Source organism: Vicugna pacos, chromosome 17, assembly GCF_048564905.1.
Source record: "Vicugna pacos chromosome 17, VicPac4, whole genome shotgun sequence".
Lineage (NCBI taxonomy): Eukaryota > Metazoa > Chordata > Mammalia > Artiodactyla > Camelidae > Vicugna > Vicugna pacos.
In genome coordinates, this window is record NC_133003.1 from 46367252 (window position 1) to 46439340 (window position 72089).

Genomic DNA, 72089 nt, shown 5'->3' on the forward strand with positions numbered 1-72089 from the left:
CAAGATACTGAGGTTATATGACATTGGATGGGTAAGTTTTTCTAGAGGAGGAAGTGGGGGAGTGGGGAGCTGGGTAAAACAGGACAGGTCTGGATATACTGGCACCTGGGTAGGTATATGATAGTGTATAGAAAACATGGGGGAAAAAGATGCCCGGAAAGTTCCAACTGCTTGAAAATTGCTTCTGAAGCATGGTGCATGGGGCAATGTTGCTGCTCCAATTAGATCCCATTGGATTCCTGTTTAACATTTTTGTGTCTTTTAAAAAATTTTTTATTTTCTTATTGAATTATAGTTGGCTTGTTTCAGGTTTACAGCTGTGACTGAGTTACACATATGTGTGTGTGTGTGTATTCTTTTTCAGATTCTTTTCCATTATAGGTTATTACAAGATACTGAATGTAGTTCCCTGTGCTATACAGTAGGTCCTTGTTGTTTATCTACTTTGTATATAGTAGTTTGTATCTGTTAATCCCAAGCTCCTAGTTTATCCCTCCCCTCCTTCCTTTGGTAGGAAAAACCTTAAGTTTGTTTTCTGTGTCTGTGAGTCTATTTCTGTTTTGTAAATTTCCTTTGTATCATTTTTTTTAGATTTCACATGCAAGTGATAGCATATGATACTTGTCTTTGTCTGACAGTGCCCTCAGGCTAAACAAATTAAAGAATAAAAATCGCATGATCATCTCAAAAGATGCAGAAAAAGCTTTTGATAAAACTCAACATCCATTTACAATAAAAACTCTCCAGACAGTGAGCAGAGAGGGGACATACCTCAACATAACAAAGGCCCATATATGACAAACCCACAACTAATGTCATACTTAATGGTGAAAAGCTGAAAGCATTCCCTCTAAGATCAGGAACAAGACAAGGATGCCCGCTCTCGCTACTTTTATTCAACATAGTCTTGGAAGTCCTAGCCCCCAGAGAAGCCATCAGAGAAGAAAAGGAAATAAAAGGAATCCAAATTGAAAAGAAGAAGTAAAACTGTCATTGTTTGCAGGCGGCATGACACTATACATAGAACATCCTGAAGACGCTACCAGAAAACTACTACAGCTCATCAATGAATTCAATAAAGTTGCAGGATATGAAATTTACACACAGAAATTGTCCATTTCTATACACTAACAATGAAATATCAGAAAGAGAAATGAAGGAAACAACCCCATTTACCATCACATCAAAAAGAATAAAATACCTAGGAATAAACCTACCTAGGGACACAAAAGACCTGTACTCTGAAAACTGTAAGACACTGATGAAAGAAACTGAACTCCAACTTGAAATGACACGTGCACCCCAATGTTCATAGCAGCACTATACACAGTAGCCAAGACATGAAGCAACCTAATGTCCATTGACAGATGAATGGATAAAGAAGCTGTGGTATATTTATAAAATGGAATACTACTCAGCCATAAAAATAATAAAACAATGCCATTTGCAGCAACATGGATGGACTTAGAGATGATCATATTAAGTGAAGATATTCCAGCAGTGTCCTCTACAGGCCATTGGGTGGGGTAGGTCTTGGACCTAATGATCCAAGATGCCAGCCATCACAGTAGCAGTGTTCATGCAGCTGAATGTTCCCTAATAGGTCCACCATCAGTGTCTGTAGCCCCAAGGTGAGCCACAGCCACCCCCTCCCCACCTCTCCAAGAGGCTCTCCACAATCAGCAGGTAGGCCCAGCCCAGGCTCCTGTGCAATTACTTCTTTTGTCCTGTGTTCCCGTCTGCATGAGATCTTATGTGACCCTTTAAGAGTGAAGCCTTTTCCCTACAGTCCTGTGGGGCTCCTGCAATTAAGCCAAATGCTCTGGGGGCTCCTCTTCCCGGTGTCAGACCCTGAGGAGCCTGATGTGAGGCTCAGAATTCTCACTCCTTTGGGAGAACCTCCACAGTATAATTTTTCTCCCTTTTGTAGGTTGCCCACCCAGAGAGAATGGGATTGATTTGATTATATCACGAGTCTGCCCCTCCCACCAGTCTTGGTGTGGTTCCTTCTTTATGTCTTTAGATGTAGAAGATGTTTTCTGGTAGGTTCCAGTCTTTTTCATCCATGTTGTTCTGCAGATAGTTGTGATTTTGGCATGCTCATAAGAGGAGATGAGTTCGGGGTCTTTGTACCCCATCACCTTGGCCACACTCTTGCATAGTGTTTTCCTGTATGGTTTTGACGCTAACAGTACCCATAGCTTATGTCGGGAAGGGTTCCCTCAGGCTGCTTGAGCCGCTTTGTGCTCGTAAGTGCCCAGGAGGTGCCTGGATAGCTCTTAACCAATAACTCATCAGTGCTCCTCGGTGAGGACCACTCTGAGGCACACCTCGTGCACCAGAGTTCCCTGTGGGTTTAGGCTGAACATAGCTTCTGAGGGATTTCGCATGAGATTTCACTTTTGTTTGAATTCTTCTTCTTTCCTGTCATGCTCACCAGTCTCCCCTGGAAACTGTGCCTTAATAAATTATTTGCACATGAATATTCATTAAGGATCTGCTTCTGGGGCATCTGATCAAAGATGATGTGAAAGTAAATACAGTTTTCTGTTATTTAAACAGTTGACACCAGGAGGGAATTTCAGATGTTCAGAGAGAGAGAGAGAAATGATATGCTGATTGGCTGTTTCAGTGGGACATTGGAAGACTAGCTCGTGTTCTGTAAGGCGATCTGGAAACAAAGTAGTTCAACTGTCTTAGGTAATAAATGTATAGGAGCTCACACGATGGGGCCAGCTGCAAGAGTGAGGCAGTGAGGAAGACGAAGGAAGGAGAAATGGAGTCAAACAAACTTTCTGCTGAAGTTTTGTCCCATATTACTCCAAGCAGTTTGTCTCTCATTTAGTCCTAAGCTGTTTGCTGTGATGTAAACCTTTTCTTCTTTATCCTGCTGTCTTAAGCTCCTTGCCTTTGTCTGTTAGAACATAGCCCTGGGCAAGTGGAATTGGCAGGGGGTAAAGAAAATAGGGGATAGTATCTATTGTGGAGAGTCCTGGAGCAAAAACACTGCAACATGAAATCTATAAACTGGACAAATTGATTAGAATTAGAAGTGTGCAAGCAGAGGTGATTAGGAGAAATAAACATAGCACCTCCCCAATGCCCAGAGCAATGTGGATAGTAGACAGGTGTCGCATTATTTACTTGGAGCTCTAACCAGTTTTAATTGTAGAGGACTGTGAACCTGGCTGATACCCGGGCTCTGCTTGCTTCTCTGTTACATTGAATAGTCCACAGTTAGCTCTGTAGGAAGCAAATATTTCTAGTCTTTTAAGCTGAAAGTCTTTCTTTGAGCCTGTTTTTCATGGGTACAACCTTAAAAGGGGGGCTAAAAATAGGGTGAAAAAGAAAATTCATTTGTTGATAGTCTGTGCAGGGAAGGGGAAGGAGGGTGCCTGGAAATAACTCCCTTTTACAGGAAGGAGAGAAAAATGAGTGAATTTAATTACCATAATTAGAACCAACTAAGTACCTAATTATGTTTTTGAGAACAAAAGGCCACTTGTAGGGTTTCTAACTCCAAACACTTACAAGCCAGGGTGGAAGGGATAACTTCCCATGGGCAGTGAGTATTTGCCATTCTGTCAGAGGGACTGCAGTAGAAGTGCTGGTGAAATCTAGTGGAAGGTGGTCATGAACACTCTCACAATTAGGATTATTAATCACTTTCCCATGCCTCAGCGTCTCCCTCCGGCCAATGGGCAATTTTTCCCCTCCAATCTCCAGTCTGCTTTATAAGGTTGCCGTGACAGCAAATTAAAACATTTAATAACTGCCCAAAGGAGGTGTTCTCATCTGTCATAAGGCAGCTTACCCTCCTTCTGGAGACAGAGCTACATCTGTATATCTACATTTATCAATATTGACATTTACGCCTGCATCCATATTGATATAACATGTTGCATATTCTGCAAATTTCTTAGGACATAGAAATCAAAGCATGAGTCAATAATTAGGTGTATATGCCTGAAATTTCTTCAGTGAGGACTACATTCTTTGAGTTATTTAAGAAACACTTGATAAACTATGAGTCCTGTTAAACAGAGAATATATAACTCATATGCTCTCCGCCCATGGGTGCCCCAGTGGACAACATGGCTAACTGATCATAACATTCCTTCCCACTGACCCAAATGCAGCCTCAGAGCCTTCCTCCACGCAGGAAATAAGATAATAGTCAGAGCTGGTTTTTGAATAGAAGGTTGCTTGCAAGACCAACTCTAAAACTTGTCAGCTTTTAGCACTAAAGCATGAATGGGTTTTTAATTCCTTGTCACTAAGAGCTAGCTAGGAGGGTTTTACAGCAGCAAGGGAAAGACAAGACAGTTTTGATTTGAGATGGGAGGGGAGTTAGGAAGTTTTCCATAATGAGATGATGCTGTAAGGACTGAAGGGCCTCGTAAAATGGAGAGAGGAAAGTGAGGTAAACAGACCCCCACTTCTTGCTTAGAACTGCACTTTCCAATATGGTAGCCACTAGGCACGCGTGGTTACCGAGCACTTGAAATGTGGCTGGTCTGAATTGATGTGTAAGTGTCAAATAAACATTAGAATTTGAAGATTCAGCATGGAAGAATAATGTGACAATAGCTTATTAATGATTTCGGATTGATTGCACATTGAAATTATAATAGTTTGGATAGATAGGATTAAAGTTTAATATGCTGAATTTCATCTGTTTATTTTGCTTCTTTAGAATGCAACTACTAGAAAATTAAGATCATATATGTTTCTGGTGTGATACGTCTGTTGGATTGCTCTGGTCTAGAGCATGGGTTTTTCCCTGTGTCCAGGGACACTAAAGGAATTCATCCAGAGGGTTTTGGAAGTCTGGGAGAGCTCTGAAATTTTATGCACTATGTTATGCGCAGCTGCATGTATGGACTTTTCTAAAAGAATATCATTAGGTTTTTTATCCATTTATGACTCCAAGGGTAGTCACCACTGGTTTAGAATCCTTCATGGGATTTGAAAGTAGAATTTTAGAAGGCAAAATGCAGGGCCTTTCCCCACTGCTGAAACGCTCAGAGAGGAAATCTGAGATTCATTGTGATGAGGTTGAGACTGCAATCTCGAAGGCAGTGGCTGTGTCCCCTGCTCACCGTTTTATCCCCAGAACCTGGCATGTATTGTTGGCATCCGAGATTTTGCCATTGGCTGAAGCTTGATGTCATCATTTGTGAAAACTTAAAGGTCGTTTTTTTGTTTTTTTGGGTTTTTTTTGCACAGGCACTAAGCAGAGTTTTGAAATAAAAATGACACCTTAAAACTTATTTGGAAAATGTCTTTGTCTCAGATGGATTCCCCAGAATCTAAGGATTGGAAACAGTAGTAGGAAAGAAAACAGTTTAATTGTGAAGTAACCCAGAAGCACCAGTAAGGGAGTGGGCGAGTGAGGTGGGGGCGGGAAAGAAGCCAGTTGTCCAAGGTCGGTGAATGAGCTGGTTATTGCTGCGGGTCCTCTGGGACACTGTGTGGATCATGTCTCAGATTTGTCCCATGTGCAGGGCAAGGACTCCATCAGCTCCCATGTGTCACTGGTTGAAGGTCTTTCTTGGGGTCTTGAACTCCCCAGATCTCTTGCCCCATGTGAGGGCTGAGCATCCTCCTACAGTCAATAGAGTTCTCAGGCTTAGGGTTATGGCCACGTGCATTTAGAAGGTGTCCACAAGTTTGGGAGAGTTAAGTGTCAAGGGAATGGGAGCTAAACACCAGCAGCTCCAGCTCAGTATTGCATGGGGGGAGTGGGCCTGGGAGAAGGGGCATTTTAATTATATAGCAGTGGACAGGGTGTTGGGCATGTGTATTGGAGGATAATGGTCTCAATCCAGAAGACTTGGGAAATTGTGCATTTAGGAATTTCATGAAGATGGTTGTAAGCCTTCTGGAGATGAGAGAAAAGTAATGCTATTTCTATACCATGGGTTTGTTCGTGTTTAGACCCATACAAATTGACGTCATTTTTTGACTGTTATAATATGAATGCTCACAGGAAAATGGATCTTTAAGTATTGTTGAAAAGCTATTTGAAAAGCTGCAATTATTGTAAAACAGTTTGGCAAAGGTAAAGTTTGTTGGTGGAAATGAAGAGCTGTTTTGAGGCCAAGAGTTTATTTTCCCACAAACAAGCTTAATGGAAAATAAAACTATTTCCTCTCTTTGGCAAAATTAAAATATTTACATGTTCTCTATCAGCCATCAGCTGCAAATTTTGTCCTGTTAATATAGATAAAGGAGGTCCATTCCTCATACTGACAACTTCAAACTTTTAACGTACTTTTGGAAGGACTAAAATACATATCAGATGAAGGGGAAAGAAGTTGCCTGATAGATCAGTGTTGCTTCTTCTAAAATCTATTCTCCATTAGAAAAACCCAGTTGTTAGGATAAAAATGGTGTGCATGTAAGTAGAATGGTTTTAACTTTGTCTAGTAGAATTTAAAGGGAAGCACTTATCAGGTTTTTAAACCTGAAGAAAGACATGGCTTTTTTTTTTTTAATCAAGGTATTTATCCATTTTCAGGTCCTAATCTTTCAAACACACATGGTGTACTTGATCAACCCTCCACATTACAGAGGAGATAATATAGATAAGCTTGAAGTCATGGCTACAGACAGGGCTGTTCAGACTTGAAATTGACCTCCAGCCTTACATTTGTAGGAGGCAGTGGGGCAGGACAAGAGAAAGAAAATGACCAATAGCATCTAATTTTATTTCTCATTTATTTTCCCATAAGCAAATGCCAAAATGTAATTGCTCTATTAGTGTAGTTTTAATTTACTCAAATGAGAATGTCTGAAATGTTCCCTTTTACTTTTTTTTTTTAATGAACTTTTACTGGAGACCAGCTAGAAATATTTAAGTAGTATGAAATTACTTAAGCTCTTTATGCGCTTTCCTTTGCTCTCCTGACAAAAACCTTCAATCTTTAGCCTTCTCTGCAAGGTGTATATTCCAGTTCCTACCCTTCTCTGTAGCTTTGCCTCATAACTGTCCTCATCTCAGTGGCGGTGCTTCACCTCCGGACCTTCTCTCTCTTCCAGCTCGTTCTCTTCTCAGGGTGTCTGGGGTGCTGTGCCTTCTGTTACCCTCCATCCTCTTCTTTCTACTCATCCCCCTCTTTGCCTGCCCCTCCCATCCAGCCCCACCCGCCTCCGGCTGTATCCTGTTAGAGCGCCCTGCACTGTTCCATCGTGGAACTGCACACTGTTATAGTTATATAGTTACTTATGGGATGATTTATTTAATGTTTGCTTCCCCCCACCCCCCCAATGACTGCTCTGTTCTAAACCGATCCTGGTGCATCATACGATGGTTGACACCTAGTGTGTATTATCAATAAGTTTTTAGGACATAAATGAACAAGTACATGACTTGAGACTTTGATCAATTTACCTTCTTAATGTCTGCATGTCATCATAACTTTTCTTTCAACTTAAACATGGTGTCTCCTCTGTCGTGTGAAGGCTTGATCAATTATACCAGATTATAAGGTGCCAGATTTGTCGTCCAAGAAAGGTCCCATAGGTTTATCCTCAGGGGATTTACATCTCTGGCTGCATTCCTCCTTTTGTAACGGTTCAGATAGCTTGTTTCTCTTTGTGTCCATGTGGGTCCCACCTCATCACCTTTGTCCTGGCACAAGGCCCGTCACCTCATCACCTTTGTCCTGGCACAAGGCCCGTCTCCTGTAACCGTCTGTTGGATGCGTACGCAAGAACAGGAGCCAGAAGCTTTCTTTTAAAAATTCACACATCATTTATGGATTGGGCTGTCTTTTGAGAAGTTTGCAAGGTTTAGATTAGACCAAATAATGAATTATTTGTTTACTTTGATGTCTTCTCGAGGCAAAGAGTTAAGGAAGGGACTTTGCTTCAGGGGCTTATGCCCAGCCAGGGTGCCTCTAGGGCTGTCGCCTGGGGATGAAACACTTAAGACAGGGTGAGGATGTGTCATCATTGACTTGCTGGAGGAGAAAATTCAGGACAAATAGAAATCATCACATTAAATCGACATGTATTTCTTTCATGGCAACTATTTATCTGTTATATATTGTCTTCTCTTTGTAAAGTGAGATCCATGTTAATTTTTCTCTTTCTACCTCTTGGCTCTATACCTTGTTCGTTGTAGGGCAATTAGGAAGTGCTTGAAAGAATTCCTTTAGGGCAACCTAGAATCCTCTGGCTTCTGATAATTTTTCATTAGGAATTTCAACTCATTCAGTGAAAAGTTTTTATGAATTTGTGTTTTTTTTCCTGACAAAGCATTTTTGGGGTTGCTTTGGAATATTTGGATAATGCAACCATCTGTAATTCACTTCTACACCATGGTAATATCTGTATGTCTGTGTGTCTGTCATCTATGTATCCATCTGTCCATCCATTAATTTATTACATGTATGTGTCCAGACTGTATTCAAAAGGATGTTTTTTCACTTAAGTCATGAGTTCTTGAGAAAATCATTTAATGTCATGCCTGCTTTTCTCCTCTGACGTTCCTCCTTTCCGTGACAAGTTCTGTTTATCATTCTGTTCCATCCTACAGGTTTATGTCCATTGCCACCTCCTTACTCCAAACCACCACCACCTCTCATCAGGGCTACTCTCACAGCCATCTGATTACACTCATCCATCTGTGCCTCGAAGCTGTTCTCAGCACTAAATCCAGAGGGACACTTTGAAATTGCCAATTCTCCCTTACTGCTTCCTTTGCTTAAAACATTTTCAAGTCGTCATGTACCACTTAGAATAAAGTTCCAGCATCAATTTCTTCATCCACATGAGCGTCCATCCTACCACTGTGTCCTTGTACATGCTGTTGTTTAGCCTGGGGTGCTCTTTGTTCCCATCTACACCTAGCTGACTCCTAGTTACCTTTCGGTCTTGACTTAGCCATCAATTGCCCGGTTGGAATCCTCCCCACCACATACACGTTAATTCACTCTTCTACAGGCGTACTTTGTAGGATATAGGTACTTATAATTTGACATTTGTGCAATTCCTCAATGAAATCTCTCTCCTCACTGTAATGCGTGCTGCAAGAGAGCAGGGACAGAGACTTTTCTGGCATGCTAGTGGAGGAAAGTGCACAGCACTGTGCCCGGCGCATACGTATTTGATAGAACAGTGGACTTTACACCCATAGAGAAACCTAGGCCATCGTGGGATACAGGACCCATCTTTTCCTAAAGAGCATTTCAAAGGATCCTGGTTCATTTACATCAGGTTGACCTTCTTGTCCTGTTGGTTGGATTTTCCACATCTGTCAAGTGAGATAATGCCTTGTTTGTAATTAGTTTCTATCTATAGCCTTTCTTTGCTGTCCTGGTGTCCCTGCTTTGATAATCTCCCTTAGATCTCATGAACTCAGCGTGGAGGAGCTGCCTTATCCCCACCTGTGCAATCTAGGGTCCACGAGTGTCCGCAGACCTCAGCCCTGTAATTAAATCCTTGCTGTCTGTTGTAGGAACACCTTTTCTTGATCACCCTGTGTGTTACCCCTTGCTAGACCTTCTTTGCGCTAACTCCAGCTGGAACTCCTGCCTGCCGTGCTCTTAGGATGTCACACCCATCCCGTTAGCTAGATTTCCTCTAGTTTTCATTGGCAAAGCTGAGGTTTCCAAACACATGGCCCATTCTGGAAAATAAAGCTCTTCTCCAACTCCTGGAACTGTCGAGAATGGCCTGGCTTTCTGTCCGTGGGGCTCTCCACTCGTTACTTGTGTCACGTTTTGACAGTTCCTCTGCAGGTCAACATGACACTCACTTGTACTCATCTGAAAGGAACAGCATGTTCTCTTTGATGTTTGCATTTTTCAGAATAAATGACTTTCTCCCTCTTAATTTCTACTTTTGGAATCTTAACAAGCGTCAAGTTGTAGAGGCGGTGACCTTGTTTTCAAGTGTGGGAATTAATTACTTTAAAATGTCACTGTTTAAAGGATATCAGCACTCTGCTCTTATTCACAAGTTACCGTTGGCTGAAATCTGACAAAAATTATATCAATTTCTTCTAGCAAAATGTCCTCCCTTTTTCTGTGTGGAGGACGCTGCAGGTTGATCCTGGGACAACTGCTTCAAAATCGCTTGGGTTGGGGAAGGAGTTTCTTAAAAATCCATATTCTGGGGCCCCACTGCAGACCCAGTGGACCAGAATCCACAGGGGCCTTGGAATCTACATTTTAAACAAGGTATTCTCATGAATCTTAGATACATTAAAGTTAAAGTTTTTTTGGCACAGTATTCTGTGTCACGTGCACCCCTTCTGTCTTTCCAGTCCCCCGCAGCGTGCTGCTCAAAGAGTATGTGGTCAGATTGCAAACCACGAACTCTTTCTGGCCCCTGACAGGATCAGTATGGAAACTGAGAGTACATGTTTAGAAATGTTGACTTGATGTTGCTGTGGCATCTGGCAATTCATATTTATTGTATTTTAGAAGAGTACTAGTCTGCAATGGATCGGAAGTTACAGGAAAAGCCACTGATCCTTTCTCCTAGATAGTTTAATAAGCATCGCTCGAGGTGATGCGTGAGGCTGAATTCTCTCCCTCCTCGCCTTTGTTTCAGCCACTAAAGTTGGAGATGCTGGCACCAGCCTTTCTCCCCTGAAGGTGTCGCCTGCCTTAGTTGGCTAGAGGAGACTGGTAGAGAAAGACCATCTTGAGCTTGGGCATGGCCCATGACCTCTTTGGAACCTCTCTGTCAACTTTCAAGTGAGATGATGGAACCAGAAACTCAACCCAGTGTCTTGGGTTCTAATTTTCTATCGTCATGTGAAGGAATGAGCACCTTCTTTCCCTGTAGCTGTGTCTTTGTTGGGAAAGTTAGGGGTATAAGCCACAAGGCATGTATTCTGACTGTTAGACTCTGGGGAACATTTGAAGAAGCTTACTAGTCATATTTTTGTCGCATCGTCGTCCAGCTCCTGGTAACATAAGGACAGATTTCTCTTCTTGTATTTCTCCCTCGTTACAACCCACTTATCTGGCTACGGGGGAGAAAGGGCCAGGGTGGTGTAGCTATTGAGGGTGGTCAGTACGGAATCAGAGAGCACTGTGTCAGACCCCAGCTTGGTGACCGAACAGCTGATGATACTTCTCTGAGCCTCAGTTTCTTAATCTGTTCCGTAGCCACAGTGATTCCTATCTAGGAGGGTTTCAGCGAGGATGAAATGAGATTATTTTTGTAAAGCACTTGTGAAGGCTTATAGTACATTTTGAAGATGTTGTATTGCAATTATTATGCTTTTTAATTCGATAAATAGTTGAGCACTTGCATGTGCTGGGACTTGTACCAATTCCTGAGGGATCTATCATGATGAATCAAGCATGACCCTTGTCCCAAAGGAGCTTATGATCTTTTTGATCTGAACACACCTCACTTTCAGTGCAATTCATATTTCCAAGCAGAGTGTAAACTCCATGTAGTCAGGGAGGTGCCTCTGATCCATCTTTGCATCCACACTGGGGGGCCTAGCACAGGTACATGGGAAATGCTTAAGAAATCTGTGCTGAACTGAGTGCCATCATTTTCCCAGTCTTGGTTTGACTTGATGGGAGAGTGCAAGGGCAAGTTGCCTGTTTGGGAAATGATTCCAAGTAACCCAGGTAGAAGAGTGGAGAAGTGAGACGGAGCAGGGGAGGAAGCCAGTAAAGGGTGTTTTATTGCGTAGCACACTCATCACTGTGGGCAGCTAGAACTCAGTCCTGCTGGGGCCATGTTGGGACGTAGAGGGGCAAGGGAGCTGGGATATTTATTCACCCACAATGATAGTTGAGAGCTTCTTGTGGGTGAGGATTAATCTTCCAGCACTTCTGCCTGCACTGATGGCCAGAGAAATTCCCAGGCACAGAGTCACAGGGGCTGGCACTTGGAAGTCAGCGTGCATGCGTGGAGATGGTGAGTGCTGTGAGGATGTGGGTGGGATGCCCATCCTGACCCAGTTTCTCAGCTATTGTCCCAGAAATTTGCCGCACTCGGTCTTACCCGACGACTCCACACTGAGCATGTCTGCAGTATATTCACGCCTGAAGTCTTACCTGCCATCTTCCCTAAGTTTCTCCAAGCCCTCTTGCTCACGTTGATGGCGTCTTCCTCTCCACTCCTTGTTCACTTATTTATTATTTTTTAATAGCACTCCCTCGGCACAGACGCACACCGCATTATTTTAGTGTTCTGTGTGGGTGTCTCACCTTCCCGCTGCAGTGTGAGCTCCTGAGGACAGACCCCACAATTTATTCATCCTCTTTTCTTGCCACATTGCCTGCAACAAAGGAGGCTGCAAAAATTGAATTTGGGGCTGAAATTAACTTTCAGGTAAAGGGCTAGTGATTTGAGCTACTCACCTTCCTTTTTTTTTTTAAGCTGTGTCTTCTGCTCTGACTTAACTAATTTGTGATTTTGTTGATTCTACCTGATTTTGGTGAGAATAATAACTACAGTCACCAGCGTGGGTGGCTACCATTTATTAATAAGCACTTACGTGCCTGACACAGTACATTTAATATATTCTTTTATGTAACCCTCACGGCAAAAGTTGTGTCACCATTTTCCAGAGGAGGAAACAATCTCAACAATCCAGTGGCTTACCTAAGATCATATAATTAGTTAGAAGAAGATTTAAACTCAGGACTAATCCAGTATTTCAAACTTATAACCACTGTACTATAGTGTCTCCCAAGGATAAGAAACAGAAAGAAATACAGAAAAGGACCAATTAATTGATTTATTCACCTATCAGTCCAACCATCCAACCAAGGAAACACCCATTCACTGAGCTTCTGTCGACTTTAGACTGCGCTCGTCCACGACACATGAGCCTCATTCTTGAGAGACAAAATGCAGGAACTGTCTTGGGGACCCTTCAGCGTCTAAGCTACTTTTTCTTTTCCTCTGTCTCCCACTCCTCCAAATCCAGGAACACACCATCTAGTTTGAGGGCTACAAAAAACTGCCTCTGACATCACATATTCTCCAACATAGTGTTTTTTTTAATGCTTAGATATAGGTCATAAACCCATAAAAACGTGCATCAAATATCCCCTTTTACATGTTGGGAGCATTTCCGCCTGTCCCTGAGGGTCTGGAGTGTCGTCATTTATCTGTGGGAGGCTGGGGGCCTTGCTCAGACTGATTACGTGTGTTACCAAATCCATCCTCTGCCGGGACGTCTCTCTTTCCCTCCGGGACCTAAACTCTTGAGAAGCAAAGCTAGGAAGAGAGATCTTGTTTCTTTGCTTATGCTTCCCTTCATTGAAGTGAGGAGTTCTGAAGCTAGCCTTCTCTGGCCGAATAGGGGAAGGCCTCCTGGGTACTCTTAAAAGGAATGTGTTACATTGTATGGATGATAAATTACTTTGAAAGTGCATCAGTATAAAAATGTTCTGCATTTGTGTGTGTATGTAAGGTAACTTTAATATATACCTCGACATCCTTTAAAAGAAATCCATGCTATGGAGGGAGCTATGAAATGATTTCAAACATCGTTACTAAAATGTATACTAGGTTTGCTAGTTAATAGAAGAAATTTTGGACATAGCTTTCATTGGTGATTGGTATATGTAGTTGATTAGAAAGATGATACAGTTTCCTCTACTACTGTATGAACAAGGTAAGGAATCCGGGTAGTCCAGGAGTCTAATAACTTTGTAATTGCTCTCAAGACCTAGAACTCGGTTTGTTCTATACCCCACCCTCATCATAGAATACTCTGTCATCTGATTTGACTGTATGGTTGGCTGGTCATGCCCTCAAAATGGTGTTGCATCCAGTACCTCAGAGAAAAATGTTCCTTATTAGAATGTTTGAAAACAGAACATAGGGACATAAAAGCTTTTATAACTGTTTTGTTCTGGTTGGTGATATTGTTGAGTTACGCCATTCCTGGGCTAAACTAATTTTGGATTTCTTGTTATTTGAGGTAAGTTTTTCTCATGGGTTAAGCCACTTTTGGTTGGGTTTATTTGCAGCCCAAAGCATTCTGATAAAAGATTTCTATGGGTAGGATTGACTACATAATTTGTGGGACTCAGTGCAAAATGAAACCAGGGCTTCTTATTAAAAAGTCATTAAGAATTTCAAGGCAGTTACAGTAGAATATTAAACTAAGTGAAGGATCCCCCGAGCCCAGAGCCATGTGCATGCCCAGGAAGCTGGCCCTGCCCGTGGAGAGCTTGAGTTGAATGCTTCCTAGCCCACCCAGGGGGAAGTCTCAATTTGTAGAAAACCTCATTCCTTGGGAATTTGGATTTGTTATTTACTCTTGGTCAGGATTATTTCTGAACGAGGCTTACCTAGAGAAATTGAACCAAATGAGAAGTTACTAAAACAGCTGTTTCCAGTCTCAAAATATTATGATCATTTTTTCAGAAATAATCATTTTCCTAGGTTGAACAGATGGAGCAAACATAAGACATCTTAAAACTTAGTATGTTCAGCCTCATGGTTAAAATTTTTTGTGCTCAGTCTCATGGAAACGTGAGCAACTATTATGTTTTTTTGCCTTTTGAGACCTACCATTCTTCTACTAATAAGGTACGAAAAATGGGCTCTAAAAGATTAATTTTATGAGTATCATTTGGAGTGATCGTGTACCGATAGAGATGATAAGAGGCTTTTTTTTTTTTACAGTAAACTTTTAGTGCTTATAGGACACTTTCAGCTAGAGCAGCTTCTGCTGGAGGGATAAAGCAATAAGATGACTCATGTTGTAAGCTTAGAGAAGGCACAGTGACGCAGGGCTCAGAACTGTGCTAGACTTTAATGTTTATCAGGTTTAACTACATACATTCAAAGGTATGATCTGGCTCGTATGTTGGCCTTTTTTCTTGAGGACCATTGATGCTCAGGACCTGAGGAAGTCTGTTAAATGAGTTTTGAGTAAATTGAGTGTGATGTTTTTTCCAAGAGGGAGAGTAAATGTAACTGTTCCTGAGTCCAAGGAGACTGCAATGATTCCTTGATAGATCATGAAACCAAGAGTTGTGGTGATAGATCAGTTAACACCCTCCCAATTTAGGAGCATCTCTCAGCATCCCAACCCTGCCATTCTGGTAAGAGTTCCTTTGGTATCACTTGGTTGAGAAAAAATAATAATGACAAACGAGGCTATGAATTTCATGGGTTGAACACAAAGTATTTTCACACCTGAAATAATGTGCATCTAAGTGGTATTCATGAGATCTCCAGAAAGTTTGTGATGTCCGTATGGCTTGAGGTACCCCTTCTGGCTAAGGCAAAGGCCTTCGAGGTGAGGGAGGAAAGTTTGTTCATGGGGGAAGAGTTCACCTGTGCGTAGGATGTGATGAGGGCAGCAGGGATCAAAGAGGAGGGGGCCAGACTCAAGAGTTTGCTTTCTAGCCAACAATTCTGAGTTAGGGAAGCTTTTTTCCCAGTTCAAATTTGAATAATTTTTTCCCCTCTTTCTTCCCCCAAAACATAGCTCAGTCTCTTATAGAGCCAAATCCATCCAGTTATTATTCCCAAATAGCATCTTAGGCCTTTCTACTTCCCCATTTGTTTTTCTTATACTCATCTTCCCAGAAATTCCTTGCATATCCCTTCCTGGCCAGCCCAGTTCTACCCATTGTGAAGATCAAGCTCGTAGCCGCCCTCTCTGGAAAACCCTCTCTGAACTTTTGCGTAGGACCTGCATTTTGTTGCTTGGATGCAACTGTCCCTCTGTTGTCCTGTGTTCCATTCTGAGGGATGCTCATCATATGCTCCTAAGTAGACTCTAACCTTCTGAATAAAGGGACTCCATCTCACGCTTTGTAGTATGACCATGAGCTCTTAGTTTAAAGCTCCTGTGGGTTAAGTGCACCGTAATGTTTTGTGGATTTGTGTTTGATGCTTAGACATTAATGTGCAGTATCTGGCTGTTTGTATCAGGTTATGAAAATTAGGCTAGTATAAAAACATAAAGTACTGAGTGGGAGGATCTTAATTGTGACCTGCTAGGAAGAGAATGTTTTGAAAAATATAGTTAGATACGTAAACAACTCAGTGGAGAAATAGGTAGTTAAAGGTATGTTAAAAAGAACATTAGGGAACCAAAAGGCTGATTTCTAGTCCAAAACGATTGTACTACACCGTACTTTGTTATGACTAAATCCCCAGTGCCTAAGCTGGTACTTGGCAGGTGCTCATTAAATACTTGTTAGGTGAAGAAATGATGAATGAGTAAAAACATTGAAGTGATAGAGGCTGCTGGTAAAACTACCACATGCCTTATTTGCTGAGTCATCTGAGCATCTTCAAGCCTTCTGGTTTTCCCGGCAGCAAATTAAAGGGGTTGGATCAGAATACGTTTTCAGTGCCTTTGAGATCTCTTCCATGGTCAGCCTGATTTTGCACCTCAAAACAAAGCATCGTGATTACATGGTGTGGTTTGTTGAGTGTTCTGAAGTGTCTCCTCCTGAATGTCAGAGTGGCTGAGATTCCACAGTTGGACAGGAGTGTTCCATTGCACTTTAGAGCCCTTTCGTTCCTTGAAATTTTTCTGTCAGATAGTCATTCTAAGTTTTTTCTTATTTTTTTAATTGAAGTATAGTCCATTTACAATGTTGTGTTAATTTCTGGTGTATAGCATAGTGATTCGGTTCTACACGTATATATATTCCTTTTCCTGTTCTTTTCCATTATAGGCTATTATAAAGCATTGAACAGCTCACACCTTACTGAGACCATTTAAGGCCGTTGTGTGGTCAGGTGTCAGGAAAATACCCCTGAGAGGAAGTAGGGAAGGAACAGGGAAGTGTGGGAGGTGGGACCAAGCTCCGGGGAAGAGCAATTGACAGCCAGCCTCTGGGCCTTGAGGGTCAGAGCTTGGCTGTGAGTCATTTTGAAAGGAAATCTCAGGTCAAGATTTACTCTTGGAAGCTGGTGAAACTCTTAGCTGATCTCTATGTCACTCTGACTAGCAGGAATAATGGAAGTTTTGTTCAAACTACAGTTCATTGTTGAGGAATTTTGTGAAAGTGAGATTGTTCTGCCTCATCCTTTCTGTTTAGAGTAGAATCACTTTTACTTTTAGGTTAGGTTTTAAGGCAAAAAGTGTTCCACAGTTCCCCTTTCGTGTTCTTGAGCAAGGTGGCCTGTTAGAGACAGCGTAAGCAGTTGTAGCCTAGAGCAGCCAGCTTTTCTGTAAGTGCCAGAATGAATCATATTTTCTTTGACTGCCAGCTGATGAGGTTGGCTTGTACTTGAGGGCCATTTTTGTTCCCCTGAAAAATGTTTTGTTAAATGCTAGGATCACTTTTTCATCACACTCATGTAACACAATTGTAACACACTGCTCAAACTATGAAAGTTACACAGGACCCGAGGCTGCCTGGAAAGCATCCAGTTCAGGCTCCCTCTTGGGTGTGGGCTCAATGAGTGGGATGGTGGTGCCGATGTCCCAAGATCACGCCGCTTGTAGAAATTGTTCTTTCTTTCCGTCTCATCTTTCTCTCTGAATCTCTCCTTTATCTCCGTCTCTGTCTTTGTCTCTCTCTCTCTCCTCTCTCTTATCTCTTCCCCCTGCTCCCCCTCAACCCCTACACTTGTATGATGACATAACTAATTTGGCAATAGGACATACCCCACAGTGCATGCTTGCTTTTTCATTGCCATACTTTTGTAAATTTCACAGTGTGCCTTCTGTCCAAGAATCTGCATCTTATCAACTGAGGATTAGTCTTCTTTTCTGCCATCCCAAATTAGTACAAATTTAGGGGCTTAGAGCCACACAGATTTACTGTATTACAGTTCTGTAGGTCAGAAGTCCAACACAGGTCTCACTGGGTTAAAAATCAAGGTGCCCCCAGGAATCTTTGTTTCTGGAGGCTCTATGGCAGAACGTGTTTTCTGCTTATTCAAGTTACTGGCAAAATTTGGTTCCTTGCGGTTATGGGACTGAGGTGTCTGTTACTTTGCTATCAGCTGTGGGTTGATCTCAACTTTGAGATGCTGCCCTGATGCACTGGCTCGTGGACCCCTCCCTCCATCCTCTGAGCCAGCAATGCAGGCTGAGTCCCTCTCAGGTGTCCAGTCTCTTCTGTCTCTTCTTCTGTCATCTCTCTCACTGACTTTCTTGCCTTTGTCATTTACTTTAAAGGACCCATGTGATTACATTGGATCCACCTACATACTTAGAATAATCTCCCTAATCCAAAACCCATAATCTTAGTTCCATCTCCAGAGTCCCTTTTGCCATGTACTGTGACATATTCTCAGATTCTAGGGACTAGGATGTGCAAGTCTTGGGGGTGGGGTGAGGCAGAGGAGGGGTATGATTCTGTCTACCCTGGACCACCTGAAAGGTGCTGATCATTCCATTTTCTCCTAAAATCGAGAAGCTTCATACTTTCCACTTCTCCCAGGAATGATTTTTATGGATAGCTAATTCTAGGAGATGGTTACCAGGAAAGGGAGGGGCTGGCAATGACCCTGTGTCCCTCAGGGACTGTACTTAGCAGAGATAACGGGCCAGTTCTGTGCTTTCCTGGCAGGTGAATAGCCCTGACGCAGTTCCCTGGGAAGCGCTGTTACTGTGGGTTAGCTGGGGGAGATGAGGGAAGATGGAGCTGAGCCGCGGGAAGTGCTACGTTTTTGTTTTGTTTTCAGGTCCAAAAAGGACTTGCAAACAAGTCAAATCTCTCTTTGGAGCTCAAAGAACTAACCATTGAATAAAAATGCAGTCCACAGTACTGCTGGAGCAACGAGCTTCCCGAAATAGCTCATTAAGATGTCATAGCTCCTTTGGTGGGCTGATATTTTGACATTTCTGAGCTCGCAATTTGCCTTTTGTGTATTATATAGTGTCTCATCAAGGGACCAACAAAACTCTGTTACGATAAAGCTGATGTATTAGCGCCATCAAAAGTACATTCCCTTGGTTATTCAATCACTTCATATAAGCAATTAACTCCACTTTTCTAGATGGCAGGCTAGTTTTCAAAGCCAGAGACACCCACTGTTGGTTTCAAATGCAGTTCTTTGCTAACAGAACAGAGCAGATAAAAATGAGATGCAGGGATAATGTCATTGGGAAAGGCAGAGATTTCAATCCAGGTGACATTTGGATGCTAGGGATGTCAGCTGGTTCAGTTATTTTTCAGCTTCTTAACTAGACCTGTCTGTGCACCAGCAAGCAAGGTCCTGTGCCCCATGAGGACAGAGGAAGAGTCTCCAGTTAATGGTGTCAAGACTCTTTTCCTTTGCATCTCAGGAAGCCCATATCCTTGAATAAGAGTGAAGAATTTAAGAGGCAAGTTAGGTCATGTCACTCACTGACCCAAACCCTGCAATTACTTTTGTAAAACCCATAAACTTTACTTGGACCTCCAACGCCAGAAGTTAGTGCTGCCTGAAGCAAGGTCAGTGCCAGTTCATAAACTCCTCCTGGTCCTGTACCTGCCCTGGAATAAAATCAACAATGTCACTAAGCATTTTATTTCAGTTGACACACACACACACACACACACACACACACACACACACATATATATTTACATATATATTTAGTATCTATGTATATATATGGATTATATGTACATATGGAGAAACATACATATATATGTATGTGTGTATATATTTAGTAGCAACATATTTTCAATGAAGGTGGTGCACTGACCTATATGTACACACACAATACACACATACAGACCCATCTATATGTATACACATACATATATATGGACATGTGTATGCATATGTACATGTGTGTGTATATATATATATGCACGTGTCTGAGTATTTTTAACTTGCTGCCTTTGCTCCCCTTAGTCCTTGATTTAAAAGTCACCTCCAAAGTCACCTTTTCAGTGAGGCTTCTCTGGCCATCTCTCTAACCTTTTACCACCTTCATCCTACCCACTGATTGCTTTCCACTTCCCTGTTCCTTTTATTTTTTCTCCTTGACACTAATTACCAATTGTTTTGCTATGTATTTTATATATTTTTGTTATTGTCTTTTACTGTCTTTCCTTGTAGAGGTAAGTTCTGTGAGGGCAGAGATAATGTTCTGTTTTGTTTAATTCTGTACCCCAGCTTCTAGAAATGTACCTGGCACATAGTAAGGATTCAGTAAATACTTTCTGATAGAAAAACTGAATGAATAATTGGAGAAATTAATGGATTAATGAATAAATAGATAAATATATAAATAAATGAATGGATGAATTAAAAAATACATGGGTAAATAAAAGTTAGATCAATAAATGATGAGTGGATGGGTGGGTGAATGAATGAATGAATGAGTGCTGAAACTCAATATTGTCTGTTTATCTGTATAAACCAGAAGGTGGAGCATCTAATTTCTGGGTTAAGCTGATTGACTCCTCCAGTACCACCACAATGAGGTGTTTCTCTGCAGATTAATCACCGCGCGTGTGGGCTGACTGTCTTCTGTTCTATTATGGAGCACTCTTCTCTCTCTTATAAAAGAGTAATCTATGATCTGAATGATGACAATTCGAGGATGTAGTTTTAGAGACTGGCTGCTGTGAAGACTGACTCACTGTGAGTGAGCAAAATCCAAAGGACTTGAGATTTCATTCTACGTGAAGTATTGCTTCATGGTGACTAATATCTTGAGCCCTGAAGCTAAATGAACAAACTGATCAAATCCTGCTTCTGTGTATCATCTTTGTGGCCTCAGGGACCTCACCTGCCTTTTCATGACTCTTTAGTCTCCGTTAATCAAGAATACACGTTAGCAAACTGTGTCCCATAGACCAAATTTGGCTTACTGCTTGGTTGTCCGTGAACTGCAAAGCTAAGAATGGATTTTATACTTTCACATGGTAGAAAAAAGAAATCAAAAGAAAAATAATATTCTGTGAACTCTCTAGAATCAAATTTCAGTCTCCATAAAGTTGTAATAATAGGGCCACATTCACATATTTGTGTATTGTCCATGAATGCTTGTAGGGCTGCAAGGGCAAAATTGAGTAGCTGCCACAGAGATCATATGGCAAAGCCTGAAATATTTACTGTTTGGCCTTTTGCAGAAGAAGTTTGCTGCCCCTGATGTAGAACGCTCCACTCACTTAAAAGACATACATTCATGACTTGGATATTTTAAAGAATCCAAGCGAGTTTTTCGGTTGAAACTCCTACAATCTGGAATTGCGTTCTCATTTTTAGATTCAAATCAAACATTTTGGCAAGAGTTGAAATTGGTGATGTTGTACATGCCCCCCTGCATCACATCAGGGGTCCTACAATACTGGTTTTTTTCTGTTAATAGTTCTATTGTCATTTGGTTCAACTGGTATCTCCCAAATGTTTCCATTGTAAAGGTACCTTTTACCTTCGTAAGTAATAATTACTGTGGTCTGAACGTTTGTGTGCCCCCAAAATTTACATGTTGAAATTCCAACCCCCACGGTAATGGTGTTAGGACTTAGAAGCCTTTGGGGTTAGTGCCCTTATAAAAGAGGCTTGAGAGAGCTCCCTTGTCCCTTCATCAGGTAAGAACACAGTGAAGAGACTGCTGGCTATGAACCAGGAACCTCTCACCTGACACCAAATCTGCAGGCACCGTGATCTTGGACTATCCAGCCTCCAGAACTGTGAGAAATAAATTTATGTTGTTTATAAGCTAAATAGTCTTGGTATTTTGTTGTAGCAGCAAAAATGGACTAAGACAGTAATTAGTGGGATATTTCCTTTGCTGGTTTTTTTTTCCCCTCCTTCTTGAGATTAGATTGACTTCTTGTTTTCTGGGGGGTGGGCATTTTTCTATTCCAACATATGCATTTAACTCTGTTAATTTACTTCTGTGGTCCAATTAGCTGCGTTCTTGATGTTTTTGTATTTTATTATCACTCATTAAGAAAAATTCCAGTTTTCATTTTGATTTCTTCTTTAATCCATGGGTTGTTCAGAAGCATACTATTCAATTGCCAAGCAGTTGGGGATTTTCTGGTTATATTTTTCTTACTGATTCCTGGCTTAACTGCACTGTGCTGAGAGGAAATACTCTGACAAATCTCAGTACTTTGTTTTCTGAGGCTTGCTTCGTAACCCAGCATATGGCTAATTTTGGTAAATATTTTAAATGCACTTCAAAGTAATGTATATTCTATTGAGTATAATGTTCTCTTTATGTCAGTTGGATCAATTTTGCAATCATGTTTTTTAGATCTTCTATGTTGCTTTTTTGTTGTTGTTCACTACTTCTATCAGGCATTGAAAAATATGTTAGTTTTCCACTGTGATTATGTGTGGATACTTCTCCTTTAAGTTCTGTCACTTTTCGCTTTGTGTTTCGAAGCTTTGTTGTGGGGTACATAAAGATTTAGAATTGTGATAACTTTAGGATTATTATGAAACATCCTCCTTTATTTTTAGTAGCTTTTCTTGCCTTAAGTAAACTTGAATAATAGTGTAGCTATTCTGGTTTTAATTTTTGTTATTGTTTGCATTGCAAATTTTGTTTTTATTTGCATTACATATGTATCATAGTATGTTTCTAGTCTCTTTCACACATTCTGTTTCCTCATAATCATAATTTTTCTATTGTGATAAAATATACATAACATAAAAATGACCATTTTTAAATGTACGCTTCAGTGGTGTTAAATACAATCACACTATTGTGCATCCATCCCAAGAACTTTTTCATCTTTCCTCATTGAAACACATTAAATGCTAACTCTCCATTACCCCTTACCCAACCGCTGGTAATCACTGTTCTATTTTCTATCTCTAGGAATTTACTCTAGGTACCTCATATAAGTGATCACACCTGTGCTTTGTATCGATTGTTTTGTGTTCGGTTGTTTTATTTTTTTGAAATAAACTGTAATATTTACATGAGTTTTATATTTAAAAAGAAAATGTGAAAATAATTCCAAGAATTCCCCAAAACTCCACACCCAGCTTCCCCTCTTTTTAACACTTTACATTAGTAAGGTTATTTTTTGTAATTAATGGACCAGTATTGATATATTAACTGAAGTCCATACTGGATTTGTATTTTTAAATAGAGAATGGTATTAAAAACAAAGATCTGGGCATGAGGTGTGCTTGCTTGCTGGAGTGTTGTTGTGTCTAGGCCCCGACAGTTTTTTGAGCTATTTTGCTACTTTCTTGTCCATGTGACATTGCTTTCAAATAGAAGTCTACACAAATAAATAAAAATCACGAATGCAGTTAGATTCTAAGAATGAGACAAACATGATGCTTTGATAGAAAAATGGAGGAATTAGATGAAAGGGAGAAGGAAAAACATTTAAATCAATTTCAGTCAACAAATAATGATGGAACACTCGCCATGACTCAGGGACTGGCTCTGGGTGAGGGGAGGACAGGAATGATGATGAGAGATAGAGTTTCTCTCCTCACAGAGTTTTCGTGGTAGAGGGACATGGAATAATCTTAATCAATTACGAAGATAATTTCAGGAAGACCTGTTAGGAGGTTATTTGGTTTTATTCAGGCTAGAAGTGATTTTTACCTGGACCACAGTATTGGTGGTGGGTTTAGAGGGAAATGGATTAATTCAGGAGAGATATTTAGTAGGTAGAAGAAAAGAGAGACAGAACAGGTTGATATGGGAGGATGATGTCAAGAATGACTTTCAGGATTCTGGATTTCTACTTTCCAAGGCCTCTTCAATATTGCATCATTAAAATGCAAACATATTAATGTATAGCATCCAGGTTGGACTCTCTTTCCCTTGTCATGTGTTCCACACAATTTTGAAGTAACTTAGACTGACATTTCTTAAGGACAGTATTGGCATAGTTGCTATTGCATTGAACAGTCTGTGATGATGTTCTCCTATTTGTTAATTCAATTCCCTCTTCTCCCTTTTTCTTAATGTCTTTGAGCAACAATCTACCCAGATTTCCAAGCTGACATCATGCTCCCATCGTGATTCTGTCCCGTCTACCTATGTTAATCTGTTGGGCTTCCTTGATCATTACTCCAGCTGGATCCTCCTTTATATCATTTCTAGTCTCTCTTCTCTTTACCATCAAGTGTTTTCCTCATTAAATGCCTATTTCGGGAACTCTGCCTTAACTCTGCTCATCTTGCCAATGAATGCTTCTTAGAAAGTCTGTATCTATCTTTGGAAATTATTTTCTTATTTCAGAATTAATGTAATTGAATTAAGATGACAAACGATTAAGAGAACATAATCTTTGAATGGTTATTCTAGTAGAAGCACGAGGTTACAAGAGATTTTAAAATTACAGAAAATTAAAACCTCTTTAATTCAGCCCTCCATCTGGTAAGGAGATGCCCATTGCAAAGACTGTTGCTTATCTTTCCCAATTAAATATCTCCAGAGATGAGAAAGTCAGTACTCCTGTACCATTTTCTTTTTTAAATATATCTCCAGCTATCGTAGAGAATTATCGTGTATCAAGCTAAAACATACTTCATTATCAGTATGGACAAGCTAAGCCATACTGAGATATTAAGGAAGCCCAAAATCTCATTGGCTTAACACATGAAAGTTCCTTCTTTGCTTATTCAAAAGCTGCACATCTGGGTGATTCTTCAGGGCAGCCCGCCTCCATGTGGGACACAGGAGTTTATTCTATACCCATTTCTCTGCAGAAGCCTTGATAGGGAAGGAAGAGCAGAAGGATCACACACCTGTTGTGAAATGCTTCAACCCGGAAGTGACACAGCTCATGTCTACGCCCAGAACTATGTGTATAGTCTACGTAATTGCAAGGCAGCTGGGAAATTGGGAGAGCGCATGGATATTCAAAGACACGTGACTATTCTCACCACAGTTGGACCCTCTGATCCCCAAATACTGCTTTGTTCCCTTTAACTTCTCAGGACAGTCACTTCTTCCCCATGGACGCAACCTAAAATCCCATCCCGTCGCTGCACTGAGTTCAGCGTCCAGGATCTCTGGGTGACGTGGCATTGTATCCTCCGCACCATAGTCAGTCGTGGGTCCTTTTGTTAACTAAGAACTAAAAACAAATGAAGCACACCCTTTTTGCAGACTATAAATCTTACTCACTTTGTTTCCTGCCTATGTAGAATGTGGGGCTCCATGGCTGCTTTAATTCTTGATAAGTCGTAAGTTTATTTTAGACCAGGTCCATTTTGTTTGGTGAATCCATCTTTCCTAAAAACTTTCATGTTTCTTATCTGTTTGCTTCCAGTCCTTTAAAGAAGAGGCAGTAACCACACCTACCTTTCCAGATTTTCTCAAACCCTTATTTCATTGTATTCTTACTGCAAAGGCTTACTTTCTCAGTGGGGCTCTCTTGAGGATGTCAGCCTTCAGGTGAGGAGGCATCATTTCTGCTGGTATCCTTAGAGAATGCCTGTGACTAAAGACAGTACACATTTAATTGTCTGATAGGAGTAAACACAAGATTTGGTTCACTTTCAATGTGGTTTGTTCCATGTGAATGACACTCAGGATGCTCCTATATCCTATCTACTGCATACAGCAAATGGGGCCTCATTTCACGGATATTTGGTTGAAACTAAATGATACAATGTCCTGATCTCATATCCCCATACCATTGAAGAGGTGTTTATTTATTTATTTTTTAACTTTCTAGGTAGAAAAACCTGAACTATGAAGACAGCAGAGGTGTGGGGAAGAGAGCGTGGATTTGAGAGGCATTTAAAAGGTACAGTCAACTGTATGTAATAACTGATATGTGTTATAGTAGTGTGGGCAAAGAAACTGAGAGAATTTCCATGTCAAGATGGCATATCGAATATACAGATCTAATTTCACTTGCTCCCCCAAAATGCACTAAGCACTGTCATAAAGATATTTAAAAAATTAATGTAAATTCATAATAATTTGGAAACTGGAAGGCAGATAGACTGGAAAGAGGTATTTGACTGAATGGACTTGAGAAAGTAAGATTCTAAGATCACAAAGGAAAAACAGAATACTAGGATATGCATAGCAGAATCTCCGTTCAATGAAAATTGAAATATCAGTATAATTGGAATTTGAGGAAGAAGTAGAAGGGTGATGGGAGTGAGTTACACTCTCATCTACCAAGTAGGGCATCAAGAGATAATGCCTAAAATGCGTAAGTCTAATGACTTATATAGACATAAAGATCTTTAAGTTTCAGTAGAACTAAGAGAATCTAAAGTCATTGCATGTGGGAGGGGTATTTCTTAGAAGTCTGTTTCTACTGTCTGACTAAAATGCTGTGCATATATTATTTTATAAATAAGTTAAAGAGAAGTTTATGATAATTTTTCCTGATTTGAATTTTTGAAAGATAAAAATAGCTATTAAAAGTGGAAGCGATTCAGGAAAACGCGAGGCCTGATCTGTCCATTGACAGATGACAAAATTGAGGCGTGATATAATTGTGTCTAATCTTGCAGGTCTCCAAACAGGCACCGTCAGCAACACCGTCATTTGCATGTCTGTGTTACTTTCTACTCTGAACAAATGCCTCAGCCATCCTAGTAGGAAGGCAAGGATGTAGTCATGGCAATTCAGTACCAATACAGCGCTGGCTTGTTGGCATTGTGTCAAAATGGTAGATTAAACATACTGAAATAGAGGGAGACAGCAATGCCTCAATGATTAGCCATGGCAACTGTCAGGAATTAAACTGAAATCTGGATGTAGGAAAGGAAAAATATGTGTTTCAAGAGAGGGAAATTGAAACATATGGTGGATGAGCTGAGGTGAAAGTACACTGATGGGAGTGACAGTAATGAGATTATATGTTTTATAAGCCCTGACAACTACACTCTCGTTACTAAAATACTCAAAGGGAATGAACACAATTATGTAGCAGACACTCTGGGACAGTGAACTTCTTACGCCATGTGCACTGTAGTCTGTAAAAGTTTGCTCCTTGATTTTATGCATTATGGGAACCAGATGAAGCAATTCCCCTACTATACCCCATAAAGTTTGGAGGAACTACTATTTAAAGATATTTCACTAGAAATGGGCCTTCAGGGGCCATCTGCTTCTGGGGTTTCTCTCCTGTGCTCCTTGGAAATTTTAAGTGAGGGGTGAAGGGTATTCCAGGCCCCTTCAGTCTTCTTCAGTGAAAACAATGCTACCTTTATCTCTTTTATAAGTAGGTTGTCCCTGTAATATTTTATATAACCACATGATTCTACTGAAACAAAAAAGTCTGGAATTCAGGAGACTTTTTCAACTGGCTTGCTTTTGAGATGAAGAGTCTGAGGTCCTGGGAACTGAAGTGGCTTGCCTAAGATCAAACTGAGCTAGAATGAGAGCCAAGCCCCCCGACTCCTGGGTTCCTCCCACGGCACTCCGTTGTTGCTTGTTCCATCACAAATGGATTGTGGCAAGGGCACATTTTGTCTGTGACCAACACTTGGGAGGGCTTCACCCAGCATGGTGTTCTTCTCCAGCACTGCAGAAGCTGGCGGTGCTGTGCGATTCCAAGACGACAGACCAACATGGATGACCTTCCAGAGGTGATGCCTGGATGGGCTGAGAAGGGTCTCCCATACCAGACTGTACTAGTTCATTTTGACTGAAATGATTTAAGTTCAAGAACAACGGCCTTCAGTAAAAACCAAAGTACAGAAGCACTTAAGAACTTACTCTATGCTGGTTACTGTACAAGCACCTTACATCAGTACGTACGATGAATACATTTAGAACTAGAGAAATGGATTATTTATTTGGAACCGCTAACCACTAGGCAACAGGATATTTTCAGTTCATGCAAGATATGGCTTAATCTACATGAAGAATTTTAAAAAAGAACAGTTAAGCCTATGGACATTTAATCTCTGTCAAGTGAAGTGGGTGTGGTTTTTGGAAGCAGCAGTCACTTAGGATGGTAGGAATGATGGATAATCAACTCATTTTGATTCAGAAATGATGTATATCTCAGTTACATTGATAAAGCCAATAGCCCTGCCTTGATGAGGGCCTGCCCGCTGGCTTCCAGTGGGAGGTGCAGGCAGAAGACTGGATGGAGGGCAGAGGAGAGGGGTTGGGTGTTGCTTTAGCTGTTCATCTCGCAGGAGGCAAGACCTTCCAAGACTATAGTTTCTCTGAGGTACGCAGTCTCCATGGCAGCCTCTCTCCTGGGACTTGAGTCACATCGTTCCTTCACTGGATGGTCACCCAACGGTTCTTAGTCTCCGCACCGGGTGCTTCTCTAGTTCCTGGCAACCTCACGGCCCTGAACCCTGCCCTGCCTAAGTTACCTCATCCTTCACATCTTTGCATTTGAACCATGTGGGTTGAATTCTCTTCCTGATCATACTCTATCTAGAGTGAAATTTCCAAAGTGTGGTGAATTATAGCAACTCTACTGGCTTTCTAGAAGGACCCCTGAAAGAGTGGGCCTGTTTGGGTATATGAGATAATATAAATTCTTGTACACCTGGTAAAGCTTTTTTTTTTTTATTTCAGCCTGGTTTTTCACATATAGCAAGTAAGCAGGGTTAAAGAATATCTAGAGATTTTGTATGAGTTTTGATTTAGAAAATGCCTTTCTGCGTCTGAATAGAGAATGACGTGCCTCATTTTATAATGGAAACCAGCTGTATTAGACTAAGGACAGAGACCTGCATTTCATTTCTTGCCGTCTGACTTCAGCACAGGCAAGTGAACTCACTGGTCCATGCTGGTTTCTGTGTTTTAATCCGTGATGGGCGTCATGGGGCTGTCTCTATCAAGCCGCACGGTTTCTGTGGTAGAGCACTTGTCTCTCAGGGCAAGAATGTTCACAGTCACATGTCTGCAGGTTATTTGGTTTTGCTTTATATTTACAAACTGATTTCTAGCTCTAGATAGCAAGTGTCTCAAGCAGGGAGAAAAAGAGAAGCTGGCCAGCCTAGCACAGTACCACGCGCTATGCGTTCTCCCAGAAAACAGTGGCAGGGAGCTCGTGTTGGAGACGTTTCCTCATGTTGCAAGTCTTTGGGGGGCAGTGCTTAAATCACAGCATTCACTGCCTCTGGTAGCTGCAGGTGAGATACCCTAACAGGTTCCACTGGAAGCACGAGGCTCATTTTCAGTGGCGCTCAGTGATGAAGCCAATCAGCTCCCCTCCCCTGACCAGCCCGGCTCCCCCTCCAGGCTCTGAGCCACCCGCCCGCCTGCCCGCCCTCCCTCCCTCCCTCCCTCCCTCCCTCCCTCCGCAGTTATTCCCCAGACGCAGCTAGAGGGAGCTGCGGATTACACTGCTGTCTCCTCTTGCATCTTTCTACGGGTCAGGTGAGATCGGATTCAAACCAGGTTCTATTCTCTGCAGAGCCGATTCGAGTCAAATCAAGACGTTGGTCATGGGGGACATGATCGGAATTACATTTATTTTACTGCCTCCAATCCCTGGGGCAGGGATACAGGGGAGCTGATGAATCAGAACTGCTTTCTAGGAGGAATCGTCTCCCTTTGGTTCTGTTTCCAGGTTGGTTTCTACGAACATCTCAACGTTAAGAGAGAGAACGTGAGACCCACCTGGAACTCTTGACTTTCACCAGCCTTTTGCTTTCAAATTGTCTAAACCTGTAGAATTCCCATTTTGCCACACACTGAGAGGAAAGAGTCCCTGAGGAATTTCTGCTCAGCACCACAAAGCAATAGATTTTTGTTCATCTGTGCTGGTCACTTTAACTTCCTCTTTATCTCCCTTTGTGCTTTCCTTTGCTCCCAGATCCTTAAGGAATGGTATTTTTCCTTTACAGCATATTAAAATAAACTGAGCTATGCTGGGCTCTGTCTGAAATCCACACGGTGTCTCTCTTTCTCTGGAAGAAAAAAAAATAAAAGGTTTATCTAAACCTTGTTTTTTTTTCCCTTTCTATTTTCACACAAACACTTGTTTGTTTATTCTTTTCTATATAATAAACATCCTTTAGTTACTAAGGAGGCTTTGTTGTGAAATTCTCTTTTATAACAGTGTGTCTGAGGCAAAGTTTTAGCTTCCTTTCCTGATCTCTTGAGATCACTTTCCAAAGGGATGCTAGACCCAGAGTGATGGGATATACTGGTGGATGTGTTTAGGGGCTTTTGGGACCTGTCATTCTAAGACTACACAAATGACACCTGTGTTTGGGAACTTCTGTCTCATCTTCATCCAGGGACGATGGCTCTTCCATGAATGAGGGCAAAAGGTGCTTTTTGGCATTTTCCTCGGTCTCTACTACAAAGCAACTTGTTCTTGGAGTAAACAGCATCAAGCACCAACTGTGCAGTCTCTGCTTTCTCGTGCACGGGGCAGGCTCATTCCTAATGGAATGGGACATTCACGAGAGTCACATCCCACCACGTGGAGGAGATGAGGAACAAAGGGGAAGTGACAGGTGAGCGTGCTCAGCATCCTGCCTGATGACACCTGACAGGTGGGCCTGGGTGCACTGGACTTGACGGTTGATGTGAGTAAAATCTATGCCTACACGGTGGGGATAAGGGCCGCGTGAGGGGCTTTCCTGCCACCAGTGCTGAGGACAGTTCTTCCCATCCCGATGTGCGTCAAAGCTGATTCTGAGTTTAGATGATGGGACGTATACTGGACAGTAACCCTGGGCTTGGCCTCTACCCTCGGTTGTTTCCCATTCCCTCAGGGCTGAGTTGGGCCAGTAGCTGCCTTGCTGGACCTCATATGGGCAGCCATTGTGTTGGTCAGCCCAGTATCCTGTTTGATTTTAAAAAGGAGTATCCACAATCTTCTTTATAAAAGTTAAGGGGGAAACAATTCAAGTCCTGAAGGGACTGCAAGTCAGATTGCTTTCCGTCTTCCAGCCAAGGTGTCAACCTGCAAACAAAGCTCTCATGGGAGCTGGATCCCTCAAAAGTGACTCAAAGAAGAAACATAATTGATCTTGATTCTTCCCACTGGCCTGGCCTGGAAGAAAACAAGAATTTCCCACTTAACTGAATTTCTGGAGTTGCTTTGAATCAGGGCCTTTCCAAAACTTGGTCCCTCAACTTTCTCTTGGATTTTATGACCAACCAAACCACCTTCCAGTGAGTTAACCTCCCCTCTTTTTAAAGTTATCCCTTTTTTGGGGGGGAGGGGGTTGATGCCTTTTTTTTTTTTTTTGATGTTTACCACCTCCCTCTAACCCCAGCTGCTCTGATCTTGCTTTTCACTGTTTTTTTTTAAAACCAGTCGAGGGTACTGCTTTTGCAGTAATCTCCATACCCCACAGCTGCCACATCCCTGCTCACATCCTCATGCTTCCAGTTCCTCACTGGTCTGTGTCTGAATCACTCAGCCTTGCTGTGGGCGTTTCCATATGCTGTCTACACCTTCCTCCCAAGGAAGGCGTGCTCAAAGTGTCAAATGATGCAGGAAGTAGTCAGGACAGGGACTAGAGCAGTAACTCCGGAGGACTGGTGTTCTACACGAACGCAAAAATAATATGTCCTTTCCCTCTCTGACCTGTGCTTCAACTCTTGCCCCAACTTGGTCTGTCCGACTGACACGCATTGGGGATGTAGCAGTTTGGGGTAGAGAGGTCTGTGTGTATACGGCTACCCGTCTTTGGGCCTCCCCACCATAAAGATGTTTGTCTGTGAAAATCTGAGCAAGCACTATGCATATACTATGTACCTATGAAAAAAGACACCATGAAAATCAGTGTGTAAACAGAGTACATATTAACCATGAGTTCCAGTAATTCTGCCATTTGACAATCCTTTGGTACCTTCAGGTTTGCTGTTCCAATCCTACTTTCATAATCTCTCAGGGATTTTGCTTGGCTGTTTCGAATCTCAAGTTTTATGTCCCCGTTTCTCTTTCCTTTATCTAGGTATTGTTCGCTTTTACATTGCATTGATCCAGGATGTGTTCAGGGAATTAGCTGGTCTGATGGAGGAGGCCAGGAGAGATCCATTGCTTGCTCGGATAAAAGCTGGTATAAATGCTTTTGGCTTGTGCTGTTGAACTGGTGAACCATTCTTCAAGGAGAATAGATGGTCGCAAATTCTGGTGTCTAACCCTGGCTTTTTTTCCTGATGGCTCCATGTCAGGATTCACACTAAAGCAGTTGCTTTCTAGGTCTTATTTCATTTAATTTATTCTTCTTTTCTATTTAGCTATCATTCCTTGATCTGGAAAATCATTTAAAAAGTTAGTCTTTGCATTAAGGGAGTAAAAACGTGTCAGGTGAATTTGAGCTATTTTCTTGAGAAACCTGTCGGTCACGATGATGGACAGAAAGTGTGTTTCTCTCAAGTAAGTTTCTGCCTCACTTTTATCTTGTCCTTTTCATTGTTTTCAGTCCTCTGACGACTGGCAGGGGGTTCAGTTTCTGTACAGGAATGGCTCTGCATTGTCTGCAATGGTGCCTCTTTCACGCTGTCCATTTCAACATCTACATTTACTTTTTTCATGTTGTCTAGTTTATGTCTATTATAGTTATTATTATAGTTATTATTATAGTTATGTCTATTAACTGAAAATAAGAGTACTGATTTTTCTTCCCTGGAGTGCTTGCAGGGGAAGGGCAGCTTACATTCAAAGATATGTCAACACATCCTGCTGCTGAACGACTCAAGCCATCCGTGGCCATGTAAGGCAGGTAAACCTTCTATCTCCCTGCTGGTAGATACGTGACGTCACTGGGGCTTACTCATTATTCAGTAAACAGTCTATTGATTGTCTACTAAGGATCAAAGTGATAGACAGTGGTTATACATTTGGTGAGCACAGTAAGGAACAGTTTTTGACCTCTTTGAACTTGACAGGGGAATACGAATCAAGTAATCATGTAATACCTATTTCTACATAAAATCATCTCCAAACCTACCAGTTTAAAACAACAAATGTGTATTATCTCATTCAGTTGCGAAGGCTCAGGGAACGGGGAGTAGCAGGGAACTGAGCTGGGTGGTTCTGGCTCAGAGCCTCTCATGAGGCTGTAGGCAAGCTGCCGGCTGGGGCTGCAGTCTCAGAAGATTTGACAAAGACAGGACGATGCACTTCCAAGCTCGCGCACGTGGCTGTGAGCAGCGGCTTCAGTTCCTCCCCACGTGAGCCTCTCCATGGGGCTGCTCACGACGTGGCTTCCCCAGGGCGAGCGATGAGAGACCACTGAGCTCTCTAATCTTCTGTCTTTTTAAACTTGCCTATTCTAGATATTTCACATAAGTGAAACCATATAGCACCTGTGCTTTGGTATCTATTATGTCTCACTTAGCACAGAGTTTTCAGTGTTCATACCGCCTGTGACAAGAATCTCATTACTTTTTATGGCAGAATATTTGGTTGTATAGATAAATCACATTTTGTTTTTCCATTCATGCGATGATAGATACTTGGATTGTTTCCACCTTTTGCCTGTTGGGAATAATGCTGCAGTGAACTTCAGTGTATGAGGATCTGTTTGAGTCACTGCATTTGATTTTTTAGGGCATATACCTGGAAGTAGGATTGCTGGACCACATGGTAGTTCCACAGTAAGCTTCTGGAGGAAAAGATGGTTTCCACAGCAGTAAGACTGGTTTTTTGAAAAGGTTGCTCTGGCTACAGGGTGGAGACCTAATGAAAGCAGTTAACAGTAAGTACCTGTAGATACACGGGGAAGGTCAGATGGTTTTGTGAGATGGAATTGGGAATGTGTAGATGAAGCATTAAATGGTGCACACTCGAGAACCTTATCTAGGTCAACAGACCACTCACTGCATGTGAAATGTATAAATACACATTTGAGCCTTGGCTGAATCATGCAGTAACTGGGTATTTATCTGGCAGCCTAAACTGCTGTTCTAGACCCTGGCTTTCCTGTATCAAGCCTAATGGCGTGTACTAATTCACCGAAGTCACTAGGAGCCTGTGATTAGAAATGTTCGTGGCTGGGGGATCTTCAACCCTTCTAGAAAAAGAACTTAATCAGTACTCTGCAGGATTCTTAAGTTCAGAGGTTTTATGTGACTATATGCAGATCGTTAAGTTTTTGCTTGGTTACTGCATGTTTCAATGTGATAGAAGCCTTTGAATTTAAAGCAAAGTTCAAGAATGTTTTTTGGGGAGAAACGTGCATGTACCTTGTCTGCACTGCTGCCTTTGTTTTGTCTGTCTTAATATGGCAGGTAGTTGTAGCCATCTTATAAAGTCTGTTTTTAAAAGGTGAGATAATTGTCACATATTTCTTTGCATCTTAATTCACTGTCTCATGCAAAGAAAGCGTTTGGGAGATATTTGTTGAATATAGGAGTGAATGTGATAATGTTGAAAAAAGCCGAAGGTCCTGTAGCTAAGTTGAGAAGCTTCAATTCCCTTTGTGAGTTTGGTGTGGGACAGAAGGTGATGTTGCAAGAAAAATCTTGGATTTTTGGAGACAAGTAGTAGGTCTTCTGTCTTTTCTCCTACCTAGAAGATATCAATAATAATGTGCTGACTTAGCTGTCATGAAATTCCCTACCACAAAGGAGCTGTATTTTTATTTAAGGAGGTTGGGGTCACAGGCCATCTTAACTCTTGGTTTCTCCCTTCCCCTTTGGAGAAACACGGAACGAAAGTTAGCTCTTTATGAATGACATTCTTTGTGTATGAGAAGGGTTACACTTGTTCAGAAGCATGAATATATTCATGCGTGGGCCCTCGATAACCAGGAATATAAATTTTCAAGCATTTGCTTTGATTTTGGTCACTGAGCTAACTGAGAAACCAAGATCCTGGTCTGGCCTTCACTTGCTCTGTTTTCTAGTCAGTCCTTGGGCCTGGGGGTTGAGGGACGGAATGACAAGTACTGGAGAAACTCTGCCACGTAAGACGAGGAACCCATTGGTGTCTCTGAGGGAGACGGGACTGGCCTCCTCCAGGTCTAGAAACATTTACTACAGGGATTCTGGATAATAGGCTACATTATACTATCTTCAACCCTAGCTCTTTGACTTCCACTTGGCAGCTGGAAGAAGAGGAGGACTTCTGCCCAGGGAAGAACTCATCCTGTGAACTGAAGCCACCTTATCAGAATTGGTGTATTCCTGAAGAAGTAGAGCCTCACCTTTTGCAAGGATGTTGTTGGCACACTCTTTCTGTCACCAAGTTTTACAAGGCGGGCTGGCCTGCCTTAGGCTGCACCTGTGCGTGGCTGTATGCTTGGATCTCGTAAAAGTTCAGAGCTGTGGGCAGCAATGCCAGCACTTTCTCAGTTCCTGAAAAATGTAATGAAGTTTTATTAAAATGTGTGATCTATACATAGATAGAAAATCCATATAGTGATTCTGTCCGTATTTATTAGCAGGGAGGTTATTTATTACTTAGTGCTTATGTGCTTTGTGGATGAATTGCTAAAAACCTGTCATTTTTATAATTAAAATGTCAGCATACACTAATCTATGTGTATGTGGCTGTATTTTTTGAAACTCGGCATACGTTTTTGTGACTGCTGAGAATCTTTTAGTAACTATGAGGTCCATGTAAGCCAATATTTGAAATCTTTCTGAAAAATTGAGGCCTTTTGAGCTCTGCCAATTATGGATGTGAATGTTTTGTTAGTCTCAGTTTAAGTTTCAGGGATAAAGAATGATTTCTTTCCCTTTTTTTTTCCCTTCCAGCAGTTAAATTGTCTGTTGAGGAAAATGGTGTCACCTTTTGTGTTTGTTGGAATTAAAACCCTCGAAGGTTACACGTGGGTCTTTAAAGACTGCAAATCGCTGAGAGGCTTTGTAAACGCTGACCTGCGCAACGAGCAGCCCTTCCACGTCCTCCTTGTCCCAGACTTGCCCTTAAGGTAGGCTGCATGGTGGCCCCAAATGCGGGGTCAGGGGATGAACTAGCTTCACGCAGGAGGCAAATCGAGGCAGAGCCTGGAGGCTCACCAGCACATTCTGCATTTCAGGAGAATGGGAGGTGATGAGAGTCACAAGGAGTAAGATCTTGCGGCTGAACAACCAAGCTCCCTGTCAAGCACAACGCAAGGTAATACACCAAAGCTGTGGCCAGAGGCAGCAGCGAGTTTCGGGTGCAGGGGGCGCACGTTAGTAAATACCCAGGGGACTGATGACCCGAAGGGCCGTGTGACAAAAGTTCAGGAGTCACAGTTTATCTGAACACAGCCTCCTTCTCCCTCTGGGGGAATGACTCTCAGAAGCCCTGATGAGAATTAAATTTCAGTTGGAATCAATTTGCAACTCACAGTCCATGATGTTTGTGGCATTAATGTGACTTCTGTTCTGTTTCTCAAAAAAATTCAAGTTTACAATATTAGAAACCTTATTAACCAGAGGAAGAAAGTCTTTTATAGATTGAACCACATCCCCTGTGTAGATTACTGACGGTAAAGCTAGCTGATTTTTAAGACATTTGAATACATTTACATGTAAATATCAAACCATTATAGACTGCTATACTTTTGAACTTGTAACAGAAACTGGTATCTCTTTACTGAAAACCTCAATTTTTTTTAAAATTCTCATCAGTAAATAGGAATTAACCAACATAGTGGGAGCATACATTCTATAGGAAGTAGGACAGAAAAGACTTTCATAAATGCACTAACATTTCATTTGAAATAGTAGGGCTTTTGCTCTTGTGTTGGTTTTCCCTCCTTTAGGACTGGAGTTGGGCTTGGTGCTCAGTCACGTTTCCGCTCCGCTCAGCCCGGGTGTGTGAGGGGGGGGGGGGGGGCTGAAGACCTTCCGCGTGGAGGCCTCGGAGGAAGGGGAGGCATCCCGGGAGAGTGAAGAGAGCCTGTGCTCTTCAGCGGCTGTTGCCCTTTTCTGCTGTCGTGTAACGCATCCCTTCAGAACTTCGTGGCCACTGCAAACAACAGTCCATTAGTTTACTGACAGGTGTGCAGTTTGGACAGAGCTCAAGAGAGAATGACTTTCTTCTGTCCAGGTGGGATGACTTGAGTTGCTAGAAGCATCTCTCTCCCTGTGTTGTTTCAGGCCTTCTCCCCGTGGTCTCTCCAGGTGGGGTCCCTCAGCACCGTGGCTTCACGATAGTTGGACGTGGGGGTTCAGATCGCCCAGGGTGAGTGTTCTGAGATAAGGGTTCTGAGCTGCAAGCTCTTTATGATTCAGCCTTGGGTGTTACTCTGCATCTCTTCTGCAGAATCCAACAGCTTATTGTCAAAGCGCGGCACTAATTAAAGTGGTAAGAATGGATTTGAATCAGCAATATCCACTGGAGGGGAAAATAGTCCAATGCGAACTGAATTCACCTTCCATTCATACAGAGGTGATGGTGTGTTTAAAAGGGAGAGTAGAGGAATGCGAAGGGTATGAGAGGGTCTCCATCAAGTCAGGGAAGTGAAAAATTTTATAAAGCAGAAAGCCAGAGTTGGTTTGCTGACTAAGGCTGATGGAAGTTAAGCTCCTACCCTCCCGTAGAGGCTGGGATAGAGAGACCCTCTCTTCAGGTGTTGGTGGGAACAAATGGTCAGTTTGTTTGTCAGCCTTGAGTTTTCTCAGGCAGGAACGTTAAGGAGGACGAGAGTCATCCTAAGGATGTGGCCTTGACCTGTTAGAAACTGTGTCCGTGTTCCATTCCAGCCTTTGTAGGTCAAGGTGGAGGCCTCGTCAAGAGGGGCTCAGGGGAGCCCTGTTAGGGACCAGTGAAGGAAAGCATCTTTGTCAGTAGACAGGCCCAACTTTAGAAGGGGAACACAGAAGGGTATGACTGCCAGGGGTGCAGATTCCTGGGGGGCCATGTACAAGTTTACCATGGGGGTCAAAACAAGACTTCTGGAGCCAGACTTCCTGGATTCGAAGCTGGCTCAAGTCTTTTAGGTCATGTGACCTTAGACAAATTCCTTTATGTTGAAGTTTGGTTTCCTTGTTGGCAAGATGGGAGATAATGGTTGCAGCTGCATCACAGAAAGCTAGGAGGACTGAATGAAATAGATAGTGCCTGGGACACAGTAAGTAAAAGCACTCAATGCAAGTTAACTCATTACTGTCTGTGTTACGATATCAATGATACGGTAATTTACAAATAATGTTAATTCTTAGGGACCAACGGTTTTCTTTATGATAAGCATCCTTGTCTTCTCGGAATAGAATCCAGGTTCCAATAGCTATATAATTTCCTTTCTGCTCTCTCATACTTATACACAGGAGAATATTAAGAGAGGTGTTTCTGCTATATGGTAAACTGGGGTGAGGTCACCTGTCAGGCCCAGACCTCAGATTAGATCACAAGTGGATGCCCGCCTGGTCGTATGCCTGAACAACGAAAAGACCGTTTCATGTGAATGTGAAATTCACACCTGTGCACTCTGCGTAAAGTCTACAGCATACATGTACACGTATTTTTTTCTGTTCTAAAGACTGATACTGTGTTTTGAGCATTTCATATGTAGAATCCACTATTTAGAACAGGACAATGAGTATATATCATGTAACTTACTGAACATGGTCAGTGTTCCTTCATAGCAGGAGAGTAGTTCAGCGTCGTCTGTACTGTTGTCAACACATACTTGATGTTGGGAACAATCAGATCTTAAGTGGTTCATTAATCAGAATTCAGCAATGCTCTGGCCGTAAACAAGTGCTCCTTGATTGCATCAGCGCTGAGGACCCAGCAGCTCACCCAAAATAGCTGCTGATGGGAAATTTTTAAGCAACATACATCAATTTAAAATGTGAATTACTTACCTATGGTCACTAAAAAATAGAGACACTTACTGCAAATTCAGCTCTGTAGGAAAAAGTTCAATTAACAATCAAGTTAAGAAGGAAAAGGGAATTTTATTAGAATCAAACTGAGGATTATGACTGGGGAGACAGACTCAGAAAATTCTGAGAACTGTTCCGCCTGTTAGAAGTCAGAGGCACAGTCATCTACGTTTTCAAGCAAAGGATTGTACATCAAAATGACATTCTGATGTTTTACACTGACGAAGTCCACTAAGGACGCATCGTCCAGGTAGGCAGGTACGAAGTGAGCAGCAAGTCACCATGCCCTACTCCAGGGCTGGGAAAGAATGCTGTGCTGCCATGCTTTCATCAGAAGAAACGGGAGAGAAAAACATCTCTGTGGTCTAGTGGGCAGTCCCGTCTGTAAGGAGGTCTGGTTAGTGGGCGCTGCAGATGCACACCGCCCACCAGGGACGGATGGAGGGGGCCCAAGGGGACACAAAGAACTTTCTGTTTAAATTTCCTTGTCCTGATTTAAAATATAAATTTTATTTCCTCACTTCCAACAAGGAAGAATGTGTCTTACACATTTAGATTAAAGGTAGCTGCCTCTTGTAAAGCTGGCTTGCATCACAGGCGACTTCCACCTAGAGCCTCGCTGATTCTAGGTCATTTCTGAAAGTGAGGATTTAGGAAATGCTATTTTCAACATCACATAAATGACATTTCTTATATTCTCTCCCTCACCTGCTCCATACCCACCTTGTACGCACGATAAAACTGAGCTCCTAAAATACTGTCTTATAAAATAGTTCATCATTATATTTCTGTTGACTTTACCAAGATACCTCCTTTTCTTTTATAGGAACTATAAACTTGGTTTGGCATTAATACCGATTAGCTGTATTTAAGTACACATTTTCCCCACAGCTGAGGTGCAGAAGGCCTATCAAAGTTGTAAATGAACCACCTCAGTCCCAGAGGCACCCTGAGTTATAATAGACTTTGAAATCAGAAGTCTATGAATAATTCAGTGGTGTGGGTCCTCTGTGGTGGGGTTATTTGCCTTAGCACTACACCATAAAAAATTTAGCGTGCTTTATCTTGAAGGTAGGCAGACTAATGGACTGGAACCAACTGTGGGCCATTGGATTTGTTCTAAGGCTTTTAGCAGTTCAACTGGAGGAAGATGAAAAGGTCGTGCTTCTTACTTCTGATAAATCACACAAATAAGTTTGGTTGGAATATGCAGTAGTGTTGCTACTAGTACCTTGTTTTTAAAGTTAGGAAATAATCTGGTGGCTGTAATTAAAACTGAAAGCTTTCCTTACACCTAAATTAAATGATTGGTAGCGTCACTCAGCTTAGAGGGGTGTCTGAATAATTGCTCTTTGGTGACTAGTTGGGGAGCATGGCCTTTTTCAGACATGGTGATGCAGTTTCCATACATCATCATTCCTTCTTGGAGTATTTTTTTTTTTTCTGTTTATCAGGACAGGCCCCAGGGGTCTGTCAGCTGGTTACCACATGAATAATACAGTCTTGACTTGCAAAACAAACGTTAGAGTCCTTTCCCAATGCATAGGTTGGAAGTGGTTTCCCATTTGGCGGAGCGAGTCCTGCTCTAGGACAGACTCTCTTCAATTTGCCAGAAATGAAAGCTTTTTTATTCGTTGGGAGCTGGATAGTTCTGCCGAGATCACAAGGCCCTTGAGACCCACTGAGGCAGAGCTTTGAAAGCGGATGAGTGAGTCTCGTTTCTGGACCTGGGAACTAACATCGGCTTTTGTTTTTGTTTTTTTGCATGACGCGAGTATAATCCCAGTATACTGGCCTGTGACACCCAAAAAAGATTACATTTCCTGTGTATACAAAATAATGGTTTCCACTCATATGCTGGTTGGCAATGAACCCCTCTTAGCCCCCCCGCTCCACCACAGATATTTCTGGGAGGCTCTAAAGGGGTACAAGCACTTAGCTCCGTCTCCTGTGCTTTCCTTCTCTCGGTTTAGTTCCCACAGAGCAGATCTTTTGCCCAAGAAGTAACAGGACAGGCTTCAGTGCTTCTAATCAGACCTCTCCTATCAAAGTCAAGGATCATGTCTACAGCCCTCGAAACCTTCATTCCTGAGCTGTGTGTCAGTTATGATAGCTACATTATGCTGTAGTAATGTTGCTGAGGATTAGATTCTTGTCTCATCATAGAAAGAATTTAGAGATGAGACACAGAGGTCAAGAAAGTAAAATGAGCATTCATTGAGCAATAGATACTACGTTCTCAAGGGGAGAGCGGGCAGGCTCAGGTGAGCAGCTGCCCTGAGTTTCTTTGGCAAGTTGGTTACACAGGGTGTAAAAATGAACGGGCGGAATATTTCCTGGGGAGGGGTTGGGGTCGTATTCCTGAGGGAAGGAGAGATTTTTGTCCTTATTTAGTCTGGATCAGAAGTGTCAGGGTATCAGTGCATCCTGGTTATTTCCAATCTGCAAGGCTAATGTTATCATAGTGAACAAAAGGGTGCGTTTTTGGACACTGGAGATTCCTGCTTTTTCCCACCTTTGCCTGCCTCCAAGACACTTGCCACCCCAAGGACCCCTGTTGTTCACAAGGTATGGTTTCCTGCCACTCGGCCTCTGGCGCACGCTCTCTGCTCAGATCTAGCTGTCTGCCTGCTCTAAGAGTAACAGTACACCTCCAAGTCTCAGTAGCTTAATACAACAAATGTTTGTCATTTATATAACAGCCTGGTGGCTTTCCTTGGCAGGTTTCCTCTACGTGGTGACTCAGCGATCCAGGAATTTTCCATAGCGTGGTGTTGCCATCTGAAACAAGTGGTCTCAGAGGTTCCCACAGAAGGACAGGGAAGCTTTATGGCCAGGTGTTTAAGTGTCCACATTATGTCTTCCCAGATTCCTTTGCCCAAAACCCAGTCACACCGGCTCCAACCTAACTGCAAAGGAGGCTGTATAAATGCAGTCTTCCTGTGTGTCCTGGAGGAGGAGGATGAGACATGATTAGGTAAGTATGTAACACAGGGTCTACTCCAGGGAACCAGTGCATTCTGAGTCTTAGGCAGAGGCGGAAGAATGCAGACCCCTCCTGCCTCCCACCCCATGATTCTGGCTGTACTCTGTCCCTCCTTGAATCATGAAACAGATCAACTTGAACGACAGAACCCAAACCGAGGCCTGCATGGAACAAGGTACCCTGTTCTTTTCCTAATCATCTTCCATTCTGTCCCTAGAATTCTCATTCCTAAACTCAACTCCTTCCTTCTTTAGTTACAAAGCCCAGATTCCTCCTCCTGTTACTCGATGCAAACAGACAGAGGAAGAAAGAGCTGTAGGCGGGTTGCCTACCTTTACCTCATCTGAGCCCCACTGCTGTCACCAGAAGAACAGCTGAAACATGGGTTTGAGTGTGGGAAAGTTGAGGCCAGGATGGAACCACTTAGGTATGGAGAGTCGGATCTGTGAAGCTTGCATTTGGCACCAGTAACCTGACACGTGAGCAACAGTGGCTTAAAATGGTGCTAAGAGTTCATCTTTCCTCCCTTCCTCCCTATAATGAGTGTGAAGTGTTTTGCTGACATTGGTCCCAGTCCTTAATGATGCTGAGTCCATAATTTCTGGAGCTTCCTTTCCCTTATCTTTTTCATCTGTATTTGTGGGGGCCACGTAATAATGGGATAGTACAGATTGAGTGCAGAAGCAGATGTGAATTACAAAAATTAGTGAAATATGAAACAATCCAATTCTTTTTTCTGCTTTGCAAGAAAACATTTTTAACACAAACATTATTTGTTAATACTTAATGATGTTATTGTTATTTTTAATTATTTAATCTACATGAGGAAAAATTTTGGGGGGGCATTGTCAAGAATTATTAAAACTACTAGAGGGATTCTGAGACCAGAAAGTTTAAGAAAAGGTGCTTTATAAAATAAGGTTGTCAATTCCTAGTGTACTAGATCTGCTTTTCTCAGTTTATCGTTTGGCTCTTGTTTATTGTATTTTCAATTATGGGAATTTTACTATTTTTATGGAGTTAAGGCTGTCATTTTAGTTCCTATGTATCGCCTCTGTCTTTCTACTATCCTCTATTTTTATTTAAACATTCTTCATATTTTCAGTGCTTCAACATTATGTACTGTAATACAGACGGATACAACTCCTCCACATACAACGCCGGCTGTCTCAACATCATATGTTGAATAAGCCATTCTTTCCCATCCTTCATTTGATCAATTCCACTGTAAAACTGGTATTTGAAATAACCTCTATTTTCCCCACTGGTCTCTGGGCCTTCCTCTGCTGGAATCAGGCCGACGGTTCTTGTTACCATAGCTTTAAAATACGAGTTTGACACCCACTTGTTCCCCACAGGGCTCGCTCTTCATTTTCCTTTCCTGCAGTTGTACTGATTATCCTCATCCGCTGCTTTTTCTAGATAAAATTTAGAGTAACTCTGAAGTTACATTGATGGGAATTGCACTGAAATAAAGAACTGACTTGTTTATACTTCAGAGTAGTCTAGTAATCCTCTCCATTAGTTTGTCTTTTTATATGTATCCAACAGAAGTTTATATATTCTTTCTTGTAGGCCCTGCACTGTTTTCCTTGCTGGATTTATTTTTTAGGATTTTATTGTGTTCTAACTTTTTAAGAATCTTTGGTTAGACAGTTAAAATACTGGTATTGCAGCATCACAAACAACGTTATTTTAAGTGTCCCCAACTTCATTCCCAGTTTTAGCAACTTTCTGGTCACTTTCTCCTATGGGTTTTCAATTCTTCTGTCCACACTTAACATAATGTTAATGACCCATCATCATTGTCATTATTATTCATCTTAATCGTTTTACACTTTCCTGTCATGCAGTAGAAAATATGAGAGTAAATAATAGTCATCTAACAGATTTTCAGAAGGGCTTTCCAAGATGAACTACTCTACCCTGTATCCCAAGGACTCTCTATTTCTGGAACTTTGTTCAACAGCTTTTTGAGGTAGTTCTTTGGTTTTTCACTTTTAGAGTTTCCTAAGTTAAGGTTGGATTTCTCCCAAGAGAACAGAGCAGCTATAGTGGATGCAATGGATGACCTGAATTTTATATTCTTCCCTGGAGTGAAGGGGAATTGAGTATACCAAAACTTTTCAGAATTTCAAAACTTTCCCTCTCAGCATCAGTGGGGATGTGAGGGAATCGCTGGTACACTGTTAGTGCTTACTCTCTTAAATAGCTAAAGAAAAGTAAAAAGAAAATTAGCGGAAAACCTTGCTGAATTCTGGTAGGTCCCTGGGTTACACCCCATACTTGGCGCCCTACTTTCTCTGGGGTCTGCAGATGAGATCCAGGAAAAACTGGCAAAAGACCCTGAAGGGTGAGAATTCTTACCAGAGTCAGCTTTCCTGAATCTCTGTAACACCCAGTCGTAAGATCAAGGTAAAATTTCATGTTCTCTCTTTTCCAAATCCATACGTATTAATTATTAACCCTTTCTTTCCCAGGGACAGCTCCTGCCATCTTATTTGTCTCATTTTCTGTCCTGAGAACTGGGCTTGTCAACTGTCAGACTGGGGACTCCCAAAATACGGCTGGGCAGAAAGGTGGGTAGCACTCTTGTTTGTGGCTAGAGTCCTCTAAGAGGAATTGGTCCAAGTCTTTCTCTCTTTTGGCTATCTTTGGAAGTGGCTCTGCATCTTGGGAGGGTAGTATCTTTTGCATCCTCTTTTGGGACATGTCTTGCATCCACAGAGTTGCTCAGGACTGCCAGGAATACTTACTGTTTGTCCCAGCTGAAACCTGACAAGACATTTGAAATGATTTTTTTTTTTTGAGGTATCTATGTGGTTATGAGCCTGACAGCAACTTTTTTTTTTAAGGCCTTCTCCCTTAAATGAAAATGAATCTGCATACCCAGAGGGAAAGAAGATCGTTCCAAACACAAGCAGTTCTAAATCTAGAACATAGGAATCTTTGATTTCCATCTTATCCTTGAGAGAAAAAGAAGCAAATGGGAGAAACTACAGTTGGATGGGTGGGTCGGTCTGTGATGTCGTTCAGGTTGCAATCTGCGTCTTTGTGGAATTATAGACAGCCTTATAAATTAAGCCTTGATAAGAACAGAAATGCAGCTTAGAAGCCACTAAATCCCACCTACCCTTCCTACCAGTCCCCATACCTCCCCTGTGCATTCTGAAAGGCTTGCAGATACGTCAGATCTGGACTTAGTGAACAGAAATCATTCTCGGTAAGACTTGCAAGCTTTCTCTGTGCCTTTTGAGATGTCAGTGTTCTTCCTGGTATTCTCTCTCAGAACCAAAGTAATTCTTACCAGAATGGAAAAAAAAAAAAAAAGGCTGTTTTAAAACTAGGCCTGTGAAAGAAGTATTGATGAAAAACTTAAGCTGACTGAGCAGGTAACCTTAACTCAATTCCAGTGGTCAGAAACACAACTTAGAGCCAACCGTTCTTTTAAAAGTTAGTGAGTTTGGCATTATCATACCTGTCCTGTGTCTCAAATTTTACACCAAACCTGTAAGATCTCTATCTGTCTGTCTATGTGTGTAACTGACTTAAAGATGTGTGACTTTTTTTTTGTACTTCTGGATAGGGTTGCCAAAATTTGTAAAGAGCTCTATTTAACTGACTAGAAGACAAACAAGGACCATGTAAATTAAGCATACTTACAGAAATAAAAAGGAATCCTACTATTTTTCGAGTTCATGTGACCTAGGAGAATCTTCAGCAAACAAAAGCTAGGTAAGTTTGTTGGTTTAATAAAAGCAGGTACGTTTGGAGAGTTATTAGCATTAAATATTGAACACTTTTTTCTACCTAGATTTAATAAGCTTATATTATCTCATTACAGAATTTGTCAGCAAGAAAGATAGCTTCAGATCATAGTTAGCTGTTTAATGGCTCATGAAATTTTCTAGAGCAATCAAAATCAAAACGTAACTGTTAAAAACAAGTACATCTATTTAATTTAAGATAAAAGTTTGTAAATAAATTTTCAACAATTATTATGCTTTATGGTATATTTACTTAAAAATTATTTCCAAAATCTTTTTGGTAACTTGAAACCTTAAGAGTTTTACACTGAGATAAATTAAAAGATGGATATTAATTGAATACTAAATCATTTCCAAGAAAGATAAAGTGTTAAAATGTTAACTACTGAACCTAAGCTTATCTAGTTTTGGCTTCATTTCAGTGGAGCTAAATTTATTTGGGTCTTCTAGTAAACTTACTTTTTGGTCACACAGAAAAGTTTACTATGAGAAAGAATATACTTCTAGAAATTATGAAATCTTTAAATTTGCTGACCTAGAATGCTAGTTTAACAGTTTACCTTTGCTTTTTAGTTTTCACTAGGGATTAATGATTCTAAGGGTTAAAAGTTCTAATCAATATATGTAATTAAAATTACTTAGAAATAATAAGAAAGGAAACAACTGTGTATTTAAAGTAGGCAAGGAATGTAAAGTAAGTGGATGCTCCAGCTTGAGAAAATAACAAAACAAAATGTAGGACAACATCTGGATATAAAAATGTAGAAGTCTGTGTAAAAGGCACCTGGGGAAAGGAATTTTATGTATGCTTAAGCTGCCTAAGGTAGGAAGGGGTTTATTTAATTTTTAAAAAACAAATTTTAATATCAAAAGCACATTGGTACAAAATTAGAATCTGATTTTCTGTTAAAAAAGATTGCAGAATTTTCTTTAAGTAATCTACCTAGACAGCCCAGATTTTTTTTTTTTTTCAATCTTACCCCAAATAATTTACTTAAGGAAACTGGATCTTTTCTATATTCAGAGAAGTAAAGTTTCATTCACAACTGTGTAACCTTCTATATGTGCCTTTAACATTTTCTCGTCACTTTTATTAAATAATGAAGTATTACTTTAGAATGATCTGTGATCCTATTTAATCAAATATTCAAAACCTTTTAATATTGTTCCAAAAACAAATTTCCAAATGCAGTCTTTTTGACCTCAAACTAACTTTGAGATTCCTAAGAAGGCCCCTGAAAAATCTTGAAGGATTTCTGTTACCTGGTAAAATATTAAGATAATTAGGTTTAGTTGATATGTTAAATTACATGGGAAACATTATCAAATAAAATGATGCTAAACCTTCTTAGGTTGTATCTGTATGGATGCATGTTATTAGTATAAGAGATCTAGAAATTGTGTAAAATTCCTAGAAATCTGGTATATCCTGATACAACGCTGTCAGTCACAATTCTAGTTGTTTTTTAAAAATGTATATTACAGAAATAACCAAATTTTCTTGACAATCACATTATCGTGAACTCTCATCATGGGCATTTTTAAGTCTTTTGTTACTTATATACAGTTATTGTTTTACTCGGATGCTTTTGCAAAAGTGAAATTCATGGAAAGGACCCTACCAAGTACTCTTGACCACTGACCCCACTGCCAAATTACAGGGTGTCGAAACCTTAGCTGCATATTTAACAACAACTGATGGAGACTCTGCCTGACATCTGATTCTGCGCACAGTCTAGAGACCTCGAAATCAAATTGACAACCAAGAGAAGTAGCTGACATTGAGGTAGATTGCTTCCTCCCAAGCCTTTGGATCAACAATATTTCTTTTCATTCCTCCTCTTCTCTAACTATTCTTTTCCTAGTTCTCACGCCATGAAGCTTTTTATGATTACTTTGTGCACCTTTTGCCTTGCTCTGGCCTGGAAACATAATTCCATTATCCATGTATCTCAGGCCATTGCCATGGCTGGGTGGTAATCCAGTCTCCAGAGACTGCTGGACTTGTCACCATGCTGGTGATGGTAATTTGGACCATCACAAGCTTCTCCTTACTTCCAGTGCCTCAGTTTCTTCAGAACAAACTCAGCCTCCTCTCTTATGTCCCTAATTCTGGAGGTCCATTTCCCTCTTTCTGCTTCACAACACAAAACCCAAAGAACCTTGTGTCCAAGCTCTCCACAAACACCCTGAGTGGTCTACGGACCTTTAAATTTTACTGGCCTCCATGGCTGTCATCTTTCCAGTCATGAGCTACGGTCTCAAATGCGAGGTACCAGGACACATTTAGGATTCAAACTTGGCTTCCTCTGGCAGTTCCCTCTTCCCTTGGCTAGGAGTAAGTGCAAATGAGGCTGTGATCAGAAATCTCTCCTTAACTCTGGAAGATACTGCAGAATCTGCTGCTAAAGTAAAATCCCTAGACTCTCTGGCCAAAGTTGTTCTTAATAAGATCACCTTTAATTATCTGTTAGCTGAGCAAGGGGGTGTTTGTGCCTTGGCCAGCACTACTTACTGCAGTTGGATGACACTTCTGGGGAAGGTGATACTCAACTAACCTAAGATCACTGAATAAGCCAGTTGGCTTGAAAAACTGACTTCAATTGGGTCTGTCTTTGACATAATTGATTGAATGGTTTGGGTCTTGGGGAGCATGACTTAAAGTACAGTCCAGGCATTGGGAATTATCCTGCTTATAACAATCACAGTAGTCTCCCTGGTGCACTGTATTCTCTCAAAAGCACCCAAATGATCTCCCTAAGACTAGAACATCAGAAAAAGACTGAGGGGAAATGAATGACTTAAAGAATATGAACCTGACATTGTAACCTATGGGTGCCACACAGAGATTCAGCGAGAAACTATGAGGGCCCCAGAGCAGTAGCTGGGGGTAGCGCTGCTGCCTTAAATGTTTACCACATCTCTCAGTGCATCTGAGAGTCTGGTCAGAAGAGGAGCGGGGAGGGTTGTTAAACACAACAAAATAAGACCAAAATGGAGTCACTTACACTAAGCCCCATATTACGAAACTGAGACCATCACAGTTTTGGCTTTCTCAGAAGTTAATCTTAAACCAGTGAGGAATTTCCTGATTAACCTTAGTACGTAATCCAGTTTACTCAGTTGAATTTTTTTTTTTAACACTAAGAATCTGTAATGGGGAAAGTACTATTCAATGATAAGGGGTCGTATTAGGAAAAAAGAATATGGATATTTTAAGTTTAATGGAAGTTTTTAAGTAAAATAATTTTTTTAAAGTAGGCACATGGCTGCAGAAAAGAATCTAGTCCCTTCTAAAGCACTATGACTTAGAGAAACAACCAAAGGATACTTCAAAATAAAGAACTTAATTATGATGGGTAAAATTAATGAAGAATATTAAATTTCGGGATTCTCTAAAAATATACCAGTCCCTACTTATGAAGTAAAGTGTCTGTCAAACAGATCACTTCTAAAATTAGAGCTTAAAAATAAACAACTATTTTAAAAGTTCACCTTATTGGAATAAATGACATTACATATTAAATAAAAATACACACACTAGGAGTGAGGAATTTACCGTTCTCAGAAAAGTTAAGGATTTTAGGTACATTAGTTCCTTAAAAACAGACTACTCAACTTCCATAATTAAAAAGAAAACCCAAATCTGAGGTGTAATGTAGAAAAATTGACTCAAAAATTGTAACTAAAATTTGTATTTCATTAAGCAGTTTTTCCAAAGAATGGACTACTATTCTAATAGCCTTGTTTTTTTAAACAATTAAATTAGTATTTAATGAGAAAGAAAAGTAGCCAATTAAATACCAAAGTAATATACACACTGCATTTTCCAGCAATTAATTGATAACTTGCTTACCATGGGCTCTCTAACAATTAACCAGGGAAGCATTTCTAGGAAATAGAAAGCAGTACTGCCATTGTGTTCTGAATTTATTCTTCTCAAACCCATTTACCACCTTATCCAATCTGGCATAAGCAGAAAACCCCCAAGAAAGATTAATAATCAAAAACACCTCTAAAGCCCCTTGGTGTTGGGAGCCCTAATTGTTTTGGCAACGTAAATTGTTAAGGGAAGGAATTTCTAAGGACATCCAGCACTGGCACTGGAGTAAAAATGGAATAAATTACAGATGTTCCCTGTATGTTGTAGATGGGCAGCTCTCAACCCATGTGACCGTGATGCACTCGCATTCCCCTGACAGTGGTGGGGGCCGCGTGTGGTTACAGGTGTCCTATCTAAACAGCACCTCCACCACCAAGACAATATACTGCAGGTGACTAGGAGAGCCATCATTAACCTTGACTCCTCCCTATTTGATATTTAAAACATCATTAAAATTTTTAATGGACCTTTTTAACACTTACTCATTCATTCAAAACTGAACGTGACCTACAGTGGGTTCCTGTGGTATGTCATTAAACCGATATTAAGAATTACTAAATTAGAACTTATCTTTGTTGATCCTATGAGTGGGATCCATGACATTTACCTCTTCAGGTAAGGGTAAGATGCTGAAGGCTCAGCCAACTGTCCTGATGTTCAGTTAGTTAATGTGACATTTGATCCTCTAGGGGGAAAAAATAACACTGGCATAGGGTAAATAAAAGATGAGGGTTTCTTAACCTCAGCACTACTGATATTTGGGGCGGGGTAAGTCTGTCTTGCAGAGGGCTCTCTTGTGCACTGCAGGGTGTTTAGCAACATCCCTGGTTTCTACCCACTAGGTGCCAGCCAGTAGGAAACCCCTAGAATGACAACTAAAATGTCTTCAGATATTGGTAAATGGTCCCTGGGGTGCAACCAGGGACCCCCCCCCCCAGTTGAAAACCACTGTCTAGATTGTCAATTACACACCATTTATATGCCCCTTGGGTGGTTGTGTTGGCAAACCCCTGCGAACCAATTTTATTCCGAGTGACACAGCATGTGCTTACATAATCGATTCTGACCCTACTCAAGTTCTTCTTTGAAAGAAAGGGAAAAATCTTCATTTGTTTTGAAAACTAAAGGCAATGGGCCATGATAAAATCACCTACAGGAGACATGTTTTTTCTCCTTTCTGGGGATAGCCAAATGAGATATTTGACCAAGGTGGTTTATAGGTTGCTAAAAGTTTTGGGTTCATTTTTTAGAGGCAAATTGAATCTATTTTTCTGAACAATGTGGCATTCATCACCAGGAAAATGTTCTTCTATACAGAAGCTATCCTGATCCTGGGCTTTTGAAGTGCAGCAATCTCAAGTGTTCTACAGGAAAACGAGTCTTGGGTTGGCTCATAGTTCATCTGTTTATGATGTCATCATCCGGGCAGACAGTGGAGAGAAATTACATGAGTTCTATTAAGGCTTAAACACCACCCTTCCATCCCAATAGAACAGTCACAAAAAAAGATAATTTCTCTCAATATCACCATTACCTTCAGTCTGTGTGAAATTATTACCTCCATCTACAGAAAACCAATGGACCATTTTAACTATTTATTCCAGTCAAGTTGTCAAACTAAAACAGAGTGAAAATGCCAGTAATTTACAGCAAGGCCTTAATACATTTCTGGTGTATCATAGATGGAAAACTAAACACACAATAGACAGCTTTCATCAATAAAAAAAATACAGCTGGCCAGGCTAGGGTGAACTAAAATCTACGTGGGCAAGCCCTCAGCAAAAGGAATTCACATTAAAGTTTTCATTAAATATATTTTTTCCATCATCTGTCATGCTCTTTTAAGTTCTGTACCCTGAAGAGTCTAGCACTGGGCCTGCTGCTGAGAAAGCATAGACGAAAATATTAACTGAATAAATGGTTAATAGCGAAGGCTGTTTTTACCAAGTGAGATTGTAACGTTATAATTATATAGCAGTGTGACTTGCATGTTTGAAACAAGGAAAAATGAAGTACATCTGTCATTTTTTTCAGTCTAAAAATTCAGCAAAATAATTTGAATATCAGCGTAAGAATTTATAGGATTTCAGAAGGTCTACACATGTGTTGTAAGCAGAAACCCAGGGCAGACTGCAACTAGAAAATGCTTCAATGGTGCACTGGCTTTTTAAAAATGCACTTTAAGATATCATTTTATATAATTGTAGAATACTTGGCAAATACAAAAATAGGTATGAAATTCTTGTAATTCTCTTAATTCCTTTTGCCAGCCATAATAGCATTACCTTGTTGGTTTATTTTATGTAGAAATCATTACAGTCAGTTTGTGTAATCCGATAAATATATTCCAGTCTTTAACAGTATATTGCAAATGTCTTAAATATTCAAACACTTCTTTTAAGGGTTGTATGAGATTTCACTGCAATGCGTTTACTGAGAATGACATAACCATATACCTATTACTTGCTATTTAGAATATTTCCACATTTTTCAATTAAAAAATATAATTGCTATCTATTACCCATTTATTTTGTGTCTCTTGTGCTTGGAATTAATATCTGAGTCTATTTTTAAGCATCTTGTTATAATCTCATCAACGGTTATGGGTTGAATTGTGTCTTTCCCCTGCCCCCAAATTCCTATGTTGACATTCTAACTCCCAGTTCCTTGAAATTGAGTCCTTATTTAGAAATACAATCACTGCAGATGTATTATGTTAAGATGAGGTCATCGTGGAGTAGGGTAGGTCCTCACACCCCTATGACAGGAAGACAATGTAAACAGACAGAAAACTACTGTCTACAAGGAGATGAGAGATGCCTGGAAGAGAACTTTTCCTCCCATCCTCAGAAGGAACCAGCCCTACTGACACCCTGATGTTGGACTTGTAGCCTCCAGAACTGTGAGACAATAAATTAGCTGTAGTTTAAGCCACTCGGTTAACAGAATTCTTTTTTTCCAGCAACCATAGCAAACTAATGCCCCAGTCACTGCAGACAGTCACTCCCTGCTCAGAACTCCCTTGTCCTTAGCCAGGCCCTCCACACTAACACTTAACTTAGTGTTAACATAGTTTTGTTAAGACTTTTTTTTAACCTACCTACCTACCTTACTGTCTTTTATTTCCAGGTCACTGTGTATCTGTCTCTGTTTCCCCTCTTCCAGCCCAGAGTCTTTACAGTGGGCAATTTTTAAAATTTACTACTCCAATGGTCTTGAAATCATTAAAAAACAATAACAACAATAGCTAAGATTGAATACTTTGTTCAGGCTTCCTGCTAAATGAAAGTCTTTATGTTAATGATCTCCTTAATTGCAGTGTTAACGGACTCATGGAAATGAAGTGTCATCTCCATCCTTCTTTTGTTTTGGTTTGTCATATAAGTCTTGTCCTGTGCATTTTACACATTCATTATATGTTGACAGCTTTGCTATGCTGGCATGAGTCTTTAAGAATAATTATGCCCTGATGAGGAGTTGTAACTAGCTAATTTCTAACCACAGTGGTCCTCAGAAAAGCAGATTAGAATTGGCATTGGGGTGGCATTTATTCCAGGCATTAGAATTTTCACTGCATTAAAATCAATTCAGCTCAAATTTTCACAGTATTTTATTTCATTGAATAACTTCACCACCCCCACCCCCAGCCCACTTGGAGGGAGAACAGGAGTCCAAAAAAGACTGTTCAGATGGTTACCAAGCCAAACAGAAAGCTAACGTTGCTGCATGAGTGATACGAAGTGCCAAGGATAATTACAGGAAATCGGAGGGCAGAGCAAGGAACAGCTGTTGGGGCTTGGGGAGCAGAAAGTAGTGGAGGCCAGGGTAGCAGTGAGGCGTCTGGGGAGGTGGATGGACCGTGAGTGCAGGAAGTGGGGCTGGACTGGGCAGGCCCCTGGGGGTGGGCTGGCAGAGCAGGGTCTGGGGGAGTAGCGGGACAGGAGGAGTTTGTGGCAGGACAAGGTGGGCTGTGTCAAGAACAGAAAGGGAAGCTAATGAGGGGAGGGTGGGCTGACAGCAGCCCTGGGTTTTTGTCCCTTAGGTGGCAGCTGCCGGTTAACGCAGGGCTTGCTGCGGGGGAGACAGCCGTCTAAGCGTGATATTAGCAAACCTCTGGCCTCAGCACAATGTAAACACAGCCAGGGTGGAGTCTGACAGGGAGAACCAAGTGGCTCCTTTTCTCTTCTGCTGATGACAATCTATTTCTTACTATCCGTGAAGGAACTTGGATTTCACTCTTTGAACTCTCAAGTACACTTCACTCTGAACTTTTTGACCTGTAAGGAACCACCCAGAAAATGTGTGATCTCAGATTTAAAAAGTGGGGCATCTGAATAGGCCTAACAAACTCTGGTATTTTATAGAGAGTGAAGCTGTGAAGAAGGCGGGAGCATGGCATTTACAAATTCCTCCCTACTCCAGGAAGGGTGTGACTTCAGTTCAGCTAATGCCCTTCAAGAATCTGCGCCCAATTCTGATGATGGGGCTTCCCCCACATCCCCAAGCAATTCTCAAACATTAGTTGAGTGTCCCACAGTTCCACTCAATCCTGACAGGTAGCATCAGATTCCACAGGTTGACGTCTCAATCCCACAAGAGGACCCTCACTTCAGATGCCAATCACAAGTCCAGGCTGTCACCTGTGCTTCTGAATGGCTGGCTATAAACCACAGGTTCCCACTACCCACTCCTTGGGATTAATTTGCTAGAGTGGCTCACAGAACTCAGGGAACCAGTTTACTCACTAGGTAACCAGTTGATTACAAAGGCTATTAAAGGATTCAAATCAATAGCCAGATAGAGGGAGAAGTAGGGACATGTTTCCAACAAAAGAGTTTCCAAGGAGTCTGGGGGCTGGCACAGTGGCACGTGGTAGCATCTTAGTTCATTAAACTAGAAGCTTCCCAAGTCCCCGTCCTTTATAAATTTTTTATGGAGGCCACATTTCACAAACATGATTGATTGAAATATTGGCCACTGGTGACTGATTCAACCTCCACTCCTCTCCCTGGAAATCAAAGGGTGGGATTAAAAATAACCCTCTAATCTGGGCATGTATTTGGAGGAAACTCTAGTGCAAAAAGATACATATACTTCAGTGTTCATAGAAGCCCTATTTACAATAGCCAAGACATGGAAGCAACCTAAATGTCCATCAATGGACAACTGGATAAAGAAGCTGTAGTGAATATATATACACAATGGACTACTACTCAGCCATAAAAAGAATTAAAATATGCCATTTGCAGCAACATGGATGGACCTGGAGATCATCATTCTAAGTGAAGTAAGCCAGAAAGAGAAAGAAAAATACCATATGATATCACTTAGGGGTAGAATCTTTTAAAAAAGACAAATGAACTTATTTACAAAACAGAGACAGATTCACAGACAAAGCAAACAAACAATGGTTATGGGGGGCAGGAACAGGGAGGGCTGGGGAGGGATAAATTCAGGAGTTCAAGGTTTGCAGATACTAACTACTTTATATACAACAAACAAGGTCCTACTGTATAGCACAGGGAACTATATTCAATACCTTATAATTGCCTATAATAAGAATATGAAAAGGAATCTATTTAAATATATATATATATATTTAAATGAATCACTATGCTTATACCAGAAATTAACACAACATTATAAATGACTATACTTCAATAAGTAAAAGAAAAAAAAAAAAAAGACAACCCTCTAATCACATGGTTGGCTCCTGTGGCAACCAGCCCCATCCTTGGGGGCTTTTCAAAAGTCACCTCATTAGAATATAACAAAAGACGATTTTGACTCTCATCACTTAGGAAATTTCGAAGGTTTTAGGAGCTCTATGCCAGAAATGCAGGAGAAGACTAAATATTTCTTATTGTAAATCACAGTCTCATGCCTGAAAGAGCTAATGCTGCTTCCGGGCTTCATTCTTCCTGCCAGCACAGCTACTATGTGTTTATCCAAGGGTGTGATGTGGATGTTTGATGCCTTGACTGAGACCTTGCCTGACTACTGCAAGAGGCCTTGTCCTATTATGTGCAACAAAATGTCTATTTATGCACAAGGCTAAATATTGAATGTGGCTAAACTGCAGCTGACAGCAACAGCCATAATCCTGTGTGCATTTCTTCTGGGAGTTTATTAATGATGTTCAAATTTTGATCTAGCAGTAAAAGATTATGTGCTTGGATTCCTCTAGTTTGGAGTTCATTCATCTCATACTGTGGTAGCCCTCCTTGTCCTGGCCCCTACCACTATTCACTACTCATTCCTTCTCCAATCACACCCACTTAAAAAGCAAACATTTTCAAAACATGTACCAAATGTATTTATATTAGATATTTACTTTCTCTTTTTCATCCAGCAAGGATTTTCTACTAACCAAGGGATTTAGAGAAAAAGATTTAATAGTTTTTTCTGGCTGATCATTCATCTATTCATCAGTTGGTACCAGGTGTTATGCTAGGTGCTGGAACTATGGTGGTGAACAAAAACAGACCTTTTTTTGGATGGCACTTGCCGGGATGGCACTATAGTCTAGTGATAAGAGCTGTAGACTTGAAGGTCGCCCAGCATCTCTGTCAGCTCTAACTACTGCATCATCACCCCAACGCAGGACTTTCAATGTCATTCAAGCTTTCTAAACAGTTCTCTGGGGAACTTGGCAATGGCCAAGAGAAATGGTGGCACTGGCTTATGTTTGCAGTGTGCTCTGCTGGCATCTTACATGCAGCTGAATTCATCCCCTTGCATTCCCCTCTGATCCTGCAGCCTGAGAATTGATCCACAGCAACTGAATCCTTTCCAAAACAGAAACGGAATGTTTCACAAAGGCTTATTTTCCCTGAGAGCATGCAGAGGATCAAGGTGGCAATCCATAAATTCTACTTTGGTTTAACACTCGATAGTGCTATGGTCTCCACAGGAAAGCTTTTGTGGTATTAACACACAGCAGGCATGACATTTGACCATAACATCCTGTAATCCTGGGTAACTGTTCCAGGAGGCTATGCTCAACTTGACCATTAAAGTTCTATGTAACTGTGGGGTTGGCTCTTTCCCAGGGATTGATGGAATCCTTTTTCTGTCAGTCCCACAACTGGGCCTGGGTGTCAGAGGCCTGGATCAAGTCCAAGGAAAGAGCAGTCTCACCTTCTCCCCTAGCCCTCTCTTCCTCTCACAAAGTCCCTGTGCAAGGAACTGTGGATACAATGATGGATGAGACATAGCTCTGCCTAGTCTAGTGGGAGGACCCACCAGAATGTACCTCATCTTAACATAAAAATTCAAAAAATTACAAGTAACAACAAAGACCAGAGTTTGGACTAGGACTTAAGAAATGGGATGAGATTTAGTAATAGGAGAACACCTGTGATGCATAATTGTCTCTGCCTCTTATTTGATAATAAAAGCAGGTTTTTATACTTCCTGCAAATAAAAGCCATATTCTGAAGTGGATACTAGAACAAAAAATATAGTGAATCAATAGAGGGCCCATGAAGGAAATCTGTACAGACTGGGTGTTGTGATGAGCACAGAGGAGGGAGTGATCAGTTATCCCAAGATCCTCCCCTTCAGGACACTGACAGGTCTTGGCATACCCTCAATTATTAGGAGCTATTAAAGATAAAATAGGCTGCTTGGACAAATATAAAGGCTTGAGAGACAACCAAGATCTATGGCAGAGTTGAACAATAAGTTACGTCTTCTACACAAGGCTATTCCTTCAAGACTGGAAAAGGTGGTAGTTTTATTTCATGCACAGAAATCAACAAAGTGATTCTAGCAAAGTGAATGAACAGAGGATCATGTTCCAAATGAAAGAACAAGATAAAGCCTCAGTTGGTGGGAGAGGATACCTAGCATTCCAAGTAATGGTCATAAGGATAATAAAAGAACTCGAGAAAAGAATGGATGAAAATGGTGAGAATTTCAACAAAGAAATAGAAAATATGAAAAAGTACCAACTAGAAGTCATAAAGCTGAAGAATAATACTGCTGAACTGAAAAATAGACTAGAGGGGTCCATCAGCACACTAGATGAGGCAGAAGAAAGAATCGGTGAACTCAAAGGGAGTGGAACTCACCCAATTAGAGCAGCAAAAAGGAAATGGAATGAAAAGAGGGAAGATAGCTTAAAAGACAGGTGCCAAAATCAAGCAGACCAACATTTGCATTATAGGAGTCCCAGAAGCAGAAGAGAGAATGAAAGGGGCAGAAAACTTATTTAAATAAATAATAGCTGAAGACCTCCCTAAATTGTTGGAAGTAACAGACATCCAGATCAAGGAAGCTCAGAAAATTCCAAGTAAGATGAACCCAAAGATGTCCACACCAAGACACATTATAATTAAAATGTCAGAAGTTAAAGACAAGGAAAGAATCTTGCATGAAGCAAGAGAAAAATAACTTGTTATGTACAAGGGAAGCTTTATAAGATTATTGAGAAGATTCCTCAACAGAAACTTTGCAGGTCAGAGGGGAGTGGCATGATTTAGTCAAAGTGCTGAAAGAAAAACATTTCCAGTGAAGAATTCTCTATTTTGCAAAGTAATCATTCAGAGTTGAATGAGATAGAGTTTTCCAAACAAGCTAAAGCTAAAGAAGTTTATCACTACAAACCAGTCTTACAAGAAATATTAAAGGGACTTCTTTAAGCTAAAAGAAAAGACCACTAATTACTACCAAAAAACATATGACAAGTGTGAATTTCACTAATAAAGGTAAATACATAGTAAAGGTAGTGGACTAATCACTTCTAAAGCTAGTATGGAGTTTAAAAGACAAAATTAGTTAAAAATAACTCTTAAAGACAATAATTTAGTTAAGTGATACATAAGATGAAAAGATCTGATATGTGATATCAAAAATGTAAAAAACATGGGGGAGGTACAAATTTAAAAGCTTTAAAATGTATTCAAATTTATGTTGTAATAAACTGAAAGTAGACTGTTATAACTTGTTATATATAAGCTTCACAGTAACCACTATGCAGAAGACCATAATAGATAAACAAAAGAAACAGAGAAAGGAATATAAATATGGCACTAAAGAAATTTATTAACCCACAAATGAAGACAAGAGAGAAGAAAGGAACATAGAAGAACTGTAAAACAGCCAAAAATAATGAACAAAATGGCAGTAAATAAATACCTATCAATAACTACTTTAAATGTAAATAGACTAAATGATCCAATCAAAAGACAGAGTGGTTGAATGGATTAAAAAAAAAAAAAAAGACCCATCAATATACTGTCTACAAGACACTTACTTCAGATGTAAGGACCCAAACTGGAAGTGAAGGGAAACAATAACTCCCTGCAAACAGAAGCAAAACAAAAAACAAAAAACAAAAAAACTCTGGTAGCAATAACATTAGACAAAACAGACCTTAAAACAGTAAGGGACAAAAAAAGATATTACATGATGAAAAAGGAATCTATCCAACAAGAAGGTATAAAATGTATAAATATTTATGCACCCAACACAGGAGCACCTAAATACATAAACCAAGTATTAACAGACCTAAAGGTAGAAATAAACAGCAACACAATAATAATAGGGGTCTTTAATACCCAACTTACATCAATGGATAGATAATTCAGATAGAAAATCAGTAAGGAAACAATGGCCCTAAACAACATGTCAGGCCAGATTGACTTAATAGACACACAGAACATTCCATCCAAAAGCAACAGAATACATATTCTTCTCAAGAGCACATGGAACATTCTCCAGGATAGATCATCTGTTAGGCCACAAAACAAATTTTAATAATTTGAGAAGGCTGAAATATCAAGCATCTTTTCTAATCACAGTGGTAATAAAACTAGAAATCAATTACAAGAAGAAAACTGGAGAAGTTACAAATATGTGGAACTAGTGGGTCAATGAAGAAATTTAAAAATACTCAAATGAAAATGAAAATAGAATATACAAAAACATATAGGATGCAGAAAAAGCAGTCTAAGAAGGAAGTTCACAGTGATAAATACCTACATCAATAAGAAAAATTTCAAATGCCCTGACTTTACTTTCAAGGAACTAGAGTAAGAACATGCAAAGCCCAACGTTAGCCTAAGTAAGGAAATAACAATGATCAGAGCAGAAATAAATGAAGTAGAGACCAAAAAGACAATATATAAGATCAGTGAAAGTAAGAGCTGGTTCTGTGAAAAGACAAATTATCAAACCTTCGGCGTGTCTCACCAAGAAAAAAAGATGATTCAAATAAAATCATAAATGTTAAGAGATGTTACACCTGAAATCACAAAAATACAAAGGGTCAAGAGAATAATATAAACAATTATATTTCAACAAACTGGACAATCTAGAAGAAATGAATACATTTCTAGAAACATGCAGTCTATACCAAGACTGAATCATAAAGAAATGTAAAATCTGAAAAGACCAATTATTAGTATGGAGATTGAATTTTTAGTATTAAAAAAAAAAAACCTTCCCAACAAACAAAAGCTCATGACCAGATAGCTCAGAGGGGAATTCTATCAAACATTTAAAGAAGAATTAATACCAATCCTTCTCAAACTTTTCTAATAATAGAACGAGAGGCAACTATTCCAAACTCTTCACCAGGCTAGTATTACCCTGATACCAAAACCAGAGAAAGATGAGACAAGGAAGAAAATTACAGGTCAATACTCCTGATGAACAAAGATGCAAAAATCCTCAACAAAATTTTAATAAACCAAATTCAGCAATACATGAAAAGGATCATATACCATGATCAAGTGGGCTTTATCTCAGGGATGCAAGAATGGTTTAATATCTGCAAATCAATCAATGTGATACACCACATTTATAATCAAATGAATAAAAATCATATGACCATTGCAATAGATGCAGAAAAAGCACCTAAGAAAATTCAAATCCATTTATGATAAAACTTCTCAACAAAGTAGGTATAGAGTGGTGAAAAGTTGAAAGCTTTCCCTCTAAGATCAGGAACAAGGTAAGGATTCCAACTATCACCACTTCTATTCAACACGGTAATTTCATTGAATGACATTAGGCAATTTAACCTTCCAGAGCATCAGTTTCTGCCTATGTAAATTGGGGCTAGTATTAAAATTCATATTTAAATGCTGAGAGGTTCAAATGAGAACATCCATGCAAAGAAGAGACACCAGATTAGTATTAAGCATATAGTACGTGTTCAACTAATGGTAGCTACTATTATTAGGATCACTTGTGTATATGCAAGACATGTAGTTTTAACCTGCTCAATATTTTTCTTTCCTATAATAGATAACATGTTTATTTTGTTAATCCACTACTCCTTCCCTCGTTCCATGTTGGTAGAGCTGTCAATCAAGTCACCTCTAATTCTCTAGGTAAGAAGAGCTGCTTGACCCACACAAATTTACTCACAATCTTCCTACAACTGAATCTGAAAACCAGAAAATGGAAAAGAACTATTTTAAGATAGTCTTTGAAGAAGTTGTCCATAATTCTTCCTACTCCAGTCCTTCATAATGACTATATTTCTATCCTTTCTTAGGTTTGATGAGCTACCCAGTTTTCTTCAGCACACTCATTTCCACTTTCAAGAGAATTGGTTTCTAATGCTTATAACCAAAGGACCCTCAATAATGTATCAATATTAATGCTTCTTTGTGTCAGTTAACACTGTATACGCTCTATTAAAGACCTAAATATAAAACTAGATACTATAAAACTCCTAGAGGAAAACATAAGCAGAACACTCTTTGACATACATTGCAGCAATGTTTTTTTGGATCCATCTAAAGCAAAAAAACAAAAACAAAAAAAAGCAAAAATAAATACATGGGGCCTAATTAAACTTAAAAGCTCTCGCACAGTAAAGGAAACCGTCGACAAAATGAAAAGACAACCTACTGAATGAGAGAAGATATTTGCAAATGATATGACTGATAGGGGTTAATATCCAACATATATAAACAGCTCATACAACTCTACATAAAAAAAAAAAAACACAAACAACAAAGGGTATAAGAACTGATTATTTCCAAAGGGGAAATGCAGGTGGCCAACAGGCACATGAAAAGATGCTCAACATTGCTAATCATCAGAGAAATTCAAATCAAAACCACAATGAGATATCACCTCACACCTGTCAAAATGGCTAGCATGAAAAAGAACACCAATAACAAATGTTGATGAGCATGTAGAGAAAAGGGAACCCCCATACAATGTTCATAGGAATGTAAACTGGTGGAACCACTGTGGAAAACAGTGTAGGCATTTCTCAAAAAACTAAAAGCACAACTACTATATGACCCAGCAGTTCTACTCTTGGGTATATATCCAAACAAAAACACTAATAGTACAGTTTTTTAAATAAATTTAGATTTTAGCAGTTTTCTTCCTACTCTTTCACTTAATATTATATAAATTTATTCTAATAGTATTAAAATATTTAAAAGTATCATTTTTATGGGCTACATGCTATTCCACCACAGAGTTCTACTGCAGTTTACTTAACTATTTTTCTGCATCAGACATTTCAGATGTTCCCAGTTTTTGCCACTGTAAATAAAGTGCAGGCATGTTTGATGACTAATTTCAGAACTTCTTCAACCTGGCCAACCACAAATCTTTCATTTTAAACACAGGCCAAGGCAGGTCAAACTGAGTATAACTGAAAACCCCTCAACTTCATGCTAAACAGTGGCACATGCACTGAACATCACAGACTTTCTCTTCTCCCCCTTCAACTTGTCCCCATAAGCTATCAACCACATGTTCCATTTGGGGTCCAACTGTATCAAGAATATACACAAAAATTTGAAAATGTTTCTACAATTCACAATTACATACACATATCAATAGACAAGTGTTCAATGCTGAAATGTACTAATACCTATTGGAAATAATCTCTAATTCTGAATATTCTTGTACTAAAATAGACCACCACAGAAAGTAGTTCAGGTGATACTCTCTAGTTGTACCAACTTGGCCAATACTCACAGCTCTGGCTTTGTACCATGGAATCCAACTATAGAACTACAGAAGCAGAAAAATAAGTCTCATCAAGAGGCTGCACTAAGCTATGGTTCAGGAAACAATGATCCCAAACAAAAGTAATCTTCTAATCAACCTACACAGATCTATGGCCATGTCTTCTTGCTTCAGAACTGTATTTTTATACTTTGGAATCCTCAGGTCTTTCTGAAACCTGAACCCAGAGAGATTATTATTTTTCTTTATAAATGTAGACATTCAGAGTTCTGGGTGGCTTATTATGGATATGAAATCATAGAAAACCATTAGAGTACACATAGTGTATGGTTTTTGGAAAAAGCACGGGTAATTTTCAGTGAGAGAAAGTGACTTGACCTTGCTATTGTTTGAGGTTTTTAAAAAAGTTCTAGAAATTTTAATAGTATATTTTATTAACACAATGAAAGCACCCTCTTGAAACATAATTCTGGTAATTAGTATATTTACTGGGCATCATAAATTAATTTCACTATTAACTCAAATTCAAATTAACTTCATTATCTTCCATTTGAAAAAACAGTAACACTTTTATGTCCTGGGGTAGTATAATAAGTGAATCCAATTTGATTTGGTGATTACATTTCCCAAGGCCAGGTCCATTTTTCTTGTCACATTTTACCCCTTGCCTCCTGCTTTTGATAGCTTGATACTTTTCTTTGCTTCTGGGAACCTAACACTTATGAAGATGTTTGCTTAGTGCCACCAACTTCACCATAATTTGTTAACTGATTGTGTCAGTTTGTTACTTTCAAACATCTCTTTAATCCCTATTACAGAAATGTTGACTCCCTGACCCACTTAAATGAGCTTTCTCCAGTGTTTTGATCCCAAGACACCTTTAGACTCCTAAAAATTGCTGAGGACCCCAAAGAGGTTTAGTTCATGTGAGTTATGCCTAATGATATCTACCAAGTTAGAAATTAAACCTAGTAAAAAATCAAATTATATATGTTTTAATTCCTGTAAACCCATTACACGTTAACATTAATAACATAGCTGTATGAAAAATAAAACTATGTTCTATGGGAGGTGACAAAATCAGCAGACTAGAGAGACTCACAGTTCACCCTCTCCCACAAATACACCAAGAATTACATTTACAAACCCACTGAATCACACAGAACATCTACTGAACTCTGGCAGAGTGTCTCTTGCTTTGAAATACAGGAGGATTCTCACAAAATCCAGTAAGAGGAAAAAAGAAAAATCGGTGCAGGACCAGTCCTGCAGGGAGGGAGCAGCACAGGAAGAAAGGCACCCTCACCCTGGAACACCCCTCATCCAGTCATCAGGGACAGAAGCAGAAGTAGCAATACCCATGCCAGATAAAATAGACATTAAAACAAAGGCCATAAAGAAAGATAAAGAAGGACACTATATAATGATCAAAGGAGCAATACAAGATGAGGATATTACACTCATTAACATATATGCAACCAACACAGGAGGACCTAAATATATAAAACAAATTATAACAGACATAAAGGGAGAAATTGATGGGAATACAATCATAGTAGGATATTTTAACACCCTACTAACATCATTGGACAGGTCTTCCAGACAGAAAATCAATAAAGCAGCAGAGATACTAAATGACACAATAGAACAGTTGCCCCTGGTTGATATTTTTAGAGTATTACATCCCCCCCCAAAACAGAATATGCATTCTTTTCAAGTACTCATGAAACATTCTCTAGGATAGACCTCATACTCAGGCACAAAATAAGCCTCAATAAATTTAGGAAGATAGAAATTATTTCAAGTATCTTCTCTGACCACAATGGCATGAAACTAAAAATCAACCACAGAAGAACAAATGAGAAAAAAAAATAAACAAAAAACAGCATGGAGACTAAACAACATACTACTAAAAAAATCAATGGGTCAATAATGAAATCAAAGAAGAAATTAAAAAATACCTTGAGACAAATGACAATGAAAACACAAGCACACAAAATCTATGGGATGCAGCAAAAGCAGTGCTAAGAGGGAAGTTCATAGTGATAGACCTGCCTCAAAATACAAGAACACTCTCAGATAAACAACCTAAAAGAATTAGAAAAAGAAGAGCAATAAAAACTTAAAGTCAGCAGAAGAAATAAAGATCAGGGAGGAAATAAATAAAATAGAGACTAAAAAAAATAGAAAAAATCAATCAAGCTGACTTGGTTTTTTGAAAGAGTAAACAAAATTGACAAACCTCTGGCTAGGCTCACCAAGAAGAAAAGAGAGAGGCTACAAATAAATAAAAAGAAATTAAAATGGAGAAATTACTATCAACACTACAGAAATACAAAAAAACTATGAATAACTATATGGCAATAAACTGGACAACTTAGAAAAAATAGACAAGTTTCTAGAAACATACAGTCCACCAAAACTAAATCAAGAAGAAACAGATCATTTGAACAGACCAATCACTAGAAGTGAAATAGAATCAGCAATAAAAAAAAAAACAACCTCCTACAAACATCCAGAACCAGATGGTTTCTCTGGGGAATTCTATGAAACAAAGAAGTGCTCATAATAATAATTCTCAAACTCTTCCAAAAGATTGAAGAGGAGGGAATAGTCCCAAACACATTTTATAAAGCCACCATTACTTTGATACCAAAGCCAGACAAAGACACTATCAAAAAAGAAAACTATAGGCCAATATTGTTGATGAACATAGATGCAAAACTCCTCAACAAAATAATAGCAAATAGAAGGTAACTACACATAAAAAAAATCATATACCATGATCAAATTAGATTCATCCCAGGGACACAAGGATGGTTCAACATATGCAAATCAATCAACATGATACACCACATTAACAAGAGAAAGGACAAAAATCACATGATCATCTCAACAGATGCAGAAAAAGCATTTGATAAAATCAACACCTATTTATAATAACTAACCAAAGTGGGTATAGAGAGACCATATGTCAACATAATAAAAGCTATTTATGACAAACCTACAGCCAGCAATTCACTCAACAGTATAAAGCTGAAAGCCTTCCCACTAAAATCCGGAACAAGACAAGGATGCCCACTCTCACCACTTCTATTCAACATAGTATTCGAAGTCCTAGCCATAGCACTTACACAAGAAGAAATAAAAGGGATCCAAATTGGAAGGGAAGAGGTAAAACTGTCATTATATGTAGATGACATGACACCACATATAGAAAACCGTAAGTGGGGAGGGTATAGCGCAGTGGTAGAGCGCATGCCTAGCAAGTGTGAGGTCCTGGGTTCAATCCCCAGCACCTACATTAAAAAGAAATAAATGAACAAATAAACCTAATTACCTCCCACAAAATAAAGAAAGATTTAAAAAAAGAATATTAGCTCCACTGGGGGGAAAAAAAGAAAAGGAAACCCTAAAGGCTCCACACAAAAGCCACTAGAGCTGATAGAAGAACATGGCAAGGTAGTAGGATACAAGATTAACATACAGAAATCAGTGACATTTCTTTACACTAACAAGGAAATGTAAGAAAAGGAAAGTGAAGAAATAATCCCTTTTAAAATTGCATCCAAAAAAAAAAAAAAAAAACCACTTAAGAATAAATCTGACCAAGGAAGTGAAATACTTACATGCAGAGATCTACAAAACACTGAGTAAGGAAATTAAAAATGACTTAAAGAAATGGAAAGATATCCCATATTCTTGGATTGGAAGAATAAATACTGCTAAAATGGTCATACTACTCAAAGCAATGTACAGATTTAATGTGACCCCTATCAAATTACCCAGGACCTTTTTCACAGAACTAGAACAAATAATCCTAAAATTGATATGGCATCACAAAAGACCCAGAACTGCCAAAGCAATACTGAAGAAAAAGAATGAAGCTGGAGGAGTAACACTCCCAGACTTCAGACAATACTATAGAGCTACAGCAGTCAAAACGTCATGGTATTGGTACAAAAACAGACATATGGATCAATGGAACAGAACAGAGAGCCCAGAAATAAACCCACAGACCTACAGTCGATTAATCTTTGACAAAGGAGGCAACAATATGAAAGGAAGTAAAGACAGTCTCTTCAGCAAATGGTGTTGGGAAAACTAGACAGCTGCATGTAAATCAACGAAGTTAGAACACTCCCTGACACCATACACAAAAATAAACTCAAAATGGCTTAAAGACTTAAACATAAGATAAGACACTATAAACCTCTTAGAAAAAAACATAGGCAAAACATTATGTCATAAATCTCAGCAATGTTCTCCTAGGGCAGTCTACCCAAGAAATAGAAATAAAAGCAAAAATAAACAAATGGGACCTAATTAAACTTATAAGCTTTTGCACAGCAAAGGACACCATAAGCAAAACAAAAAGACAACATACAGAATAAGAGAAAATATTTGCAAAAAATGAGACTGACAAGGGCTTAATTTCCAGAACATATAAACAGCTCATATGACTTACTAACAACAACAACAAAAAAAAACAAAAAAAAACCCCCAAAAAACCTAATCCAAAAATGGGCAGAAGACCTAAACAAGCAATTTTCCAGTGAGGACATACAAATGGCCAATAGGCACATGAAAGATGCTCAATATCGCTAATTATCAGAGAAATGCAAATCAAAACTACAATGAGGTATCACCTCACACCAGTCAGAATGGCCATCATTCAAAAGTCCACAAATGATAAATACTGGAGAGGGTGTGGAGAAAAGGGAACTTTCCTACATTGTTGATGAGAATGTAGTTTGGTGCAGCCGTTTTGGAAACAGTATGGAGAATTCTCTGAACACTAAAATAGATATACCATATGATCCAGCAATCCCACTCCAGGGTATATATCCAGAGGGGACCTTAATTCAAAAAGATACATGCACCCTAATGTTCACAGCAATACAATTTACAATAGCCAAGACATGGAAACAACCTAAATGTCCATTGACAGATGACTGGATAAAGAAGCTGTGGTATATTTATATAATGGAATACTACTCAGCCATAAAAACTAATAAAATAATGCCATTTGCTGCAACATGGATGGACTTTGGAGGGCATTATGCTAAGTGAAGTAAGTCAAACAGAGAAACACTTATATGTGATATTATATGAATATCATTGTATGATATCACTTATATGTGAAATCTAAAAAATACAACAAACTAGTGAATGCAACAACAACAGAAGATTCACAGATACAGAAAACAAACTAGTGGGTACCAGTGGGGAGAGGGAAAGGAGGGGCAATATAGGGGTAGGGGACTAAGAGGTACAAATTATTATATATAAAATAAGCTACAAGGCTATATTGTACAAATCAGGGAATATAGCCAATGTTTTATAATAAGTATAAATGGAGTATAACTTTAAAAAGTTGTGAATCACTATATAATATACCTGTAACATATAATATTTTATATCAATTACACTTCAATAAAAAAATAATAAAATTAAACAAAACATGTATGCTCAATGGCCAAGATTTAACAATTTTTACTGCTTTGTCAAGGACAGTCAAGTGAAAATGGCAGTTTTTAAAAACTGCAGGTGTATTTTGATGATGAATATAATGAATAATGGTACTAGTCCAGTTTGGTTTTGGTCACTTTTTTGACTTGTGCTAAGCTGCCAGCAGTTTTACCCACCACTGTCTTTGCTGTAAATAGAACAAATGTCAAACAGTGAGAAAGGCAACTATCATCTTCATAGAATTAGGAAAATAGTTCTGACCTCATGAATCTCCTGAAAGAGTCTTGGGCACTCCCAGTGTATGCAAACAGGATTTGGAGAACTGCTGATTTAGACCATATGGGAAATGACTGTTATTATACCATCACATGATAATTTTTAATTTCACTAATTGAGGAATTTCCTAGGTTTAAGTTTTACTATTCTAATCTTATTAAAAATTTTTAAATGTCTCCATATATGTGTGCGTATGTATGTATGTACAAAGAGAAAGAAATATATAGAAAGACAGCAAGAGAGAGTGAGAGCAGGAGAGAGAAAATGAATAAATTAAGGGCTGTTAAAAAAAGTGACTAGCAAAGGGGGGTCCATTTCCTTTACTTTGGGGCTTATTTAGATATGTTGTTTGCCTAGGCCTGTCTCTTGTGGAAAGCAGAGTCTGAAACAAAGGCTTTTATGCAGGTAATTTATTCAAGAACATGATCCTCTGGGGACATAGTCCTCAGGAAAAGGATAGCCCCATAGGCGCTTACCAACACGTCCTCATATTACTGTGCTAAGTGTGGGTGACTTAAGAGTGGTTCTTACCTGGGTCCCTTGTTATAACACTACAGAAGTCCAAGGGCAGGAAGGCAGAGGTATAAGGAAGAGTTTGGAGGTCACTCAGCAGCCAGAGTAAGACATGAAGGTAAGCGTATGCTGCTTTCAGCATGACCGTGGGCCTTCGTTAGGACCACCTGGTGCGACCTCTCTCCTCATCACTGGGTTAAAGTCTTGGCCCCATGTCAGAAATATGGAGCTGGGGTGGAATCTCTCAAATAACACATGTGTGGCTCACAGTAGGCACTTAGTTAATGTGAGTCATGTGGGAAGCTACATAATCTACACTGGAAATAACTGAAACATACAGACCAACCTGCATATATATGTATATGTATGTGTGTGTGTATATATACACATATATACACATATATACCTAGTACCTTCTGGATAGATTCATAAAGCTCTTATTTTCTAAACACACATAGAAAAAAGCAGCTAACACTTAGGGTACTTTGATCTTGGTATGTCTGCCATTGATAACAGAGTGCTTGGGCCCCGCTGTGTAGTCTCCAGTTCACACCAAATGTTACTCTTTGGCTTCAATGGCCCAACCTCCTAATTTAAAAATGGCCATGCTGTCTGAAACAGTAGTCCTAATTTAGGAATTTATTGTAAGAAATTATTCAGAAGCCAGTCAGCAAATTTATGTATCAGGAAGAATTATTCCAATGTGACTCACAATCATAACAATTTGGAAACAACCTAAATGTTCCAAAAAGTAAGAAAAATTTTCAACAATTTATGGTAAATGATACCATGCAATATTTTCCAGACATTAACATATGGTTTGGAAAAATGGGGAAATCCTCATAATCTAAGTAACCTCATTATATAAGTGTAGAATATACAACTGCATACTCAAGATAACAGTTGTGATGAAAAAATATGTGCATAGAAACTAGAAAGAAAAATTGCAGAAATTTTACCACTGCTTCCCTCAAAGAGATAGGATTATGGATGATTTGTGTTTTATATTATGCTTACCAATGTTTTCCTTATTTTTATTGTGAGTATGTGATACATTATTATCAGGAGAAAAAGAGATGTTAAAAAATACTGGAAAGAAAAGCTAAAAAGACAGTGGCAAACAGTTAACTAGCCACTATGATTGAGAGCTCAAAAGCAATTCAAAGATATGAAATATTTAATATGCCAGCTACTTTTCATTGACTTCTGTCACTCATGGGAAGCTCAGACTTTGTTAGTAATTCTTCTTCCAGCAGAGTGCATTGTAGTAGAACTAATCAAAGCACCGCATCCTGACTCTCCTGGAAAGATATGTCTGTTTCTGCCTTTTTAGGGCAGGCTACATCATCCTTTCTGCACTTTTTGACTCCAAAAGCTATTTCCATCTTTGTTAACAGTCAGGAGAAAATTCTAGACAGAAATGCTAGACTCCATGGTGAAGGCTTTTCCCCAGGCCCATCTGATGTTGCTCTTGCAGCCCAAGGTTCCAGTGAGACTGGAGTGCACTGCATGAGGCTGGAAAAGCCTGTAGGGACAGTCATCAATGCTGAATAAATGAGGTCTGATTTCCCTTCTGTGAACGGATGCTCAACCATCATGCCCCTGTAACGGCTAGAAAGATATTTTGCTCAATCCATTACTGCAAATAACTCTCTATTTCACTGATGTGAGTGCTCTTTGAACTACTCAAAATCCAGAAGACAATTTAAATATCCCTTTACTCTTCTTTTCAAATCTGCCTTTTTGTTCATGCCTTGCCTGTCTCTCTGGGGGCACCCACATGTCATTCTTGCTTGGCCCCTTTCTCTCCTTTTATTACCCCTTGCCTTCTTAGATCTGTTGCCATCTCTTATATATGAGCTAGAAAGTTCCATATTTTCAGCTATGCCAATAAAATCAATTTGTTGTGGACTTACACATTCTTCAGAGTGGACCTATAAGACAAACCTGTGTCTCGATAAAATGGATCACTTCTTCTAGAATATTTCTCTGGAGTAGAGAAAAGAAAAATGACTACAACAGTGGATAACAGAGTTGTTTTAGAGTATCTTCTAGATACTGAAAACAGCATTTTACTGAACAAATAATCCTAAAATGTATATGGAACCAAAAAACACCCCGAGCAGTCAAAGCAATCTTGAGAGAAAAGAACAAAGCTGGAGGCAACATGCTCCCTAATTTCAAACTATATTACAAAGCAATAGTAATAAAAACAATAAGCTGTTGATATAAAAACAGACACAAAAGTCAATGGAACAGAAATGGGAACCCAGAAATAAACCTACACATACATGTCCAATTATAAAGTTGCCAAGACTATACCATTGGGAAAGGACAGCCTCTTCAATAAAGGATGTTGGGAAAACTGGACAGCCACATGCAAAAGTATGAAACTGGACTACTATATTACATCATATAGAAAAATTAACTCAAAGTGGATTAAACACTTTAAAACAGTACCTGAAACCATAAAACTCCTAGAATAAAACATAGGTGGGTAAGCTCCTTGGTGACAAAATAAAGAGGCAACATACTGAATGGGAGAAAATATTTGCAAATCATATATCTGATATGGGGTTAACATCTAAAATATATAAAGAACTCATAAGATTCAATAGCATAAAAACAATCTGATTAAAAAATGGGCAGATACAAATAGATATTTTTCCAAAGAATACATACAGATAGCCAACAGGTACCTGTAAATATGTTCAACATCACTATTTATTAGAGAAATACAAATAGAAATGGGATATCACCTCAAACCTGTCAGGATGGCTATCACCAAAAAGTCTACAAATAACAAATGTTGGAGAGGATGTGGAGAAAGGGAACCCTCAAACACTGTTGGTCAGAATGTAAATTGGCAGAGCCACTGTAGAAAACAGTCTGGAGGTTCCTCAACAAACTAAAAATAGAACTATCCTATGATCCAGCAGTTCTAGTCCTGGGTGTGTGTCTGGAAAAAAAACTAAACACTAATTTGAAAATATACAGGCACCCCAATGTTCACAGTAGCACTGTTTGTAATAGCCACAATACAGAAGCAACCCAAGTGTTTACCAACAGATGAATGGATAAAGATGTGGTATATATATATATATATGCAATGGAATATTAGACATAAAAGAGAATGAAATTCTGCCATTTGTAGCAAGGATAGATCTAGAGAGTATTATGCTTAATGAAATAAGTCAGAAAGAGAAATACTGCATAATATCCCTTACAGGTGGAATCTAAAAATACTAAAATGCATATAACAAAATAGACTCACTGATATAGCAAACAAATTAGTGGTTATCAGAGGTGAGAGGGAAGAGGGAGGGACAGGTTAGGATAGGGGATTAAGAGATATAAACTACTATGTATAAAATAGATCAGCAACAAGGATATGTTATATAGCAGAGGGAATTATAACTATTACCTTGTAGATAATCAATCTATAAAAATACAGAATCACTATGCCGTACATCTAAAATTAATATTGTAAATATACTATACTTCATTTAAAAACACAGTGAGCTATCACCTTACACCTGTTAGAAAAGTTGTTATCAAAAGACAACATAACAAGTATTGCTTAAGATGTGGAGAAAAGGAAATCCTTGTGCACTGTTGGTGGGAATGTAAATTGATACAGCAACTAGGGAAAGCTATATGGAGGGTCTTCAAAAGAATATAAACAGCACCACCATATGATCCAGCAACTTCTCTTCT

At 39.8% G+C, this 72089-nt stretch overlaps 2 long non-coding RNA genes across 6 annotated transcripts; one reads left to right on the top strand and one right to left on the bottom strand.

Moving 5' to 3' along the window:
* The first annotated feature begins 33323 nt into the window (after positions 1–33323).
* On the top strand, positions 33324–48835 carry LOC140686809 (uncharacterized). Of its 4 annotated transcripts, none has more exons than XR_012060759.1 (9): positions 33324–33456; positions 35459–35634; positions 35743–35822; positions 36794–36878; positions 41248–41685; positions 41765–41989; positions 43991–44089; positions 45097–45245; positions 46939–48835. It is a non-coding gene; the product is annotated as an uncharacterized lncRNA (long non-coding RNA). The 4 variants fall into 4 exon arrangements; XR_012060760.1 differs by having other exon boundaries at positions 41248–41501; positions 41640–41989; XR_012060757.1 differs by having other exon boundaries at positions 41248–41989.
* On the bottom strand, positions 38974–50554 carry LOC140686810 (uncharacterized). 2 transcript variants are annotated; one of them, XR_012060762.1, is made up of 3 exons: positions 50213–50554; positions 45174–45225; positions 38974–39160 (listed from the first exon to the last, which is right to left on the bottom strand). It is a non-coding gene; the product is annotated as an uncharacterized lncRNA (long non-coding RNA). The 2 variants fall into 2 exon arrangements; XR_012060761.1 differs by lacking the exon at positions 38974–39160 and adding an exon at positions 41407–41473.
* Positions 50555–72089: the final 21535 nt, after the last annotated feature.